Source organism: Suncus etruscus, chromosome 10, assembly GCF_024139225.1.
Source record: "Suncus etruscus isolate mSunEtr1 chromosome 10, mSunEtr1.pri.cur, whole genome shotgun sequence".
Lineage (NCBI taxonomy): Eukaryota > Metazoa > Chordata > Mammalia > Eulipotyphla > Soricidae > Suncus > Suncus etruscus.
The window spans coordinates 38328022-38398124 of record NC_064857.1 but is presented as its reverse complement, the minus strand read 5'-3'; the positions used below and the strand labels follow the sequence as shown (position 1 = coordinate 38398124).

General features: G+C 47.3%; 5 protein-coding genes and 1 non-coding gene across 6 annotated transcripts in view; 2 read left to right on the top strand and 4 right to left on the bottom strand.

Moving 5' to 3' along the window:
* RHBG (Rh family B glycoprotein) overlaps positions 1 to 8268 on the bottom strand; it is a 20813-nt gene extending 12545 nt beyond the window's left edge. The window contains 1 exon segment of the mRNA XM_049782274.1: positions 8028 to 8268. Coding sequence (XP_049638231.1) covers positions 8028 to 8214 — 187 coding nt within the window. The 5' untranslated portion in view covers positions 8215 to 8268.
* A 13457-nt stretch (positions 8269 to 21725) lies between these two features.
* Positions 21726 to 29910, bottom strand: TSACC (TSSK6 activating cochaperone). Its single transcript, XM_049781612.1, has 5 exons — positions 29887 to 29910; positions 29463 to 29604; positions 28136 to 28192; positions 24220 to 24342; positions 21726 to 21957 (listed from the first exon to the last, which is right to left on the bottom strand). The coding sequence occupies exons 1-5, from the start codon at positions 29908 to 29910 to the stop codon at positions 21740 to 21742; spliced, it is 564 nt and encodes a 187-aa protein (XP_049637569.1). The 3' UTR covers positions 21726 to 21739.
* On the top strand, positions 29783 to 53209 carry CCT3 (chaperonin containing TCP1 subunit 3). The gene is given in 15 exon segments (XM_049782255.1): positions 29783 to 29939; positions 32290 to 32351; positions 33691 to 33741; positions 33831 to 33843; positions 33846 to 33892; positions 37091 to 37187; positions 38621 to 38738; positions 39397 to 39583; positions 43366 to 43515; positions 45041 to 45173; positions 46069 to 46150; positions 48777 to 48957; positions 51629 to 51874; positions 52431 to 52562; positions 52883 to 53209. Coding segments are annotated over 15 exon segments (1635 nt in total). The 5' UTR covers positions 29783 to 29908; the 3' UTR covers positions 52988 to 53209.
* Positions 37570 to 37629, bottom strand: LOC126021015 (U7 small nuclear RNA). The gene has a single exon (XR_007499642.1). It is a non-coding gene; the product is annotated as a U7 small nuclear RNA (small nuclear RNA).
* An 8385-nt stretch (positions 53210 to 61594) lies between the features above and the next one.
* On the top strand, positions 61595 to 65430 carry GLMP (glycosylated lysosomal membrane protein). The gene is made up of 6 exons (XM_049782285.1): positions 61595 to 61758; positions 62122 to 62379; positions 63111 to 63305; positions 63437 to 63655; positions 64436 to 64692; positions 64776 to 65430. The coding sequence occupies exons 1-6, from the start codon at positions 61639 to 61641 to the stop codon at positions 64939 to 64941; spliced, it is 1215 nt and encodes a 404-aa protein (XP_049638242.1). The 5' UTR covers positions 61595 to 61638; the 3' UTR covers positions 64942 to 65430.
* Positions 65431 to 66151: 721 nt separating this feature from the next.
* The window catches only part of TMEM79 (transmembrane protein 79), a 9172-nt gene continuing 5220 nt past the window's right edge, over positions 66152 to 70103 (bottom strand). The window contains 1 exon segment of the mRNA XM_049782288.1: positions 66152 to 66413. Coding sequence (XP_049638245.1) covers positions 66212 to 66413 — 202 coding nt within the window. The 3' untranslated portion in view covers positions 66152 to 66211.

The following is a 70103-nucleotide window of genomic DNA, read 5'->3' as shown; positions in this document are numbered from 1 at the left end:
TCCCCCAAGCCTGCCAGGAGTAAACCCTGAGTGCCACCAATTGTGGCCCCAAAACCAAAATAAATAAATAAATAAATAAAATCTCTATTTGATGGGCTGGGTACAGTGGGTAGGGTCCTTGCCTTGCATGCAGTGGACCTGGGTTCGATCCCCAGCATCCCATACAGTCTTTGACCACTGCTAGAAGTGATTCCTGAGTGCAGAGCCAGGAATAAGCCCTGAGCACTTCTGGGAGTGGCTCAAAAACAAACAAAACAAAAAATCTCTATGTGAGGAGAAAACACAGAGCCAGGAGTAAGCCTCTGAACACCCACTGGGTGTGACTGCCTCTAAAAAATAAAAAAAAAAAAATTTGGGCCTGGAGAGATAGCAAGCAGCTGATCCAGGACCAAAGGTGGTTGGTTCAAATCCCAGGTGTCCCATATGGTCCCCCGTGCCTGCCAGGAGCTATTTCTGAGCAGACAGCCAGGAGTAACCCCTGAGCACTGCGGGTGTGGCCCAAAAACCAAAATAAATAAATAAATAAAATAAAATAAAAAATAAAAAAAATAAAAAATTTTCTACTTGAGGGGGGCCAGAGTGGTGGTACAAGTGGTAAGGCATCTGCCTTGCACGCACACTAGCCTAGGATGGATTGTGGTTCAATCCCCCAGAGTCCCCAAGCCAGGAGCGACTTCTGAACGCACAAGCCAGGAGTAACCCCCAAGCATCACCAGGTGTGGCCCAAAAACAAAAAAAAAACAAACAAAAAAAATTCTACTTGACGGGCAGAGATAGCTCAAAGGCCTAAGAACATGCTCTTCGGGGCCGGGAAGGTGGCGGTATAGTAAGGTGTCTGGCCTTGCAAGCGCTAGCGTTAGGATGGACCGCGGTTCCATCCCCCGGTGTCCCATATGGTCCCCCAAGCCAGGGGCGATTTCTGAGCGCATAGCCAGGAGTAACCCCTGAGTGTCAAAACGGGTGTGGCCCAAAAAAAAAAAAAAAAAGAACATTCTCTGCATATGGAGACTGTCAACCCCAGCAACATGTGGTCTCCTAGGGCTTTGAGCCAACATAGTCCCTAACTAACTACACATACATATACACATATACAGAAAGAACTTTCCTGGTTCATTGGGTACACATAAACCAGGCACCTGTGCATCACAACCAGAGAAAAGGGGCAATAATAGCAGGCAGCAGGTTCTAGCCCGAGGTATAGAAGACAGACAGGGATCAAGACAGCATAGGCCAGGCTTTCTTGGTTCTGATGAGAATCCAGAATAAATCAAAACATTCTTCCCTTTTTTGGGGGGGGGAGGGGTGTCACACCCAGCTGTGCTCAGGGGTTATTTCTGGCTCTGCACTCAGAAGTCACTCCTGGCAGGCTCAGGGGACCATATGGGATGCCGGGATTCAAACTGGGGTCTGTCCTGTATTGGCCACATGCAAGGCAAATGCCTTACCGCTGTGCTATCACTCCAGCACCCAGGGTTGTTTCGTTGTTGTTGTTGTTAATCCAAAATGTACCAACTAATTAAAAAAAATTTTTGGATGGGCCTGGAGAGATAGCACAGCGGCGTTTGCCTTGCAAGCAGCCGATCCAGGACCAAAGGTGGTTGGTTTGAATCCCGGTGTCCCATATGGTCCCCTGTGCCTGCCAGGAGCTATTTCTGAGCAGACAGCCAGGAGTAACCCCTGAGCACCGCTGGGTGTGGCCCAAAAAACAAAAACAAAAAAAATTTTTTTGGTTGTTTTTTTTTTTTGTTGTTTGTTGTTTTGGTTTTTGGGTCACACCCGGCAGCGCTCAGGGGTTACTCCTGGCTCCTCACTCAGAAATTGCTCCTGGCAGGCTTGGGGGACCATATGGGATGCCAGGATTCAACCACCGTCCTTTTGCATGGAAGACAAATGCCTACCTCCATGTTATCTCTTCAGCCCCAACTAGTTAAAATTTTGATTAAATTTTATTATTTATTTGTTTTGATTTTGGTGTCACACGCATTGGGGCTTAGCACTTACTCCTGGCTCTCTGCTCAGGGATCATTACTGGTGGAGCTTAGGGGACCATGCAAAGATCTAGGCATGAACCCAGGTCACTGTGTGCAAGGAAGCACCTTAAACACTGTACTATTGCTCTGGACCCTCTGGTTGAACTTTAGAATGCAATAAAATAACTGAAAAAAGCAAGCTTTTAAGTTTTTGTCTTTTTTGGGGGAGGGGAGTGATAGAAACAGTGTTTGGAAACCCCCTGCAGGTTAGCTGTGTGCTGGGTGCAGAGGGCAAAGCTCAGCTGCCCACTATATTGGCTACCACACTGCAGAACATGGGTCCAGAGGCCTCACAGTATTTGAAATTACGCTCCCAAATGTCATGTACATGTACTCTGTTCACACCCTCAAATCTCCCAGTTTTTAAAGCCCAACAGGTAAGGCATCATTTATAACTCAACTCAATCTAAGTTCTCTCTGGGCTTTGCCACCTGGTTTCTTTTCTCCTTGAGCAAGCAATAGGGTGCTACGTCTGTCATTGTGCCAAGGACAGCACATTAACCATAAGGGTTGGGTGCCCACTGCAAGCCCAAACCACTCCAGAACTTGTCTTGAACAGTAATAATATTTACATCTCCTGCCCCCAGTTTGTTTGGAATAAAAACTCAATGCTTAGGACTTTGTGTGTGTGTGTGTGTGTGTTGTGTGTGTGTGTTGTGTGTGTGTGTGTGTGTGTTGTGTGTGTGTGTGTGGTTTTTGGGTCACACCCGGCAGTGCTCAGGGGTTATTCCTGGTTCCAGGCTCAGAAATTGCTCCTGGCAGGCACGGGGACCATATGGGATGCCGAGATTCAAACCAATGACCTTCTGCATGAAAGGCAAACGCCTTACTTCCATGCTATCTCTCCGGCCCCTTCTTTTTATTCTTTTTTTTTTTTTTTTCTTTTCTTTTCTTTTCTTTTTTTTTTTTTTTTTTTTTGTGGTTAATGCTTAGGACTTTTAACTGGAAGAATTTTCTTCCCAGGGGCTGTTCAGTGACATTCTTCAGGGACTGTGGTGGAGAAGGAGCTTTTCAGCAAGAGGTGGTCCACTTCTGGGGATCCTCCACCAAATGCATGAATGGAGAGATGATAAATGCTTTCAAAGCCACTAACTGTCCTTCCCCTCTGTCTCTTTCTTCCCATGGACATCAGATAAATCTGGAACAAAGCAGGCTGGAAGCAGTGAATGCTGGGACTTTGTTGGTTTGGTTTGGGGCCATACCCAGCAGTGCTCAGGGTATCATTCCTGGAGGTCTCAGGGAACTATTAGGGTATCAGAGATTGAAACCAGGTCAGAAGTGTGCAAGGCAAACACACAAGTACAGCTACCTGCTGTACTATCACTAGGTCCAAAAGTGAGAACTTTTTTTTGGGGGGGTCACATCCGGCAGCGCTCAGGGGTTACTCCTGGCTCTACACTCAGAGATCACTCCTGGCAGGCACGGGGAGACCACATGGGATGCCGGGGTTTGAACCACCATCCTTCTGCATGCAAGGCAAACACTTTACCTCCATGCTATTTCTCTGGCCCCCAAAAGTGAGAACTTTCAAACCTTATGAAGCAACATGTAAATTCTCTCTGACCAAGTGATTTTGTTTGGTTTTGATTTGGGATAGTACCCATCTATGCTCAGAGCTTACTCCTGCTCTATATTCACAGGTCACTTCCTGTGAGGATCAGGGTTCCTGATGCAGTGCCAGGGATTGAATCCTGGTCAGAGGTGAGCAAAGGAAGGCCTTTTCTGCTGTCCTGTCTCTCCAGTTCACTGACCATGAGATTCTAAACAAGACACTTAACTTTTTATAGTCATACCCAGTGATACCCACGGATTACTTTTGACTGTGCTTAGGGAACAATATGGGATGCCAGTAATAGAAATCCGGCAAGCACCCTACTCACTGTACTATTGCATCAGCCCCCTAACATCTTTTTTGTTTGATTTTGTTTTGAGGCCACACTCAGCAGTGATTAAGGCTTACTCCTGACTCTGTGCTCAGGGATTACTAATGGAAGGGTTCAGGAGACCAAATGGAGTGCTAGGCATTACACCTGGGTCAACCTTGTGCAAGTCAAGTTCCCCACTGGAACTTCCCTACTATCTCTGCATCCCCTCCAATTCCACACTTAACCTATTGAATCTCAATTTCTTTTTGTTTTTTTTGTTTTTTCAGGCCACACCTGTTTGATACTCAGGGGTTACTCCTGGCTAAGCGCTCAGAAATTGCCCATTTGGGGGGACCATATGGGATGCCAGGGGATAGAACCGAGGTCCTTCCTTGGCTAGCACTTGCAAGGCAGACACCTTACCTCTAGTGCCACCTCACCGGCCCCAAGTCTCAAATTTTTTTTTTGGTTTTGTTTTTTGGGCCACACCTGGCGATGCTCAGGGGTTACTCCTGGCTGTCTGCTCAGAAATAGCTCCTGGCAGGCACGGGAGACCATATGGGACACCGGGGTTCAAACCAACCACCTTTGGTCCTGGATCGGCTGCTTGCAAAGCAAACTCTGCTGTGCTATCTCTCCAGGCTCCAAGTCTCAATTTCTTAATCAGAAAAGACAGGATGTAAATTATAAGGACCAGGGTACAGGGATTGGGCATTTACTACACCCTCTTCCACCTGCCTCTAAGATTTCAGATAAGGCTGTCTTTTAGAAGGGGTTTCACAAAACCTTTTTGTTCTCTACCCCCCTTTTCCATAATGACCTGCTTCTACCTGTGCTGCAAGCAAGTTCTAGGGAAGGATATGAATAAGGCCAGTTGGGACCAGATAGATAGTACAGCCTTATACAAAGCTAATTAGGGTTCAAACCCTGGCACTGCATAGGAGTGATCCCTGAGTACAGAGCCAGGAATAAGGCTGAGCACTTTCTGGGTGTGGCCCCAAAGCCCCCTCCCCCCTAAAAGGAAGGGGGCCCAGTCCAGATACATTTTTTTTTTTTGTATTTGGGTCACACCTGGTGGTGCTCAGGAGTCATTCCTGGCTCTGCACTCAGCAATCACTCCTGCCATGAGGTACCATATGGGATGCTGGGGTTTGAATCACTGTCCATCCTGGATTGGCTGTGTGCAAGGCAAAAACCCTACCTCTGTGCTATCTTTCAGGTCCCCCAGTCCAGATTCTTACTTGGAATCCTTTCCCACATTTGTTCCTCTGGCCCCAGTAACCCCAGGCATTTTCTCTATTCCATTTCTTGTCTTCAGGGACAAGAGACTGAAGTGTGGGGGAATGGCTACAGATGGGAGTCAGAAAATAGCTGACTGTGGGGTTCTAGCCTATCATGTGACATTCTAGCCTATCATGTCCAGCCAAGTGGAGTGCACCAGATAGGCACCGAGAGACCTTCCTATGGAGATAGGAGCCACCCGTAGAGTAGCCATGAACCTTGGCACGGGCCAGGGCCGGAAGCTCAGCAGCAGCTGCATAATTTTTCTTTCATCTCCTGAATCAAAGGCCAGTGCTACGCCTCTTTGGCCCTGACCCCTTACTCTGGACACAGAGACCAAGTGAAGACACGGCTCATCAAGCCCCAAGTTCCACAGGCACCTCATGTGCCCCTCTGCAGACTCCCCCTTGTACAGGGGTCCTAAGTTCACTGGGAGAGAAACTCAGGGCAGAGAAAGAGGAGAGATCCCATCTGCTCCCCTCACATAAGGCAGGGTATGATGAAGCTGTCCTGGAGCAGGGGATCAAAAGCAGGGCATATAGGGAGAATCTAGGAACATGAGGGGCTCAGAGGCTTGGAAAGTAAGTGAGGGTTCAGGAAGGCTCCCAGGTCAGACTCTTACATGTCTGAAGAAGAGAGACAAGGTCAAAGATGATTCAAAAGGTTGAACCCTCTGAAACTGTAGGAGAGGACCTGGCTTCCATCTCAGCACTGCATGTTCAGCCAGACATTTGTGGGAATCATCCCTGAGCACAGAGTCACATAGTTTCCTCAGTTACCATCAGTAATCCTGAAACTGAAGAGAGAGAGAGAGAGAGAGAGAGAGAGAGAGAGAGAGAGAGAGAGAGAGAGAGAGAGAGAGAGAGAGAGAGAAAGAGAAGGCTGGAGAGATAGTTCAGCATGGAAAGCAAATTTCTTTGCAATAGGATTTGATCTCTGACACCTCATAGGGTTGTCAAGATCCTAAGACTCACAAGGAGTAACTCCTGAGTAGAGTCAAGAGTAAGTTCTGGGGCCAGAGAGATAGCATGGAGATGAGATTGTTTGCCTTGCATGCAGAAGGATAGTGTTCGAATCCCGGCATTCCATGTGATCACCAAGCCTTCCAGGAGCAATTTCTGAGCATAAAGCCAGGAGTAACCAACCCCTGAGCACTGCCGGTGTGACCCAAAAACCAAAAAAAAAAAAAAAAAAAAAAAAAAAAAGGTAAGTCCTGAGTACATATGGGTGTGATTAAAATACCAAATTGCTTGCTTATCTCAACTCAGATTGTTCCTCTTAACTCCCTAGAGTTTTGCCAAATGTGCTCATGTCTGACTTAACCCCAGCTTCCAGGGCTCTCCTATCAAGTAGGGATGGGGGGTACAATTTGGGAGGAGGAAGTGCTCTAGCCTTCCTACCCAGGATGGCTAGGGGTATAGCACCTAAGTTCAAGCCTTCTTTGTGGCCAAATGATCTTCATTTTTGGTCAAAGATTGAGGTCAGGGCAAGAACCAGGGTCAGGCAGAAAGAAGCTGCCTCCAGCTCAGCTAAGCAAGGTAATAACAGCCCTGAGTTTTTATAGGAAACTCTCACAACCCTCAAATTCTTTGGGATCCTTCAGCAGCAGCTACAAAGCCCAGATGGGAAAAAATCAGTCTAGAAGACTCGCTGAAGTGAATGATAATGTGAGCAACTTGGTGTCCTTGCTTCCAACTTCCCAGTGCTTAAGTGCCCTGTCTGGGTCCCTATTTTTGAAGGAGAGAAGGGAAGTCAGGGCTCATCCTCTTCTTCCTGGGCCTTGACAGCAATTAAGTGCTGAGGTTTCCTAAGCCCTTATTCCAGCTCTACCTATTGAAAGATGAGCGAATCATAAGCCGTGAGCCCTCTGTAAACTGGACTCCCTGCTCTGGAGACCTCCTTCCTGAATCAGGGCTGTGGCTGTATGGGAAAGCACTCATTGTGCTCTCTCTGCCTTGCATCTGTAGAGAGCAGCTTGGGGAGTCTGGGTGAAACCATCTGCACCCCACCAGTGCTGAAGGTCTTCAACACCAGACCTGCCCCCTCCTCCTGCCCAGAGGCTCCTTCTGAGACAGGCAGGGGGATCTAAGCAAAGCACAGTTAGTAGAGCCTGCTAGGATAGTAGAGAGGTTGCACACATTTGCAGTGAGCACCCAGTGACATCTGGGTTTAGATTCCCAGTGTCGGGGGCTAGACTGAGAGTACAGGAGGTTGTTTGTTTTTGGTTTTTAGTTTTTGGGCCACACTCGGTAGTGCTCAGGGGTTACTCCTGGCTATCTGCTCAGAAATAGTCCCCTGGCAGGCACGGGGGAACATATGGGACGCTGAGATTTGAACCAATGACCTTCTGCATAAAAGGCAAAAACCTTACCTCCATGCTATCTCTCCTGCCCAAGAGTACAGGAGGTTGTAGGGCACTTTTTGGATGTCACTGACCCAGGTTTCATCCTGGGCACTCCCATATAGTGCACCCAAACCCCACCAGGAATGATTGAATGGAGAGTGAGGACTAAGCCCTGAGCACAGTGGGTATGGCCCCCCAAAATAATAATCCTAGATTTTTCAGTTTGGACAACTTGACCCAAAACCAGTCCCTTAACCTCTCTGTACCTCATTTTCTCTGTCTTGGCTCCCTTATAAACTAAATGAGCCGCTGGCTGTGCCACCCTCAGCGTGCTTTCTGCAACTGGACAGAAAGGGTGTTATTAGCAACCAGGGCATCTTCCTTGAGAACAAGAGAGTTGCTGGCCCACTTGATAGGGTGCTCCCCAGACTGGGGCATCCACAGGCCCCTTTCCGAAACATCAAGGGAACTGGTACCTTTGCGCCACGCCCCCTCGTCCTCACTCACTTGGGTAGCGAAAGTAGAATTCATTGTCCGAGTTGCTGTGGTTGCCCCAGTGCCAGAGGGCAGCGTCGGTTTCATGGTCATAGCGGACAAAGACGGCAAAGAGGACGGCAGTGGCACCCTGGAAAAGGAGGCATAGCAGGGGCAGCTGCAGTCGCCTGCTCGCGGTGCTCCGTGGAGTTCTGGCCATGGCACAGAGGCTGCCAATCTGGCAGCTCTGGGCACGGTGTAGCCCTTCTTTGCATCAGAGCAGGCCCGGCCCACTGCACCGGGACTCCGCCTACGTGGGAGACTCCAGGGCAGAGCCCAAGAGGTTGGAGCAGATGGTTGAGAAGAAAGAGGTGTTGTTGAAACTGTCGTAGCTGCCGCTGGCACTTTCGGTGACCTGGAAACTCTGAGTTCTCCTCTGCAGGAGCACCTCTGCAGACCATATGCAGGGCCAGGGGGCAGAGGAGCAGCCTCCCTGGAACTCAGATGGAGTGTTAAGAGCGTGGTTCTCCAGGACTCAAGGCCTTTCAAGACACTGACCTGGCTACTGCAGGGTTAACACGAGGCAGTTGAGGGGTTGGTTACTCAATCAGCTCCCAGCTGAAAAGTTGTGATGGGTGAAGGGTCATGTTCTCTTGGAGATTTGGTGGAGGTTTGATTACCCCAGAGCTCCCAGAAAGAAAAGGCAATTTCCATTCCCCTGTCCAACCAGGACAGGGGAAGCAGTTCCAGTTGTATAGATCCGCAGTAATAATCCACACAGACAAGAGTTTGGTAAAAGAAAAAAAAAAAAAAAAAAGAGGCAAGAAAGTTGGACACAAAATCCTTTGTCAACTCACCAGCTGCTCCAAACTCTAGGGCTAGCTAGCCTGCTGCAAAGGACCATATCCTCCCAGCTTTATTCCTATTTATTCAGATCCAAACAGCACCTCCTACCTGAAAGATCGTAGGTAGAAAAGCAGGCAGAAGGGCCCGGAGAGATAGCACAGCGGCGTTTGCCTTGCAAGCAGCCGATCCAGGACCAAAGGTGGTTGGTTCAAATCCCGGTGTCCCATAGGGTCCCCCGTGCCTGCCAGGAGCTATTTCTGAGCAGACAGCCAGGAGTAACCCCTGAGCATCGCTGGGTGTGGCCCAAAAAACAAAAAACAAAAAACAAAAAACAAAAAGAAAAGAAAAGAAAAGAAAAGCAGGAAGAAAATATAAACCAAAGAGAACTAATACAAAAGCCTCAAATACTTAACAGTGGAGAGCGGAGATAAAGAGAAGGTCTGGGGGCACTAATGATTAACCTGCCAGGATGTCTGCCTCAGCAGTGGAGTTCCTTTTCTGTGTCCTGCCACCTCTCTATCCCATCTGTACCCCAATGCTCTGTTGGCAGAACAAGGGAATGAGAGACAGTACAGGGATGGAGGTGGAACACCACATGAGCTCCTGAGCATCCCCAGGAATGTCCACAAACAATGAGGGGGATGGTTTTGGTGGTCCACAGCCTTAGCTCGGGCACTGAACTATAGGCCAGGTTAGCTAATATGGCAGGAAATATGGCCAAATACAGCCATTTGTTCCCCACATCATCATTGGGAGGCTCTACCCAGCCCACAATAGAATTAGGCTGGAGAGTGGGGCCGGAGAGATAGCATGGAGGTATCTCCATGCATGCCTTGCATGCAGAAAGACAGTGGTTCGAATCTTGGTATCCCATATGGTTCCCTGAGCCTAACAGGAGCGATTTCTGAGTGTAGAGCCAGGAGTAACTCCTGAGCGCTGCCGAATATGACCCAAAAACCAAAAACCAAAAAATAATAATAATAATAATAATAATAATAATAATAATAATAATTAGGCCTGGAGAAACAGTACAACAGGTAGAGTGCTTGCCATGCACGTGACCCACCTAGGTTCAGTCCCCAGTACCCCATATAATCCCCCAAGCACTGCAGAAATAATTTTTGAGTGAAGAGCCAGGAATAACCCCTGAGAATTGTCAACTGTGGACCAAAAGACAAGAAAAATAAACAAAAAGGAAAAGGAAAAAATTTGAGAGGCCAGGAAGCTGGCTCATAGGGTCGATCAAAAAGGGTCTTGGGAACTACGTGGTCACCCGGCATCACAATAGAGTAGCTGAGCACTTCTGGCTTATAGCTCAGGGCCAAATGGGCTGGAGCAATAGTACCAGGGTAGGATGCTTGCTTGGCATGAAGACGACCTGGATTTAATCCCAACAACAGAGTCCCCTGAGCCCTGTTAGAAGTAATCCCTGAGGGGCCGGGCGGTGGCGCTGGAGGTAAGGTGCCTGCCTTGCCTGCGCTAGCCTAGGACGGACCGCGGTTCGATCCCCCGGCATCCCATATGGTCCCCCAAGAAGCCAGGAGCAACTTCTGAGCGCATAGCCAGGAGTAACCCCTGAGCGTCACAGGGTGTGGCCCAAAAACCAAAAAAAAAAAAAAAAAAAAGAAGTAATCCCTGAGTGCAGAGCTGGAGTTAAGTCCTGAGCACCACCCAGTGGAGTCGCTGTGTTCCTTAATAAGACTAAATAGGCCCCACAAGCGGAAAAGCCTTCAGGAGCTGCAAAAGCAGAGGGAGCCAAGAGTCGGGTCTCCCTGGCACCTTCTTTCATCTTCCAGCCCCCAACCTTCACTTTCAGTCTCAAAGTTCCTCTGGACCTTGGATCTTCCCACTCCTTCGTTGCTTATTCACTCACTCACCAAATGTGCCAACCCTGGGTGCAGGGCGATACCTAAGGCTGCACCCCTTAGTCTGGCCCTCAGCAGGGATGGGCACCCTGGGAGGCCAAGGGATGGCAGCCTCTGGAGATGCTGCCTACACTCTCAGCAAACAGTGTCCCAGGCTGTTGTTCTTTGTCATTGTTTTTTTTCTGTTTTGTTTTGTGGTTTTTGGGTCATACCCAGCAGTGCTCAGGGGTTACTCCTGGCTTCATGCTCAGAAATTGTTCCTGGCAGGCACAGGGGACAATATGAGATGCCAGGATTGGAACCGATGGCCTTCTGTATGAAAGGCAAATGCCTTACCTCCATGCTATCTCTCCGGCCCCTGTTTTTTTTTTTTTGTTTGTTTGTTTGTTTTTTTTTAATAGGGTCACATTTAGCTGTACTCAGGGGTTACTCCTGGCTCTGCACTCAGGAAACACTCTTGGTAGGGCTCAGTGGACTATGGGTACTGCTGGGGATCAAACCCCAGTCAGCTGTATACAAGGCAAGGGACTTCTTCACTGTATCATCTCTCCTCTGGAGTAATAGTACATCGGTAGGGCATCTGCCTTGCATGCTGCCGACCCAGGACAGACTCAGATTCAATCCCCAGCAGCCCATATGGTACTCTGAGCCTGCCAGGAGTGATTTCTGACTGAAGAGCCAGAAGTAACCCCTGAGGACTGCCAGGTGTAATTCAAAATCAATCAATCAAACAAACAAAACTCTTGGGGGCTGGAGCAATAGCACAGCAGTAAGGCATTTGCCTTGTACACAGCCAACCCACAGCCAACCCAAGATGGATGGTGATTCGAATCCCAGCATCCCATATGGTCCCCCAAGCCTGTCAGGAGAAATTTCTGAGCACAAGAGCCAGGAGTAACCCCTGAGCACCACTGGGTGTGACCCCCCCCCCAAAAAAAAATATCCTATCACTCCAGCATCTGTGGGCAGTTTTTGTTTGTTTGGTTGTTTGGTTGGTTGGTTTTTGGGTCACACCCGGCTGCGCTCAGGGATTACTCCTAGCTCTACACTCAGAAATCGCTCCTGGGGAGCTCAGGGGACCATATTGGATGCCAGAATTTGAGCCACCATCCTTCAACATGCAAGGCAAATGCTCTACCTCCATGTATTTCTCCGGCCCCTGTGGGCAGTTTTTGACATTGAATGAATGGTGGGCGTTACTCCAGGGTCCAGAAAAGCAAGATTCCAACTGTCCTTCCCCCTGAGCCTCTCTGCACTCTCCATAGGCCCTCGGCCCAGTCCATAGCATAGTAGAGAGGTTCTCTATGGGTTTCTTTTGTATATCAATAGATGTCAGGGCCGGTGAGGTGGTGCAGGAGGTATGTGTCTGCCTTGCAAGCACTAGCCAAGGAATGACCGTGGTTCAATCCCCCCAGCATCCCATATGGTCCCCCCAAGCCAGGGGCAATTTCTGAGTGCTTAGCCAGGAGTAACCCCTGAGCATCAAAAGGGTGTGACCCAAAAAAAAAAAAAAAAAAGAGATTCAGAGTCCTTCCCTCTCACCTCTGATTTGGAGACGCTGATGAAACTCTGAGGGAAATTCCCTCAGACAAAAATTTCCTCAGATGAAATCTGAGGGAATGTAGAGGGAATGCAAGGGGAATGCACCCCTCAGGCCTCCTCTAGACCTGCTCCTTAGGTCCCTAGCTGTGACCAGCTCCCCTACTGCCTGGCCTGGGGACTGTTCAGGCTTTGCCCTGCTGGTACCAGTTTCTGGCTGTGACCATTGGGTGCCTGGAGAGGGACCAGGGAAAGGGATCTCTGTGGTCACCTGACCAGGTCTGCCAAGCTGTGTCTGGGAACCAGGCTTGGGTTAATGAGTAACTTTGGCTTGCTTGGAGCCTCTCTTAACTGGGGTTACCTCCTCCCTTACTCTCTGCTCTTCTTTTTTTGGGAGTGAATCTGATCACTTACATTTGTCTTGTTGCTTTTTTAGGTCATACCCAGTAGTGCTCAGGGATCATTCCTGGTGGACTCTGGGGAACATATGTAGTGTGGGGTGGCTTAATCCTACCTGCTAAAATAGCTCCCTGCCCCCCTTATACTTTCTTTTTTGTTTGTTTGGAGTTTGGTGGGTGCACAACTGGCAGCATTTGGGTCATTCCTGGCTCTGCACTCAGAAATGGCTCCTAGCAGGCTCAGGGGACCATATGGGATGCCAGGGATTGATCCTGGGCCTATCCTGTGTTGACCGTGTGCAAGGCAAATGCACTCCACTGTGCTATTGCTCTGGCCCCCTCTTATACTTTCTTTACCTGCAGGATAAAAATAATTTATTTGGGCCCAGAGAGATAGCACATCGGCGTTTGCCTTGAAAGCAGCCGATCCAGGACCAAAGGTGGTTGGTTCGAATCCTGGTGTCCCATATGGTCCCCCTTGCCTGACAGTAGCTATTTCTGAGCAGACAGCCAGGAGTAACCCCTGAGCATCGCCGGGTGTGGCCCAAAAACCAAAAAAAAAAAAAAAAAAAAAAAAAAATATATATATATATATATATATATATATATATATATATATATTTTCCCTTTTTTTTTTTTGTTTGTTTTGGTTTGGTTTGGGTTTTGGGCCACATTTGGCAGCACTCAGAGAGTACTCCTGGCTCTGCACTTAGAAATCACTCTTAGGGGGCCGGTGAGGTGGCGCTAGAGGTCAGGTGTCTGCCTTGCAAGCGCTAGCTAAGGAAGGACCGAGGTTTGATCCCCTGGCGTCCCATATGGTCCCCCCAAGCCAGGGGCAATTTCTGAGTGCTTAGCCAAGAGTAACTCCTGAGCATCAAATGGGTGTGGCCCGAAAAACCAAAAAAAAAAAAAAAAAAAAAAGAAATCACTTTTGGGGCTGGAGAGATAGCATGGAGGTAAAGTGTTTGATTTGCATGCAGAAGGATGGTGATTCGAATCCCAGCATCCCATATAGTTTCTCAAGCCTGCAAGGAGCGATTTCTGAGCGTAGAGCCAGGAGTAACCCCTGAGTGCTGCTGGGTGTGACCCAAAAATCAAAAAAAAAAAAAAATCACTCTTGGCAGGCTCAGGGAACCATATGAGATGCAAGGGATTGAACCTGGGTCTGTCTTGGCATGCAAGGCAAATGCCCTACTGCTATACTATCACTCTGGCTCCTAAAAAGAATTCTTGAAAAGATTCTTTCAAAAGGCTGTGATAAACAAAAAAAAAATTTTTTTTTCCTGCTTTGCACTCAGAAGTCACTCCTGGCATGCTTGGGGGATCATTTGGGATACCGGGCTTCGAACTACTGTCGAATCAGCTGCATGCAAGGCAAACACATTACCGCTGTGCTATCTCTCCGGCCCCCAAATTTTTTTATTCACTTAACGTTTGTGCTTTCATGTCAAACAGTGGACTAGATTCTGGGGCAGAAGGACTGTCCCCAGGGCTTGGTCCCCAACTCATTGCAGAGCCAAGCCGGAGGAACCAGAGCCATGGTGAATTTTCCTGGGCCTGAGGGTGGGGGCTGGAATGGACCCAGCCACAGTGGGCAAATTCCTGCTGGATTTGTATACTCTGGGGCTGCTTCCAGTGAACAGTTTAAAAGATGGCAAAGTGCAGACGGCAAAACTGTGACCTGCCAGGGAGAGGGACAGGTTAGAGTTTCTGCTTTGCCCCCTGGAAAGTCTGGACAAGTGATGAGTCATGCCCAGTGCCTCCATTCTGTCCCCATCTTACCAGGTGTCATGGAGTAACACTAAACCCATGACAGATAGTATGTCTTGAAGAGTCTTGTAAGATCATTCATTCCCTTGCTCTCCATTCCCCCTGCTACAGACCACAGGGGGCTTTGCTATGTGCAAGGGACCAGAGTAAAAATGGCCCTCCATTGCAAACCATGGATCTAAAAGGAGAGGAGGAAGAGGACAAAGAAAAATGACACAAAAAAAAAAAGAAAAGAAAAGAAAAAGAAAAATGTCTAAAATGTCTATTTTAGGGGCTATTGTAGAAGGGAAACTGGGACAATGGTACACAACCATGAAAAACTTTGTAACTGTGGGGAAAAAAAATCTATCATGAACAACCTTATAAACCATAATGTTTAAATAATTATTAAAAAAATTATTGGGGTCGAAGAGATAGCATGGCAGTAGGCTGTTTGCCTTACATGCAGAAGGACGATGGTTCAAATCCCAGTATCCCATATGGTTCCCCGAGCCTGCCAGGAGCGATTTCTGAGCGTAGAGCCAGGAGTAACCCCTAAGTGCTGCTGGGTGTGACCCAAAAATCAAAAAAAAAAAATTTGTTTTAAAGTGGCCCTCCAGACTGTGTTTGGCAAGTCCCGTAAGTGTTTTATGAACACTTTGGTTTGGTTTGGTTTGGAAACCACAGTGGATTGAACCTAGGCCTTCCATATGCACACCTGACCTTCAAGTCCCCTTACCAGCCTTGTTTCATTCATTTCTTTCTTTCTTTTTTTTTGGGGGGGCACACCTGGTGACACTCAGGCTATGTGCTCAGAAATCACTCCTGCCTTGGGGGACCACATGGGACGCCGAGGGAACGAACCGCAGTCCTTCCTAGGCTATTGCTGACTAGGCAGACACCTTACCACTCTGCGCCACCACTGAGGCCTCTGTTTCATTATGTTCTTTCTTTCTTTCTTTTTTTTTTTTTTTTTTTTTTTTTGGTTTTTGGGTCACACCCGGGGTTATTCCTGGCTCCACGCTCAGAAATGGCTCCTAGCAGGCACAGGAGACCATATGGGATGCCAGGATTCGAACCAATGACCTTCTGCATGAAAGGCAAACGCCTTACCTCCATGCCCCTCCGGCCCCTGTTTCATTAATTTCTAAGGACTTGACTGGGGGCCCCTCAGGAGAACTCAGAGGAATGCAGGGTGTTGGCCACGCCTCCAGGAATGGACACATCAGCGAGAAAAGATAAGCAGCACATTTGCATCTTAGTTTCTCTTCTTTTTTTTTTTTTTTTTTTTTTTTAACAAATAAAGTTTTATTTAAGTCACCACCCTGCGTGCAGTTTTCATCATCCTTCACTCTGGGATGCCTAGACAGAGCAGAGCAGGTTTTCAGGCAGGGGTGGATATGTGGGGAGGGCAGCATGTAGCCCCACAGAACAAACAGCTGCTCCCTGAGCAGCTGCCGAGTCCTGAGGTCTGTTACTCTTTGGTAGTTTCTCTTCTTTAGTATTTTTTTGGGAGTCACACATGGCAGCACTAAGGCATTATTCCTGGCTCACTGCTCAGAAATCGCTCCTGGGGCCCGGAGAGATAGCACAGTGGCATTTGCCTTGCAAGCAACTGATCCAGGACCAAAGGTGGTTGGTTCGAATCCCCGGTGTCCATATGGTCCCCCGTGCCTGCCAGGAGCTATTTCTGAGCAGACAGCCAGGAATAACCCCTGAGCATCGCCAAGTGTGGCCCAAAAACCAAAAAAAAAAAAAAGAAAAAAAAAAAGAAAAGAAATCACTCCTGGCAGGCTCAGGGGACCATCTGGGATGCCGGGATCTGAACCACCGCACTTCTGCATGCAAGGCAAGCGCCTTACCTCCATGTTATCTCTCCAGCCCTTCTTTAGTCTCTTGAGGATTTCTTTAAGCATACCAAACCACTGACACCACTGTCCACCTACACAAACTAGAAAAGTTGAGTCTAGGCTCACCACTCCCTCTGGCTGGAACCCTGGACAGGGTTCCCCAACCCTCTCCCAGGCAGCCCATGGTCTTCTGGACCTACCCCAAACTACTTCTCTGGTATCATGTGGGAATATGCAGGGAGCTGGGACCCAGGGGACTACACGGTGGTGGATCCCACATGAAAGTTCTTTTTTTTTTTTTAACTGTATTTATTGTCGACTGATTGATTGATTGGTTTCTGGCCAACACCCAGCAGTGCTCAAGGGTTACTCCTGGCTCTGCACTCAGAAATCACCCCGGCAGGCTAGGGGACCATATTGGATGCCAGGAACCGAACCGGGTCCCTCTAGGATCAGCCACATGCAAGGCAAACACCCTACTTTTGTGCTATCTTTCTGGACCCCCACTTGAAACTTCTGACCCCAGTACTTCAGGTCTCCTCCCTGGCCAGGTGGAACTTCTCTGTAAAATAGCAATCCATGAGTTGTGAGACTATTCCACATGCATATTTTTTTTTTTTTGTTTGTTTTTTGTTTTTTGTTTTGGGCCACACCCGGTGCTGCTCAGCGGTTACTCCTGGCTGTCTGCTCAGAAATAGCTCCTGGCAGGCATGGGGGACCATATGGGACACCAGGATTCGAACCAACCACCTTTGGTCCTGGATCGGCTGCTTACAAGGCAACACCGCTGTGCTATCTCTCCGAGCCCCCACATGCATAATTCTAACCCCAGCCTCCAAAGCCAGGCCACATGCTGAGCTCCTGAGACTTGGGCACCATATGCAAGCCATGGCTATTATTACTACTTTTTTTTTTGGCGGGGGGGATCATGCCTGGCAGCACTCAGGGGTTACTCCTGGCTCTACACTCAGAAATAGATCCTGGCAGGCTCAGAGGACCATACGGGATGCCGGGATTTGAATCACCACTGTCCTTCTGCATGCAAGGCAAGTGCCCTACCTCCATGCTATCTCTTCGGCCCCCTTATTACTACTTTATAAGAGCCAACCCAGCCATGCTTAGGGACCAAGGCAATGCTAGGCCCAGTAGTATAGGCTGAGTCCAATGCGCAGTCTGGGGACACATTGAGTGCCACCAGGATATACTTGGGGCTGCTCAGGGGCCATTTGGTGTTGGCATGGAACTCAGGGCCTCATCTAAGTCATGTTGCAGTCCTAGTTTTTAAACATCCATTATTGCTATTATTTTTGTTCGTTTAGGGGCCACACATACCTCTGCTCAGGGCTTATACTTGTGGCCGTATGCTCAAGGATCTCTCCTGGTAGGTTCAGGGGGACCCTATGGGTGCTGAAAATTGAACCCAGATTGGCAGCTTGCAAAACAAACCCCCTACTCAGTGTACTGTTGCTCCAACACCAACTTGTGGATGAACTCAGAGCCTGGGCTACACTGCTCTCCCAGGCTGGATCTCAATATGATCTTTCCTTTCTTCCCTTCTCGGTTATATCAGTTTTTATACATTATCCTTCCCATTTAATCATTACATTAAAACAATGGCTACTTATTTCTTTTCAGCAACTGTTTATGCAGCAGACGACCAGAGATAGCACAATGCGGAAGGCACAGGCACTTGCCTCCTGTCCTGCACTGTGAACATTCCCCTCAAGCCCGCCAGAAGTGATCCCTGAGTCAGGAGTAAGCCGTGAGCAATGTTCAAAGTGGTCTGCCCAAAGCAAATTAAAAAAGTTGAAACTGGGGCCCAGAGAGATAGCATAGCGGCGTTTGCCTTGCAAGCAGCCGATCCAGGACCAAAGGTGGTTGGTTCGAATCCCGGTGTCCCATATGGTCCTCTGTGCCTGCCAGGAGCTATTTCTGAGCAGACAGCCAGGAGTAACCCCTGAGCACCACCGGGTGTGACCCCTCCCCCCCCAAAAAAAGTTGAAACTGGTCTAGTGAAAACCCACAGAAATCTTCATCCTAAATCCTACAATTAAATTTGTATTTTGTTATTTGTATTTGTATTAAATTTGCTTTTGTTATATCCTTACACACATGATTTTATTTTCTTGATGCCTTTTGTAAACATTGCTAAATTCTGCTAAATACTTTTGTATGGCTACCATTAACTGGAGCTCAATGTTTGCTTATTTTGGAGGTGTGGGGTTAGAAGGGCACCCAGCAATGCTGAGGGGCTATTCCCTGGCTCTGTGCTCAGGAGTGACACCTAGTGGTGCTTGAGAACCATACAAATATGAACCTTTTCAAGAGCTCACATCAAGGGGACAATGCCTAATCTTGCATGTGAGGCTCCTGGTACTCAGCGTTTGTGAGATTCGCTCCTCTCACCAGAATCAGTAGTTTCTTTATTGTTTAGTTGGCTACTTTATTTCATGAACATAATCGTTGCATAACAGCCCTGGATGGGGCTGGATGGTGATGGGATGGATGGAGGGGGTTTTCTCCTCCAGCTCGGACCATGTGTCTGCAAGCCCCTTTAGCCGGCGGGTCTGCAGGTTCAGGATAGCGGTGGGGAGAAAAGTCACATCAGTCAGGTTTCAGGAGACATAAACTTTATTCAAGGCCCTAGCCACCACATGTGTGGCCTATAATCTTAAACCTATTTAAGCATGCTCTCTTCAGCTTGCCCTGCTTCTTCCTCCATCTCCCATGAATCCCCTTCCTGCCCCTCCGGTAATCCTATTCATACCTCCCAAAGACCCCTTCCAGAAATGGGCAGGTCTTACCCTCAGGTAGGTCACACCTGAAGAATTGGTGATGGGCTTACACTTAATCATTTATCCTGTTGTTAGTTTTGGGGCCACATCTAGTGGTTTTCGGGATTAATTCCTGGATCTGTGCACAGGGGAGCCTATGTTGTACTTCTAACCAAAACTGGGTAAGCAGATGTAGAGCAAGAACCCTACCTATTGTTATCTCTGGCCAGAATGATATTGTCTATTTTGTTTTGTTTGGGGTAACCCCTGGAGACACTGAGGGGTTACTCCTGGCTCTGCACTCAGAAATAGCTCTTGGCAGGCTCAGGGGACCATACAGGATGCTAGGGATTGAACCCAGATCTGTCCCAGGTGGGCCACGTGCAAGACAAAATGCTTTACTGCTATGCTACTCCACTCCAGCCTGGATGATATTGGCTTAAAGTAAAAAAAAAAAAAATGTGAGTACAACTTTGTATTTTATCCTTCTTTAATGTTGATTCTTCTAGATCTTTTGCCTTGAGAGTCAGTAAATTTAAAAAAGAAAACTTGCTTAGGGCTGGAGTGATAGTACAGGGAGTGAGTTACTTGCCTTATAAGCAGTTGATCTGGGTTCAATCCCCCTGGCATATGGTCCAAAGACTTTCTGGGAGTGATCCTTGAACACAGAGCCAAGAGTAAGCACTGACACCACAAGTGTGGCCCCAAAACAAACAAAACTCTGAGTTTTGATGATAAAGATAGAATCATGAAACTGAACCCTTCCACCTTGTATCCAAACACAGTTAGGTCCAGACTTAAGGGCACATATGAGGATCTCTGTCTCTCTAAAATTATCCAAATCACTTCCCCTTTTTGGGGCTGGAGAGATAGCACAGCAGCTTTTGCCTTGCAAGCAGCCGATCCAGGACCTAAGGTAGTTGGTTTGAATCCCGGTGTCCCATATGGTCCCCCTGTGCCTGCCAGGAGCTATTACTGAGCAAATAGCCAGGAGTAACCCCTGAGCACCACTGGGTGTGGCCCAGAACCCAAAAAAAAAAAAAAAAAAAAGCACAACAAATCACTTCCCTTTTCCTTTCAGCTTTTTCCACACGTCATTGCTCAAGGGCTATTCTGGGGTGTTCTGTTGGGGGAGCAGGCATTAAACCCTGGCCCCCTGCTTGCAAATCCTGTGCTCCAGCTCAATAAATCAACTCTTCAGTCTCATTATGTTTCGTTTTCTCCATGAGCCTCAAAATTTTTCTTGAATGCCAAATACCAAGGGCCAGAGAGATATAACACAGCAGGGCTATATCTTGCTGCCTTGCATGCAGCCAATCCAGGACAGATGGTGGTTCGAATCCCAGCATCCCATATGGTCCCCCGAGCCTGCCAGGATCGATTTCTGAGTGCAGAGCCAGGAGTGACCCCCGAGCACCACCAGGTGTGACTCCAAAACCAAAAACAACAACAACAACAACAACAACAACCAAATATCATGAAAATTCTATTCTTTTTTTTAATTATTGAAATAATTTGTATATTTTTCTTTATTTTACTTTTGGGGCCACACCCAGCAGCACTCAGATGTTACTCCTGGCTCTGAGCTAGGAAAACTGCTCCTGGCAGGCTCGGGGACCATATGGGATACTAAGGATCAAACCCAGGTCCATTCCGGGTCATCCACGTGCAAGGTAAATGGCCTACGGCTGTGCTATCACACCAGTCCCTCTATTCTTTTTTGGGGGGAGGGGCGTCACATCTGGTGTCACCTAGGAGTTACACCTGGCTCTGCCCTCAGAAATCACTCCTCGCAGGTGGCTCTGGGGACAATATAAGATGCCGGGAATTGATGCCCAGGCCGACTATATGCAAGGCACATGCCCTACCCACTCCAGCCCTAAAAGTTTTTTTGTTTTGGGGCCACACCCAGCAGCTCTCAGGGGTTACTCCTGGGTCTGCACTCAGAATTTGCTCCTGGCAGGATCAGGGAACCATATTCGATGCCGGGAATTGAACCGGGATCTGTCCTGGTAGGCGGCATGCAAGGCAAATGCCCTAGCATTGTGCTCTCTCTCCTGCCCCAGCCCCGAAAGTTCTATTCTTACTATTCTAACCTTTCATAGTTTAGAACCAAGAAATCTTTCAGAAAAGCCCTGCAAATGAGTTGAAGACCACATAAAATCTCCATCACTGCCTCTATTTCCTCTTCTTATTGCTACTGTCAGAAGAGTTTCCCAGGGAGATCTGCTTGTGTTTCTGATTCCCCCACCTAAAAATTCTACCTCACAACCTGTAATCTGGAGGGCATACAAATTCTTCTAGTTTTTTTCTTTTCTTTTTGGGTCACACTCGGCAGCCTTCAGGGGTTACTCCTGGCTCTGCACTCAGAAATAGCTCCTGACAGGCTTAGGGGACTATGTGGGATGCTGGGGATCAAATCTATGTCAGTCCCATTCTGTCCCAGGTCAGCCACATGCAAGCAAATGCCCAACCAGTTATGCTATCACTCCAACCTGATTCTTTTTGTTTGTTTGTTTGTTTGTTTATTTTAGGGTCACACCCAACGACACTCAGGGGTTACTCCTGGCTCTGTGCTCAGGGATCACACCTAAAGGTACATGGGGAGCCCTTTGGGATCCCAGGGACTGAACCTGAGTTAGCCATGTGCAAGGCAAGAGCCCTGTCTTATGTTTTAGTGAAAAGAGTTGGGGGTAAAAAAATACGCAAATTCTGTTCCACAATTCATTTACTGAATTGAGGCAGATGCCTTAACAACAGACTGCGAGTTAAAGCTGGGAGATCTGCATTCTTGCTTTCCTTCCCAGGAGCCAGTTGGGCCAAGGATGCTTGCAAAGTTTCCAAAATAGCCAGCTGTTGCTGGGCGAGCTGGGTCTGAAGCTGCAGATTGGCGTACATACATTCTAGAAGTCCGAGACATTCCCTGGGCTTTGAGTCATTTCCTGAAGGAAGAGCAACGTAGGTGAGAAGGGAACAAAAAAAGAGGTTCTATAATGATACTGAAGTTGGAAGGGCTCTAACAAGGTGACCCCTCCCATCTGCTGATGCACAATTCAGCCCAGGTACACCTGTACTCAGATATCCCCTTCTCAGAGCAGCCCCTGGGACACCCAATTTTAATTTAAAAACCTATCACTGGAACTCATTACCTATTGATTTCCCCATGGACGAATACATAATGGAAATTCAAAGAAACAAAAACTGAGTTAAAAATTAGTATATGTCCTTCCCCTGGTGACTTTTAAAAAATTTAATCTAGTACTATTGTTAGTAAGCAAGCAATGCCATTTTCATTTCAATCCTACCTACTTACCAAGGTGCTAATAAGCAAGAAAGTATCATAATCTGGTAGAATTGTTATGGGGCGGTATAAGGCAGAGCACCAGGTGAACTTCTTATGTAAATAGGTCATTTTTATTAATTCGTTATTTTTTTTTTTTTTTTTTGGTTTTTGGGCCACACCCGGTAACGCTCAGGGGTTACTCCTGGCTATGCGTTCAGAAGTCGCTCCTGGCTTGGGGGACCATATGGGACGCCGGGGGATCGAACCGCGGTCCGTCTCCTAGGCTAGCGCAGGTAAGGCAGGCACCTTACCTCCAGCGCCACCGCCCGGCCCCATAATTCGTTATTTTTTTGTTTCATTTTTGGGCCGTATCTAGTGGTGCTCAGGGGTAATTCCTACTCAGGAATTACTCCTGGTGAGGCTCAGGGGACCATATGGGATGCCCAAGTTGAACCCACGTTAGCTGTGTGCAAAGCAAGTACCTTAACCTCTGTATTATCACTCAGGAACCTTATTTTTGTTTTTGTTGGTGGTGCTCAGGGCTTACTCCTAATCACTCCTGGCCTAACACTCTGTCCCCTAATTAATATGTCTTGGGGGGGGTGGTATTGGGCCACAACCTGCCGCGTTCAAGGGTTACTCCAGGCTCTGAGCTCAGAAATAGCTCCTGGAAGGCATGGGGGACCATATGGGATGCAGGGAATCGAACCCAGACCCATCCTGGGTCAGCTGCATGCAAGGCAAAAGCCCGACCGCTGTGCTATCTCTCCGGCCCCTAATCTGTCACTTTAAATCTCACTTTCAGAGAAAGTCAAAATAGAAAACAGATGGGTGGAGTGGGAGACTATAGATAATAAGAAGCCCTTAGCCAACTAATGGTCTTTCCTCCTTCAACTATGTCCAGAAAAATGGCAGGACAGTAGGTATCCCATGCAAGGCATGAGGCTGTGGGCAAAGACGAAGAAAAGCTGAGGTGAAAGAGGCTGCTGATGTATGGCCCACGAGGCCCAGCAACAGGACACAGAGCAGCAATGCAGCAAGGTCACAAAAGCAGCAGGTTTCCAGCTGCAGATTCCAGACTAGGAAAGTCTACCCTGGACAGAGAATGATGTCGAGACAGAACCAGGTCACTATACACTGGAGGCGAGCAGACTGAGGGTCATATCCAGCACATTGGAATATGGACAAAACATCAAAGAACAGGACCACTGACATGGACACAGGTCAAAGAAGAGGCCTGAGTATTGGGGAGGGCAGTAGACCCATCTACTTAAACTGTACAATAAACTAACTTTTTTGGGGAGTGTCTTTGGGTCACACCCAGTAGTGTTAAGGAGTTACTCCTAGCTCTATGCTCAGGGAGGCAGGGCTCAGGGAATCATATAGGATGCTGGGGATTAAACCTATGTCAGTTGCATGTAAGACAAGCACCTTACATACTGTACTGTTTCTCTGGCCCCTAAACTAACTTTTTTTTTTTTTTTTTTGGTTTTTGGGCCACACCCAGTGGTGCTCAGGGGTTACTCCTGGCTGTCTGCTCAGAAATAGCTCCTGGCAGGCACGGGGGACCATATGGGACACCGGGATTCGAACCAACTACCTTTGGTCCTGGATCGGCTGCTTGCAAGGCAAACGCTGCTGTGCTATCTCTCTGGGCCCCTAAACTAACTTTTTAAGCATGTGACTTTTATCTGCAAGTCTTTCATACAATTCTCAAGAACCCCCACCACAAGAATAAATCCACTTTTGGGCTAACATATCAGGGGAGAAATGGATTTATTATAACTGAATTCTAAATATTATAACTGAATTCTAAATAAGACACTAATGGAAATTTGAGAGGTCCCTTAATCCAGAGTCGTTCAGGAGGAAAAAGAAAGCTCTGACCATCTCCCCCATATACCAATCAGGAAATGCTTACGTGAGGGCAGCTGTGTTGCGTGCATGTTCAGAAAAGTTGCTGGTGGGGCATTTGCTTGAAGATTAATGAAGCTGGGAGAGGGCTTAGCTGGACAGAGAGGTATAGCATCACTATCCTCGTTGGCTAAAATGAAAAAGCAGAAGCAACTAAGTTTAAGCACACTCCACTAAGTGGCCCATGAGATCTCTTCATCTGGTGGGTAAATAGGTCATAGGTGCTGCCCGGACAATCTTCACATGGCAAATGAAACAGGGAAAATAAGCAGGCATTGGGGCTGGAGAGAGCACAGCAGTAGTGCATTTGCCTTGCATGAGGCCAACTGGGGACGGTACTGGGTTCAATTCTCGGCATTCCATATGGTCCCGAGCCTGCCAGAAGTGATCTCTGCATGCAGAGCCAGGAGTAACCCCTGAGTGTGCTGGGTGTGGCCCAAAAAACAAAACAAGCAAGATAAGCAGGCATGGGGTTGGCTAAAATCTAACTTGCTTACATTTTACAGGTGCTTGGGAACATGCACTCCGGCTCACACATTCTACAACATACTAGGTGCTGTCCAATGTGGGTGCATATCCAAGATATCAAGGCATGGTTGCTTAATAACTAGTTAGGGAGACTAATCAGACTGATATAACAGTGATTGATTTCATATATATATATATATATATGTATATATATATATATATATACACACACACACACACACACACACACACACACACACAACACAAGGACATAAACAATGAGCTATTTATCTTGACAGCTAAGGTGAAAATAGGCATTTTTATCTTCCTTTTCTTTCCTCCATTGATGCCTCCCTTCCTTCTTTCCTTTCTCTTCCTTTTGCTTTTTTCCTCTCTCGCCACTCCTTTTTTTTTCCAGCTACACTCAGCAGTGCTCAGGGATGACTGCTGGCTCTATGCTCATTATCATTTCTGGTGAACCATACCATGTGCTGGGGATAGCCACATTCAATGCAAGCACCTTATCCCTCTACTATCTCTCTAGCCCTTTTTTTTTTTTTTAAACTTTATTTATTTATTGATTCATTGATTGGTTGGTTTCTGGGCCACACCCAGTGGCACTCAGGGATTACTCCTGGCTCCACACTCAGAAATCACCCGTGGCAGGCTGAGGAACCATATGGGATGCTGGGAATCAAACCAGTTCCTCCTGGGTCAGCCACATGCAAGGCAAATGCCCCACCACTGTGATATCTCTCCAGCCCTTCTCTAACCCTTTTCTAACCTTTTGGTGATGCCAGAGATTGAGCCCAGGGCCTCACAAATATAAGGCAAATACTCAACTGCTGAATTTATTCTGGCCTGTAAGTCCTGTTGTTTTCTGGGTGTTTTGTTGTTATTGCCTTTTTGGGGGGAGAAGGGGATATACACAGCAGTGCCAAAGACTTATTCCTGCTCAAGGATCAGGGAGCATGGGGTGCTGAGTCAGCTGCTTATATGACAAACACCCTACCATTTCTCCAGTCCCAGGCCTTCTTTTTTTTTGTTTTTTTTGGGCCACACCCAGTGGTGCTCAGGGGTTACTCCTGGCTATTTGCTCAGAAATAGCTCCTGGCAGGCACGGGGTACCATATGGGACGCCGGGACTCAAACTAACCACCTTAGGTCCTGGGTCGGCTGCTTGCAAGGCAAATGCCGCTGTGCTATCTCTCCGGCCCCTTTTTTTGGTTTTGTTTTTAGGTTTTTGGCACACTCAGTTATGCTCAGAGGCTATTCCTGGTGGTGCTCAGGGGATCATATGAAATACCAATACCAGGGATTGAATCTGGGCAGGATACATGTAAAGCAATAGCCCAATCCACTGTGCTATCTATCTGGCCCACAGGCCTTCTATTTTTGTTTTGTTTTGTTTTGTGTCACACCCAGCAATTCTCAGGGGTTACTCCCAGCTCTGCACTCAGGAATTATTCCTGGGGTACTCAGGGGATCATATGGGATGCCAAGGATCAAACCAGAGTTGAACACTTGCAAGGTAAGCACATTACCCACTGTACTGTCTCTCTAGCCCTTTGCCTCCTTTTTTGTTTTTGTTTTTGTTTTGGGGTCACACCTGGCAGCGCTCAGGGGTTACTCCTGGCTCTAGGCTTAGAAATCGCTCCTGGCAGGCTTAGGGGACCATATGGGATGCCGGAATTCGAACCACTATCCTTCTGCATGCAAGGTAAACGCCCTGCCTCTATGCTATCTCTCTGGCCCCAAGCCTACTTTTTTTAATTTAATTAAATATGTGATTAAATGTGAAAGTAAATGTTTCTGAAAAGGAGATCAACTTGTACGTAACAGAGAAAGCTCCACACAGAAAGAGATAATTTTGGTTTTTGGTGGCCACAACTCTGTGGTGCTCATGGAACACTCCTGGTGAGATTCAAGGAACCATCATATGGACTGTTGAGGACTGAGCCCAAGTTGGCTACATGCAAGGCAAGCACCTTCACCATTGTCCTATCTCTCCTTCCCTTAAGACTTAGCCCACTTTGAAAGCTTTCATTGAGCGGAGAAGATACTTTAAGTAGGAGGGGATAAAGAAAGACATAACAACAACAACAAAAAAAAGTAGAAGGGGATAAAAGAGAGCACAAAGATAAAGATGCAAGAATATCACTGGAATGATTTGGGAACTCTAGTAATTGGTCAGAACAGGGGACTGATGGGGAGGACAGGCTAAGCTGTGGAAGATTGAGATTTGAGACTTACACTTGAATACAACAGAACGGAAAAAACTTGTGGATTTGAAAACAGGAATTACTCCTGGTGGTGCTCAGGTAACCATATGGGATGCTGGGGATCAAAATGGAGTAGGGAATATCTATGGTATGGTAGGCATCCTTACCTGTCATACTATCTCTCTAGCCTCCAAAACTATATTTTATTCATCTATAAGAATTAAAATGGGGGGCCGGCGAGGTGGCGCTAGAGGTAAAGTGTCTGCCTTTCAAGCGCTAGCCAAGGACCGCGGTTCGATCCCCCGGTATCCCATGTGGTCCCCCCAGGCCAGGGGCAATTTCTGAGCGCTTAGCCAGGAGTAACCCCTGAGCATCAAATGGGTGTGGCCTGAAAATCCAAAAAAAAAAAAAAAAAGAATTAAAATGGAATTAAAATGGAAGAAATTCTGAAATGGGAAGTAAGTTAACTTTAGAAAAATTAGAGGGAGAAACTGGGTGCAGAAGCTGCTAGAGGAGAGCACAAATTCCTTTTTGGGGTGGGGAGGTTGGCTGACAGTTGGTGGTGTCCAGGGATGATTCCTTCCTGGTTCTGTGCTCTTGAAGAGTGTGGAATTAATAAAAGGGAGGGGGACTATAGTAGACAGAGCAGGGCAGAGCAATAGTACAGTGTATTACATATGGCAAACTCACATCTGATCCCATGCACCCCATTTGTTTGCCAGGCGTAAACCCTGAGTATCACCAGGTGTAGCCCCAAAACAAAAACAAAAACAAAATAAAACAAAAAAAATGAGATGCACAGGAAGAACCTTAGCATCCAATATATCATTATCACACTTCCATTATTTGTCTGATGCAGTTCTAGGCACTGAGACTACAGAAATGTGTCCATTGAGTGGGAAATGCAGAACAAGTACAAATACTTTTCCAGTGGAACAATTAAAAGAAAGGAAGAGAAAAATGCATACACCTATAACTAGACTCATTTTCCCAGCTGCCAATATATCATTATCACACTTCCATTATTTGTCTGATGCAGTTCTAGGCACTGAGACTACAGAAATGTGTCCATTGAGTGGGAAATGCAGAACAAGTACAAATACTTTTCCAGTGGAACAATTAAAAGAAAGGAAGAGAAAAATGCATACACCTATAACTAGACTCATTTTCCCAGCTGCTGTGTAATTCAGTTTTGGCTGTTGAGGGTGGGGAAACAAGTCCTTCAACACACACCTTTTCTGTTCATAGTAGTAGTGTGCTGCTCCATCTGAACACCAATAGATGTGGTGCCTGTGGGGTGGGCAGAAAAGTCATAGCATCACATGATCAGCAAACCCTGCCAATACTTGAGTACCCACTATTTTACAAGGTCTCTTGATCTGGGACAGAGTCCAGTGGACAGGGCACGTGCCTTGCACAGGACCAACTTGGGTTAAATCTCCACTAGGGACCATAGCTCCTGAGCAGTGTGTCAGGAGCAAGACTTGAGCCTAGCCAGGTGCAACCCCCCCTAAAACAAACAAAAAGTCTCAAGCAGGTCTCCCCAAAACAAACAAACAAACAAAAGAGGTATGTTGAGCAGGTTATTAGGCCGGTTTGATTTCACAAGAAAAATGTTTTCTATTTCATTGACAAGCCAAGTGAGGACCACTTGTCATTCCTGATGCCAAGATATAGATGATAGATAGATAGATAGATAGATAGATAGATAGATAGATAGATAGATAGATAGATAGATGATAGATATAGACACAGATAATAGAAAGATAAATGATATAGATGGACAGACAGATGATAGACAGACAGACAGCTAGATACCAAGCCTGCCATTATCACCGAACCAAAACCCCCTTCCCACCTAAGACCTTAATTGTTCGCATATTTAGAAAGCAGTTGGTTCTATTACTACTGCTTCCACGGTTTCAGAATAGGAGGGAAAGAAAAAAAAAATCGCTTTGGAAACTCAGGGCCATTAAACCACCCCCAGAAAACTTCAGGAAATCTTCCACAAAAGGCATATATATATATATATATATATATATATATATATATATATATATATATATATATGAATGTATATATGTATATATACATATATATGTGTATGTATGTATTCTGGGTCCTGACAGTCCTTTTTTCACCCCCCCCCAACAGGATAATATTTAAAAACAAATAAAACCACCTGTTGAGTGAGAGGAAAAGGGCGTGGTGAGGAGCCAGAAAACCTCCAAGGCTCCCACACTAAATAAAAGTGCAAAAAGTACAAAAGCGGACTCGGGGAAAGACACTCGGCAGAGCGAGCATCCCTCGCCGACAAGGGGAAAGAAATGCCAAGCCAGCCAGCCAGCCACGCACAGTCAGTTTGCAGAGGGCCGAGCTCCAAAGACCCGACGAAGACTACAAGTCCCAGAATCCCCTGCGCGCAGGACGCCGCCGACGCCCCGCCTCTTCCTCCTTCCCCGTCACTATGGCTCTCGGCCTAATTGTCACGCCCAGCTTAGGAGTTCGCTGGGCCTATATGGGCTCCAGGACCGGCTCCGGACAGCCCAAGCGGCCTCACCTGGCTGTTCCTCCAAAGCCTCAAACCCAGCAACCCACCCTTGTAGTCCAAAGACACGCGCCGTGGGAGGCGGGCCCAACTGCCCGAGCCCGGGCGCCTGCGCAGAAGGGAACCCCGCCGCACGCGGCCGGGAGCGGCCGCCCTATTGCGCATGCGCCGAGGCTATCTGCTGTCCGGCCTCGCGTTCTCTCACCCTAGCTTGACTGCCGTTCTTTTTTGCGTAAGAGGCGGGGCCGAGGCTTTCTATTGGTTTCTTCTCGTGCCAGTCTACGAGGAGCGCGCGGTGATTGGTTGCGGCCGATCGGCGGAAGGTAGCGAGTTAAGGTGTCAGCTCCAGGAGGCAGCGTTTTTTTTTTTTTTCCTCCCTAGGCTGCTCTTGTCTCCAGAAGGTTCTGTGTGCCGGTTCTTTCGGTTTTGGGGGTACCCCGGCTCTGCATCGCGCCGCCATGATGGGCCATCGTCCCGTGCTCGTGCTCAGTGAGTTGTGGGGCGGGGGGAAAAGCAGGGAAGGAGTCCCCCCGACTTTGCACTGCCACACTTTCAATGGAGACCAGGCCCCACCCTGGCCCTGGCTACCCAACCCTGCCTTCCAAGTCATTGTCCACTTTAGGGGCGCCTTGCCCCCCAATTTTGCTGCTCGCAACTGCTCTCGGTGCCCTCTTGCTTTCCCTGACGCCGCAGACCGGCCTGGGTTTGGCTGAGTTTGAGCACTGGTTCCCCCCCACTTTACCCCAGTCCAGTCCCTGCATGAAACGCCTGCCCGCATGGAGTGGGGTGGGGTGGGGGGACCCCACTTCTTCCCAAGCCTTTGAGCATCATCTGGTGATCGGGGGGTATCCCACCCGAAGTGGTGGAGGCCACGTGTGCCGCATGGTCGGGTTTCTCCGCTCCCTGGAGTGAACCCAGCGGGAAAAGAAAAAGGCGAATTTGGGGGATCCCCTCTTTACACCCCTAGAGATTCTCTCGCCCGGATCCCCCCTACTTCCCAGGCTCTTCTCTTAGACAGGATTTCTTTCCCCCACATCACCACCACCCTTGGGTCCCTGCTTTGTCGTCTTCAGTCCCCAGAGTGCCCCCCAGTTTTCTTGGAAAAGTGAGGTCTACCCCCATGGATTCCCTCTCATCGTTTTGCTACGCACAGTAGGCTGTTCCCCAAAAGTAGTTCCATGATTCATTCACTCTGTTGGAAGATAACTTTTTCGGGAAAGGAAGGAATAAAATCACACAAAGTGAGAAAAGCGATGGTTAGGGATTTCACCGAAAGGCCCAGGCAGGATTTTAGGATTCGAATGCCAAAAAAATAGGAAATATAAAGACTCCCACCCCATCCCACCCATGGGTGGAAAACTTAAGGTTTCAATGGTAAGGGGCTGCATAGGGCCAAAGCCGTAGTACAGGGGTAGGGCTTTGCAACTCCGCAAGATCCAGATTTCATCCCCAGCATTTTATATAGCCCCCCCCCCCCCCCCAGACACACACACCTCCAGGAGTGATTCTTTATGTGTAGAAGCTGGAGTAAGCTGAGCACCGCCCCTTGTGGCCCTAAAATAAATAAATAGTAGGGGGCTGCAGCATTTGGGGAGAGGAAGGAGAGCAAATTGGTATGGGTCCTAATACCACATTGTCTCCATCCGTGGGGCAGCGGTTCTTTATACCAAGCCTCTGGTATTAGTGGTACCTAGTCAGTCATTACTGCTCATAAGTGTGATCCCGGCTTCTTCCTATATCTGAGTTAGGAGCGCCTGTTTCTTGCACCAAAAAGTATAGGAAGTTCTTTTGGAAATGTCCTCATAGCACACAGGCAGGGAGGGGGGGTATTTCTCACTGATTCTGCTTTAGCTTTCTGTGAATCCTCTTCCCAAGAATGAAAATAGGAATCTCCAAATTACCTTTATACATAAGACAATAGTTGGTGCTCTTAAGGGAGTCATAGGTCATGGAGGATCTTTTATTACATAAAGCTGAGGTTATGAATTCTTGCTGTGAAATGGTTAAAGGGAACGTGAGAACTAAGATTCCATAAATGAAATTTAATGTGGGTTTTTAGTATTAGTCTAATAGTGACATGAAATAAGATGTAGCCGTATTTTTTTTGTTTTGTTTTGTTTTATTTTTAACTTGTTTGTGTTGGGGGGGTCATATCCAACAGTGTTCAGAGGTTGCTCCAGGCTTTAAAATAACTTGTTTGGGGTCATAGCTGTGATGGTATTTGCTGTTTCCAGTTCAGTGCTTCCTCTCAGCTGGGTTGGCTTGGGGGGTGGGGGGGCGCAACCTTGCAGAAGCCCTGAGTTCTAGCTGCCCTTGGCACTATCTGCCTGGCCTGGATTTTCTTTAACAGCCTTTAAAGATATAATTGACATATAATAACTAACAAAGTAAAAGTTTTGGTACGTTTTTGTCTGTGTATTTATACAACTGATACTGTTTTCAAAGGTTGAAGAATTAATTGCTTTTGTACAATGGAGCAGTACTGCATAATTGCCCCTTTTTTGTGTGGGGGGATCTTTTTTTGGGTCACACCCAGCGGCGCTCTGGTTGTTCCTCACTCTGCGCTCAGAAATCATTCCTGGTAGGCTCGGGACCATATGGGCTACCAGACCAAACCCAGGACCTTCCTGGGTTGACCACGTGCAAGACAAACATCTTACAGCTGTGCTATCACTCTGGCCCTAGACCTTATTCCTGACTATGCTCAGGAATTACTCCTAGTAGGACTTGGGAGCCCATATCTGTGCTGCGGATCAAACCCAGGTCTACCACATGCAGGTCAAGAACATTTCAGGATATCCGTACTGTCACTCCAGCCCTTGCCTTTTCTCTGTTTTAGGCCAGAACACAAAGCGGGAATCTGGAAGGAAAGTTCAATCAGGAAATATCAATGCTGCCAAGGTAACTCATCTTTCAAGTATTTGTTTGGGAGCCACAACCAGCAATGTTTAGGATTGACTCCTGGTTCTGCATTCAGGAATTACTCCTGGTAAAGTTCTGGGGGTTGAAAACCAGGTTGGCTGTGTGAAAGCAAGCACTGTACTTATTTATAATATCTCTCCCTCCAGCTCTATCTTTTATATATTTAAAGTATAGTAGTTTGCCCCAGGTACCTGTATATTTTGAAAATGCTTGCTTTCTCTAGAGCAGCATTTCCCAAAGTATAGCTTTGTTTTTGTTTTGTTTTGGATTTGGGGTCATACTCGGTGACACTGATGGGGGTACTCATGGCTATGTTGCTTAGAATCACTCCTGGATGGGGCCAGGAAGGTGGCGCTAGAGGTAAGGTGTCTGCCTTGCAAGCGCTAGCATAGGACGGACAGCAGTTCGATCCCCTGGCATCCCATATGGTCCCCCCAAGCCAGGGGCGATTTCTGAGCGTATAGCCAGTAGTAACCCCTGTAGCATCAACGGGTGTGGCCCAAAACCAAAAAAAAAAAAAAAAAACAAAAACTCCTGGCTTAGAGGACCATATGGAATGTCAGGGGATTGAACTGTATTCCATCCTAGGGCTTGCATGGGCAAGGGCAGACAACTTTACCCCTGCGCCACCACTACGCCCCCAAAGTGTAGCTTCTTAGGCCTTTCTGGGGGGAGGGGGCAGGAGGTGATGCAGGAATGATCCAAGAAGGAAGTAATAACTTTTGCTGCAAAAGGAGGGCACTTTTCCCAGGGTTGAGGGGTGGTGCAGGAATCATCCAGGAAGACAGTAGTAACCTCTGGTACAAATGGGGGGCATTGAGTGATACTTTTCCCAAAAGGGGGGTAATAGACGAAATGAAAGTGGGGTTTTTTTGCTTTTTTTTGTTTTGTTTTGGGTCACACCCGGCAGCACTCAGGGTTTACTCCTGGCTCTGCACTCAGAAGTAGCTCCTAGCAGGCAGGGAAGACTGATGCTGGGATTCGGGATTCGAACTACCATCCGTCCTGGATTGCCTGGGGCCGGACCAGTGGTGCAGCAGTAGGGCATTTGCCTTGAATGCAGTTGCCCTAAAAACGGACCATGGTTCAATCCCCCTGCATCCCATATGGTCCCCCAAGCCAGGAGCAATTTCTGAGCTCATAGCCAGCCAGGAGGAACCCTGAGTGTCACCAAGTGTGGCCCCATAAACCAAAAAAAGAAAAAAAAAAAAAAAGAATCATTGAAATCTAGCCTTATTGGTTATTCATGTACCTTCCCCTAACATGCCCATGTGGCCTCTGGTAGGGATTTATGTGTTTTATGTTTTCTTTCCATTAGACTATTGCAGATATTATCCGGACATGTTTGGGGCCCAAGTCCATGATGAAGGTATGTTTATTTCTTTGTACAATTATTGGACTATAGGGTTTACCTTTCAGGTTTTCAGAAACAACCTGTAACGTTTGCTTTCGTTTCAGATGCTTTTGGATCCAATGGAGGCATCGTGATGACCAATGATGGGAATGCTATTCTTAGAGAGGTGTGTCTTCATGTTGTTTCTAAAGCTTTTATGAAGGGCCCACAAAAGAATAGAATAGACAGGTGATAAGTAGTGTCTTTGGGGCTGCTGGAATAATGCCCATAAATAGGCCTGGGGGCGTGTACTCAGGCAGAGTGCCACATTGCATGCACAAGATCTCTGGGTGATCTTTAGGACAATAAGAAACCAATTGCCTCAGATGGACCTCAGTGCACACGCAGAAAGATTCCGCATAACTCGAGGCTGAAAATCAGAATCAAATTTTAGGTCATACTCTATTCTTTCTAAAGACTTTGGGAAAGGGGCCTGGCTTTTTGTATGTACAAGGACACTGGTTGGATTGGGGGCCTACCCTAGTAACACATATCACTTGGATTAAGACCCAGGTTTAATCCTGAGCACTGCCAGTATAACTCCAAAATTGAGCAACAACAACAAAAATTAGATTTAAACCTCCAGGGACCCAAAAACACTGCAGAAAATCTTCTCGCATTTCTGTGTTCATCAGAGCACTATTTTACAATAGCCAGAATCTGTAAACAGCCCAAATGCCCAAGAACAGACGAATGGCTAAAGAAACTATGGTACATCTACAAAGTGGAATACAACTTAACTGTTAGAAAAAAATGAGTCATGAAATTTGCTAATACATTGTAAAATCACCCCACGTACCATTTTTCCAACCCCCAGTGAACAAATATGAAGGAGGGTAGCCGTGAAGAATTAATAAACCAAGCCAGTCAGGAGAGAATCATGGAGTCGGTTGGTGTCTCATCTCAGTCCCACTTAGCCACCAAGCCAAAACCTCTAACTTATTTGTGGAACAAGGCGTTTGCCTTGCAAGCAGCCGATCCAGGACCAAAGGTGGTTGGTTGGAATCCCGGTGTCCCATATGGTCCCCATGCCTGCCAGGAGCTATTTCTGAGCACCACCGGGTGTGACCCAAAAACCAAAAAAAAAAGAAAAAGAAAAGCTAGTATGATAATATCTAGAGATAATAGAGATAAGGGCTAGGGGCTAGGAAGCTTGCCATAAAATGTGAATGGAGAGAAAAAGAAGAGAGAATGACAGGGGGGGGGGAGGAAGGTGGGAGGAAAACTGGGGACATTGGTGGCAGGAAATCTGCACTGATGAAGGGTGGTGTACATGCTATGACTGAAACTGAACCAGGAACAATTTTGTAACTATGGTGCTTAAATGAAGTGATTTTATATATGTATGTTTGGGTTTTTTTTGTTTTTGGGTTTTGGGTAATACCTGGCAACACTCTAGGGTAGGGGTCTGCAACCTTTAAGACAAAGAGCCACCTGGACTCCTTTCTGAAGGAAAAAAAAACCTGGGAGCCTTAAAACCATTGTGACATTTAAAACAATTATAGCACTGCATACATTGTTTCTTGGTTTTTTTTTTTTTTTTGGTTTTTGGGCCACACCCGGCATTGCTCAGGGGTTACTCCTGGCTGTCTGCTCAGAAATAGCTCCTGGCAGGCACGGGGAACCATAGGGGACACCGGGATTCGAACCAACCACCTTTGGTCCTGGATCGGCTGCTTGCAAGGCAAACACCGCTGTGCTATCTCTCCGGGCCCTGTTTCTTATCAATGCTTTATACAGGATCATGCAGTTAGCTGTCAATCTGAAGATAAAAAGAACTTTTTCACTTAATGTAAAATATATTTGTGCAAATTGATAGCCAATTAAAATTTTTTTTTTTTTTTTTTTTTTTGTGATTTTTGGGTCACACCCGGCAGTGCTCAGGGGTTATTCCTGGCTCCATACTCAGAAATTGCTCCTGGCAGGCACGGGGGACCATATGGGACACCGGGATTTGAACCGATGACCTTCTGCATGAAAGGCAAACGCCTTACCTCCATGCTATCTCTCCGGCCCCCAATTAAAATATTTAAGTGATACCACCCCCCTGCTATCAGCCAGCCATGACAAAGCTTCAAAAGAGCCACATATATCTCCAGAGTGCAGGTTGCCGACCTCTGCGCTAGGGTTACTCCTGGCTTTGCACTCATAAATGGTTGGTGCCTGGCAGGCTCAGGACCATATAGGATGCCAGGAATCGAACCACCATTGGTCCTGGGTCAGCCATATGCAAGGCAAATATTCTATCGCTGTGCTATCTCTCCGGCCCTCTGAAGTAATAATTATATAATAGGGGCCGGGCGGTGGCGCTGGAGGTAAGGTGCCTGCCTTGCCTGCGCTAACCTAGGACGGACCGAGGTTCGATCCCCCCGGCGTCCCATATGGTCCCCCAAGGAGCAACTTCTGAGCGCATAGCCAGGAGTAACCCCTGAGCCTCACAGGGTGTGGCCCAAAAACAAAAAACAAAAATAATAATAATTATATATATATGTATTTTTTAAGTAATTATATTTAAAAGAATTTTTTTTTTTGTTTTTGTTTTTGTTTTTGTTTTTTTTTTTGGTTTTTGGGCCACACCCGGCAGTGCTCAGGGGTTACTCCTGGCTGTCTGCTCAGAAATAGCTCCTGGCAGGCACGGGGGACCATATGGGACACCGGGATTCGAACCAACCACCTTTGGTCCTGGATCGGCTGCTTGCAAGGCAAACGCCGCTGTGCTATCTCTCCGGGCCCTAAAAGAATTTTTTTAATGGAGTCAAGGAGCTAGGAAATCACAAAGAATAGGAATTCACACATTGAATGCTGGAGCCCAGAATTTGATCCTTTGAATCATTTGAATACTTCCAGGTTGTAGCCTAAAGGAAGGGCTGGAGTGATATAGCACAGGTGTAGGGCCTTTGCCTTGTACACAGCTGACCCATGACAGGCCTGGGTTTTGTTTGTTTGTTTATTTTTGGGGTTTTGGGTCACACCTAGCAGCGCTCAGGGGTTACTCCTGGCTCTGTGCTCAGAAATCGCTCCTGGTAGATTCGGGGGGCCATATGGGATGCCGGGATTTGAACCACCGTCCTTCTGCATGCAAGGCAAACGCCCTACCACTGTGCTATCTCTCCGGTCCCAGGCCTGGGTTTGACCCCTGTCATCTTATATGGTTCCGTGAGCCTGCCAAGAGTGATTTCTGAGTGCAGAGCCAGGAGTAGCCTCTGAGCACCATCGGGTGTGGGCCCCCCAACTCCCCCCCCTCCAAAAAAAAAACTAAAGGAAAGTAGAACACATTAGGTGGTCCTAGAGGTACATTGATTTAATGACAATCTATACTTCTTAGATTCAAGTCCAACATCCAGCAGCCAAGTCCATGATTGAAATTAGCCGAACACAGGATGAAGAGGTTGGAGATGGAACAACATCAGTAATAATTCTTGGTAAGAGAGAATGGAAGATAGATAAGGAAAATCATATTGACGAAAATATTTTTTTCCAGAAAGAACCTTTCTGTTTGTTTGTTTGTTTGTTTTGGGTATGCTCAGGGCTTACTGCTAACTGTGCTAAGGGATCAATTAGAAGCTGAGAATTGAACCCAGGTCAGCTATGTGCAAGGGAAGCACCTTAGCCACTGTACTATCTCCAGCCCCTCCATAATCTTCATTTATTATTACTATTTTGGGAGGATAGTTGGGTCACTCCTGTCAGGACTTGGAGCCATATGGGGTACCAGAGATCAAACTCATTCGGTCATGTGCAAGGCAAGTGCCCTTTCCTCTGTGTTGTCGCTCTGGCCCCCTGACCCGATAATCTTTGGGGAGGGAGGGCCTTCCAGGAGCAACCAAAAAGCCTCCTAGACAAATTCTAAAAGCTGTAACACTTGACCCTATAATCTTAGTTTAATCTACTGAAGACAAGGGTATATGCACCTATGGATCTAGGTATTGTAACAGTCTACAAGAATACAGTTGTATATGTTTTAGGGGAAAGTTTTTTGTTTTGGGGCCATACCCAGGTGCATTCAGGTTTTCCTGGTTCTGTACTCAAGAATTACTCCTGGGGCCGGAGAGATAGCATGGAGGTAAGGCGTTTGCCTCTCATGCAGAAGGTCATCGGTTCGAATCCCGGCGTCCCATATGGTCCCCCATGCTTGCCAGGAGCGACTTCTGAGCCTGGAGCCAGGAGTAACCCCTAAGCACTGCCGGGTGAGACCCAAAAACCAAAAAAAAAAAAAAAAAGAATTACTCCTGGCAGACTTTGACCATATGGGATCCTGGAAATCAAACCTGAGTCGGCCACATTAAAGGCATATGCCTTAACTACTGTGTTATCACTCTGGCCCTTGCTGGGAATGTTCAAAATAAATGGGGACTGTAGAAGTAGCTCAGGGGTCTGAATATAATGCTTTGTATCCTGGAGGCCCAGTATTACAGAGGCCTTGGGCATGATCACCTAGGTGTTCCCCAGGTATCACCCATACCCCCCAAATCTTAAGGATATATATTCTTTTTTCTTTTTTACTTTTTTTGGGGGCCCACACCCAGCGGTGCTCAGGGTTTATTCCTGGCTATCTGCTCAGAAATAGTTCCTGGCAGGCATATGGGACGCCGGGATTCGAACCAAACACCTTAAGTCCTGGATCGGCTGCTTGCAAGGCAAATGCCACTGCGCTATCTCTCCGGCCCCAAGGATATATATTCTTTATGATTTGCATAAAGTATGAATTTGGAATGGTGTAAATAGCCAACTATTCTCCCAGCATGTCTTGGTAGAATCTACTTTAGGGCTAAAGACAGTGTAATTTTAGAAGCAAAATGAGATTGCCTTAATGTCCTTAAATCCATCTAAACAAGATGCTTGTGTCCTTTTTCAGCTGGGGAGATGCTGTCTGTGGCAGAGCATTTCCTGGAGCAGCAGATGCACCCAACAGTGGTGATCAGTGCGTACCGAAAAGCCCTGGATGATATGATTGGCACCCTGAAGAAAATCAGGTATCTGGATCAGAAACAGGGTATATGAAATGTGGAACACTGATTTATTCTTGGGAATGCAGGAAGAGCAGGAGCACATCACATGAAATATCGAGAGGTTTATAGGAGGCCTATGAGGGAAGTAAAATTTTATAAAGGGCAAAGGAACCCGGGAAGTAACTTGATACGCTGAGCATAGTTTGCATGCATCACATGGCCCCTGTGCATCATTGAGAAAGGAAAAGAAAACATGGGGCCAGTGAGATAGACTAGAGATGATTTTCAAGAAAAACCTGAGAATTTATTAATTATGGAATAAGGTTATAAAGGGGAGGGAACTACTTGGCTCAGTGGTAAGAGTACATATATTTGTGAGATTTTGATTCCATTTACTGTCACCATAATAAAAGACAAAACATGGGGCTAGAGAGATAAATACAGTGAGTATGTTGTTTGCCTTACACTTGGCAAACTCAGTTTTGGTCCCTGAATCCCATATGGTCCCCCTGGCCCACCATTAATGAGGTGTTGTTTGGGGTTTTTTTTGGGGGGGGGCTCACACCCAGCATTGCTCAGGGGTGTGTCTTAATCACTGCTAGAGTCACTGAGCTACAGATTAAAAACTTCTTTAAATATCCAAAATTTCTACTAAGGCTACTCTGCTCTTCTTTTTCTCCAGTACCCCAGTTGATGTAAATAACCGAGAAATGATGCTGAACATCATCAACAGCTCCATCACTACCAAAGCAATCAGTCGCTGGTCTTCTCTGGCTTGCAGCATTGCTCTGGATGCTGTCAAAACTGTACAATTTGAAGAAAATGGCCGGAAGGAAATTGACATTAAGAAATATGCAAGAGTAGAAAAGGTAATTAATAAGTACTTTGAAAACATTTTCTAGGGGCCAGAGAGATAGCATGGAGGTAAGGTGTTTGCCTTGCATGCAGAAGGTCAGTGGTTTGAATCCTGGCCCATATGGTCGCCCAAGCCTGCCAGGAGCAATTTCTGAGCAGAGAGCCAGGAGTAACCCCTGAGCACTGCTGGGTGTGACCCAAAAACCAAAAAATCAAAACGAAACATTTTCTTTTTTCTTTCCCCCCCCCCCCACGAAAACATTTTCTATTTGTGAGTGAACTACTTGATTCATTTTGGTTTTGATATTTAGGCATTGTTCCTGACTGACTCGGGGATCATTTGTGGTGCCAGGATCAAACCTGGTTTGGCTGCTTGCAATGCAACCTCCTTACCTACTGTATTATTGCTCTGGCCTAAGTTTTTAGTGTAGCGTAGGTAACATGGTTACAATAGTGTTCATGTCTTGATGCACCTTCACTGCCCCCAAAGTGTCTAAGACCCTCCGCCACTGTCTGTGTCCCTCTAGGGGGTCTCTTTACCTACTGATTGGAAATCTCAATATAGTAATTAAAGGCCAAGGGTTTGACATCTGTTTATTTTCTGGTTTTGTTTGTTTCTGTACCTACCACACAGATGAGTGAAAATCTGGTATTTGTCCTTTTCCATCTAATTTAATTTGTATGACATGATTTCCATATTTCCAGTTGACAAGAGCTGCAAGCTTTTATTTTTTTCCTTAAAATAGTAGGTGGAGCTGGAGTGATAGCACAGTGATAGCACATTTGCCTTGCACACAGTAGACCCAGGTTCGATCCCCAGCATCCCATATGGTTCCCCAAGCCTGCCAGGAACAGTTTCTCAGTGCAGAGCCAGGAGTAATCCCTGAGTGCTGCTGAGTGTGGCCCAAAAACAAAATGAAACAAAAACTACCAAAATGATATAGTAGGGGATGCACATGGTTTGCCTGGGTGTGTGATTCCCAAGCACATACATTCACCCTAGGATGCTTACTGGGCTACTCTGCCTCTGGAGAAGCCCATGTGAACTATATAGTATTCCATTGTATATCTATGCTACAATTTTTTGTTTGTTTTGTTTCTTGAACCACATCCAGCTGCATTCAGGTTAATTCTAGCTCTGCGCTGAGAAATTGTTCCTGGCAGGCTCGGGATGAAATGGGATGCCAGGGATTGAGCCCGGGTCAGCTGCGTGCAAGGCAAATGCCCTACCCACTTTGCTATCATTCTGGTCGCCTTAAAATTTTTTTTTTGTTTGGTTTTGGAGCCACGCCTCCCTGTGCTCAGGGCTTAGGCCAGGGGTTTCAAACTCAATTTACCTGGAGGCCGCAGGAGGCAAAGTCGGGGTGATCCTTGAGTGCAAAGTCAGTAGTAAGCCTTGAACATTGGGGGGTGTGACCCAAACAACTAAAACAAAACAAAACAAAGATTGCTCTAGGGCAGGGCCACAAAATGTACGGAGGGCCATTTGCGGCCCGCTCGAGTTTGAGACCCCTGGCTTAGGCTTATTCCTTATGCTCAAAAATCACTTCTGTCAGTACTTGAGTGTCTTTTTCACTGTTCTGTTGCTCCAACTCCTGTACTTCGATTTTTTTGGTTTTGGGCCATATCCAGTAATTTACTCCTGGCTTTGTGCTCAGGGATCACTTCTCATGGGTTCAGTATTCAGCATCAACCACGTGCACGGCAAGCACCCCATGCGTCATACTGTCTCTCTGGACCTCTTATTACAAGTTTTACAAGCACTTGGGGGGATTGATGTCTCATGTTGGGTGTATTTATGCCACATTTATCCATGAGCTTTATGTTTCTTTTTTTTTTTTTTTTTTGCCACACCCGGCATTGCTCAGGGGTTACTCCTGGCTGTCTGCTCAGAAATAGCTCCTGGCAGGCACAGGGGACCATATGGGACACCAGGATTTGAACCAACCACCTTTGGTCCTGGATTGGCTACTTGCAGGGCAAACGCCGCTGTGCTATCTCTCCGGGCCTCCATGAGCTTTATGAAGTAATCCTCATAAGCACAGAAAACTTGGTCTCCAAACTCATTAATATTTAAAAATCAAAAATTAGTAACGAGGCCAGAAAGATAGTATAGGTAAGTTCCTTGCAAATTGCACATGGTCAACCCCAGTTTGGTACATGGCCCTGAGCATCTCAAAAAAGTTACCAAAAAGTATGACATCTCAAAAAAGCTATAGGGCAGGGATCAGAGATAATCACCGTGGGTAAGGAACTTGCCTTCCAAGGTTTGATACCTAGCATCTCATGTGGTCCCTTGAACACCACCAGGAGTGATTTTTCTCAATGCAGAACCAGGTACAGCCCTAAAGTAAAAACAAGAACTATTATGGGGCACAGTTGGAGGGAAGGGAGATACTACTCAGCTATTTTAGGGTGGTTGCCTTACAGACCATGGACCAGGGATCAATCTCAGGCTTTGTACATGTGAAATACTGCTCAATCTTTTCAGCTATTTTTCTGGCCCTGTGATTTTTTTTTTTCCCCTCCACATGCTTGCATGGCAAGTGCTGTACTAACTAGTAAGCTGCACCCAGCCTTCAAAAATCTGCTTGGAGCACATGCTTTGCGTGTGATAGCCCCATTCCACTCCTTAGCATCATGTGGTCTCTTCTTAGCTCTGCTGTCAGTAGCAGCCCAAGCCCAAAAAATTGTAGCACAAGTAGCCATGGCCAGTAGATGGAGCCCCAAACCTAAAAGTTCCATTGGTTTTCCCACCTGTGGAAATAATGTTTATCTGATTCCCTTTAAATTTTTGTGGTCACTGACTTTCTGTAATTTTTGGAGATGGGGAGTTGGGGTCAGACCCAGCAGCTCTCAGGGTTTACTCCTGGGCTCTGCGCTCATTGCTCATTGCTCCTTGCTCCTGGCAGACTTGGAGGACCTTAAAGGATGCCAGAAATCGAACCAGAGTCCGTCCTGGGTTAGCCACATGCAAGGCAAATGCCCTTCTGCTGTGCTATCTGACCCCTTGACTTTCTTTTTTTTTTTTTTTTTTTTTTTGGTTTTTGGGCCACACCCAGCGGTGCTCAGGGGTTACTCCTGACTGTCTTCTCAGAAATAGCTCCTGGTAGGCATGGGGGACCATATGGGACACCAGGATTTGAACCAACCACCTTTGGTCCTGGATCGGCTGCTTGCAAGGCAAATGCCGCTGTGCTATCTCTCCGGGCCCGACCCCTTGACTTTCTATGATTTTCTTTTGGGAGGGGGTTAGTCCTGACTCTGCTCAGAAGTTGTTCCTGGCAGGCACTGGGGACCATATGGGATGCCGGGATTCGAATCAACGTCGGTCTTGGGTCGGCCTCTTGCAAGGCAAATGCCCTACCACTGTGCTATCTCTTTGGTCCAACTTTCTATAATTTTCATCTGATCTTCAGATTGGTTGTTAGTGTCATAGATGGGTGGGAACTATTTTTGATACTGTGGTTTGTGGGTGAAAGATATTTTGGAAGCCTGAAATTAGAAGTCATTTGGGGGGGCCGGTGAGGTGGCGCTAGAGGTAAGGTGTCTGCCTTGCAAGCGCTAGTCAAGGAAGACCGCGGTTCGATCCCCCGGCGTCCCACATGGTACCCCCAAGCCAGGGGCAATTTCTGAGCGCGTAGCCAGGAGTAACCCCTGAGCATCAAACGGGTGTGGCCCAAAAAACCAAGAAAAAGAAAAAAAAAATAGAAGTCATTTGGGAAGGATGACCATCTGGGAAAGGAATTGCTAGATATTCTCCTTGATTGTGAGCTAATGTGAATCTCTTGCTCAGATACCTGGGGGCATCATTGAAGACTCATGTGTCTTACGTGGAGTCATGATTAACAAGGATGTAACCCATCCACGAATGCGGCGCTATATCAAGAACCCTCGCATTGTGCTGCTGGATTCTTCTCTGGAATACAAGAAAGGAGAAAGCCAGGTGAGGTTCCTGAGCCTGTTCCTAAGATTATATAAAAATTCTGATTGCTGTGTCTCAGAGAATTAATACAGGGATAGGTGCCTTTCTTGCATGCATCCAGCCTCACTTCGATCCCTAGCACTCAATGCTCCCCTAGCCTAGTCCCTGAACACTGCCTGGTATAGCCCATATACTAAAATAATATTAGGAGCCAGGGCGGTGGTGCAAGTCGTATGGTGTTTGCCTTGCACGAACTGACCTAGGACAGACTGCAGTTCGATCCCCCGGCATTCCATCTGGTCCCCCCTGCCAGTGCATAGCCAGGAATAACCCCTGAGCATCACCCGGTGGGGCTCAAAAACAAAAAAGGAAAAAAAAAATGCCCTAAAATTATATATTAATGAGAACAAGGGAAATAAAAGATAGTTGTTATTATGTCCTGTATTCATTACTGACTTTCATATAGAATCTTCCCTGAAGATTTAAAACAGTTGATTTTGGGGGCCGGCGAGGTGGCACTAGAGGTAAGGTCTGCCAAAAAAACAGTTGATTTTGGAGCCAGAGAAATGATATACAGTAAGAATTTACTTTGCAAGCCTCTTTTACACAAATTAGATCCCTGGACTCTACTCAACATTTCCCAAATACAAACTCCAAGAAAGGTGAGCATTGCTGGTCTGGCCTTTAAAAAAAAAAAAGAATCCACTTAATTTATGGGAAGAATTCAACCCAGAATTATAGTGTACATGACAAGACAGACCTTTAAGCAGGTGATCCATTTTTTTATACCAAACTCATTACTGGCTGCCTTGAAATTGAATTTGGGGGGGGGGTTGGGCCACACCAGCAGCCCTTAAAATTTACTCCTGGTAATGCACCCAGAAATTGCTCAGGAGATCATATGAGACACCAGGGGTCAGACCTAAGTCAGCCACATGCAAGGCAAATGTTCTCTGTGCTACTGCTTCGGCCCTTGAATCATTTTTCGTTTTGGACGACACCAAGTGGAGCTCAGGGCTGACTTCTGGCTCTGCACTTGGGCATCACTCCTGGTCAGCTTAGGGACCATATGGGGTGCCAGGGATTGAACCAGAGCCACTTTGTGCAAATCATGCACCCACCCACTGTACTACTTCTCATACTTTGTTTTCTTGTTTTGTTTTGTTTTGTTTTTGTGCCACACCAGTGACATTCGGGTTACTCCTGGCTATGCACTCAGAAGTCGCTCTTGGCTTGGGGGACCATATAGGATGCCAGGGTATCAAACTGCAGTCCGTCCTAGGTTGGCGCATGCAAAGCAAATGCCCAACTGCTTGCGCCACCGCTCCGGCCCCCTGCTTTGTTTTATGACTGACGAGAGTTCAGTAATAGAATTGCTGGGGCTAAACTGGTTTATTAAGATGGAGTCTGGCTTTAATATTATCCTAACATATCCTCTTTTTGCTACATGAGAAGAGAGATAGGCAAAGGGAACATAGGTAGTTGTTGGGATGACCCTGAAGGGCTGACCCTGTCCAAATTCCTTAAATTGATTTTATTCACACAGACTGAAATTGAGATCACCCGAGAGGAAGACTTCACCCGAATTCTCCAAATGGAAGAAGAGTACATCCAGCAACTGTGCGAGGACATCATCCGTCTGAAGCCTGATGTAGTCATCACAGAAAAGGGAATTTCGGGTAGGACGGGGTGAAAGGAGGGATGATCTTGACACATATCCATAGTCTAGAAATGGTAAGCACAGTGGTCAGGATTTATTAAGAAAATAAAACCAGGGGCCAGGCAGTGTCGCTAGAGGTAAGGTGCCTGCCTTGCCTGCGCTAGCCTTGGACAGACTGCGGATCAATCCCCCGGCGACCCATATGGTCCCCCAAGCCAGGAGCAACTTCTGAGCACATAGCCAGGAGTAACCCCTGAGCGTTACCGGGTATGCCCCCCCCCAAAAAAAAAAAAGAAAGAAAGAAAGAAAGAAAAAGAAAAGAAAACCAGGGGCCGGAGAGATAGCATGAAGGTAGGACGTTTGCCTTGCATGCAGAAGGGTGGTGATTCGAATCCCGGCATCCCATGTGGTCCCCCGAGCCTGCCAGGAGCGATTTCTGAGCATAGAGCCAGGAGTAACCCCTGAGCGCTGCTGGGTGTGACCCAAAAACCAAAAAAATAAATAAAACCAGGAGGTAAGGGGTGGAGAGATAGCACAGTGGTAGGCCATTTGCCTTGCATGTGGCTGACCCAGGCAGCAACAGGTTCGATCCTTGCCATCCCCTTTGTTCCCCTGAGCCTGCCAGAAGTGATGTGTGGTCCAAAAACCAAAGGGAAAAAAAAGGAAATAAGCTGCTTGCCTTATGTGCAGTTGGCCCAGTTTTTGTTTTCTTTTATTGGGCATTTGGGAGCACGCCCAGCTGTACTCAGGGTGATGTACTATCATCTCTCCAACACTGGTTCCAGTTTGATTTTAGGCACTGCATATAATGACTGAGGGAATTTCCCATTTCCCCCAATAAGAATAAAATAAAACCAGTTCTAAACTCAGGAGTTGTGGCTTAAATCTTGACATCTGTACCCTTGGGCTTGCAGATTTAGCTCAGCACTATCTTATGCGGGCCAACATCACAGCTATTCGAAGAGTCCGGAAGACAGATAATAATCGTATCGCCAGGTGAGTGGGCCTGGAGTGGTAAGAACTTTGCCCAGTGCTTCCATTTTATAATTTCAGCATGCAGTCATCACTACCTGAAAAGGAAAGGAGTAAGATGCAGTCATTAAGTAACTTTAAATTACAGGTAAAAGTAATTGATCTAACTGCCCAATTTAGAACTTTTCTAGGGGCCAGAGTGGTGGCACAAGTGGTAGGTCATTTGCTGTACATGCTAACCTAGGATAGACACGGTTCAATCCCCTGGCATCCATATGGTCCCCCAAGCCAGGAGCGATTTCTGAGTGCATAGCCAGGAGTAACCCCTGAGCATCACTGGGTGTGGCCCAACCCCCCCCCCCCAATTTTCTAGTCCTGTGGTTTTCAGTTACTGATAATGCACTGTCAGTTCACAGGTATAAACAGTTGAAAACCACTGCTGTAGTCTGATAAGGACTTACTTTGGGCCTGGCCTTGTATTTTTGTTTGTGGGCCACACCTGACTGTTCAAGGCTTATCTGGGTTTGCACTCAAGACTCACTCCTTAGTGATTGGATGGGGGAACCATATGGAGTGTTGGGGATCGAACCCAATTGGCCTCGTGAAAGGCAAGAGCCCTACTCACTGTACTATTGTTCTGGCCCCAGTACTAACATTTTGTTTTGTTTTTTGTTTTTTGGGCCACACCCAGCATTGCTCAGGGGTAACTCCTGGCTGTCTGCTCAGAAATAGCTCCTGGCAGGCATGGGGGACCATATGGGACACCGGGATTCGAACCAACCACCTTTGGTCCTGGATCGGCTGCTTGCAAGGCAAACGCCGCTGTGCTATCTCTCCGGGCCCAGTACTAACATTTTTTAATCTAGGGTTCACCCTTCACCTTTTTCTCTTGTCTTCTGTTTTGATGACTCAAGAATTGCATATCTAATTTTACCTTTTCACATTTGACCATATTGATGTTTGCACTAATTTTACTTTTTGGGGGGCTGCTGCAATAGTACAGCGGTAGGCCGTTTGCCTTGCACGTTAAAGGACCCCAGTTTGATTCCTGGCATCCCATAAGGTCCCCCAAGCCTGCCAGGAATGATTTCTGAGCACAGAGCCAGGAGTAATCTCTGAGCACTGCCAAGTGTGATCCAAAAACAAAAAAAAAAAAATTGTGTGTGTGTTTGCATACATTTTGGTAGCCTTCAATATGAAGGATATTTGTGGCAATACAAGTGCTCACTGTGTTGCACACTTTAATTATGGGGCTTACATACTTTGACTACACTGGAGCTTGTCCATTCCATTGTGGTGCCTAGACTCTTAAGACAGCAAAGCCCCTGGGGCCATGATGAGCTTTAGCACCTTTGGGATGTATTCAGCACTTCGGTAGTCATTCCCTTGCTCTGATACCATCCATTTTCAGTATTTGGTTGGTTGGTTATTTGGGGGCCACACACAAGCAGTATTCAGGGATTACTCATGTCTCTGCGCTTAATCATCATTCCTGGTGGTGCTCAAGGGATTATATGTCAGCTGGGGGTTAGTCAGTCTGGGTCCTGAGAAAGTACACAGCAGGCTGCATTCATGCAAAGCTTGCTCTGCCTATGGAAGCCCATGTTAAGCTGCATGAGCAATAACCTATGCAGATTTTACTGACAAAATATACATTTGATATGAACGAAACAATAGTACAGTGGATAGGGTATTTGCTCTAACAATCAATCTGGGTTGGATCCCTGGTATCCAATATGGTCCCCCAAACCTGGCAGGAGTAATTCCTGGGTGCAAAGCCAGTATCGCCAGGTGTGGTTAAAAAGTATGAGTGGGGGGCCGGAGCGGTGGCATAGCGGTAAGGCGTTTGCCTTGCAAGTGGCTAACCTAAGATGGACTGCCGTTTGATGCCCTAATGTCCCTTATGGTCCCCCAAGCCAGGAGTTACCCCTGAGTATTAGTGGGTGTGGCCCAAAAACCAAAAGTGGGGGGCAAGGCAAACACCCTACCTCCGTGCTATCTTTCCGGCCCTTGATTTTTTTTTTTTTTTTTTTGGTTTTTGGGCCACACCCGTTTGACGCTCAGGGGTTACTCCTGGCTATGTGCTCAGAAATCGCCCCTGGCTTGGGGGGACCATATGGGACGCCGGGGGATCGAACTGCGGTCCGTTCCTTGGCTAGCGGCTAGCGTTTGTAAAGCAGACACCTTACCTCTAGCGCCACCTTCCCGGCCCCAATTTTTTTTTTTTTTTTTTTTTAATGAAATTACAGCAATATCAGGGCCAGAGTAATAGCACTGTCGGTAGGCTATTTGCCTTGCATGTGGCAGATCCAGGTTCAAACCCTGGTATCCCATATGATCCCACTGGCCTACCAGGAGTAATCCCTGAATGGTGCCGGGTGTGCCCCACCCCCCAAAAAAAATTTACAACAGTAGCATTAGTAGTGCACACACGTATGTTCCCAAGAATCAAACCCAGGCCCTCACATGTTTAAGGCATTTGTTTTACCTCTTTTAAGTGTTTAAAACTTTTTTCAGCAGACTTGGTTGATGCTAGATACAGGAATGTTTATATCATGCTGTTTTGCCTTATCCCCACCACGGACTCTGGGGACTAAGGGGTTGGCTAAAAGTATCGGTAATCAACTGGTGTTCCCCACCCTTTCTTCAGAGCCTGTGGAGCCCGCATAGTCAGCCGGCCAGAGGAACTGAGAGAAGAAGATGTAGGTACAGGTTCGGGCCTGTTGGAAATCAAGAAGATTGGAGACGAATACTTCACGTTCATTACTGAGTGCAAAGACCCAAAGGCCTGTACCATTCTCCTCCGGGGAGCTAGCAAAGAGATTCTCTCGGTGAGTCAGCATGGGACTGAGTGAACTAGATGATTCCAGTTCCTGGATGCTTCCTAGGATGTCTGCTAGTCTGTTGCCCATTTAAAGCTCTTTTTTATTTAATTTATAGCCACAATATCTTCTTTCTTTATACTAATGCTAATTGTGTTTTGTTTTTTTTTTCCTTTTGGCCACATCTGATGGCACTCGGAATATTCCTGCCTCTGCACTCAGAAATGGTTCCTGGAGGTTGGGGGGCAGGGAGCATATGGAATGCCGGTTAGCAGCGTGCAAGACAAATACACTACCACTATGCTCTTACTAATGCTAGTTGTGTTTGTTGTTTTTTTTAAATAAGTATAACTACCATTTGGCTTTATTCAGTATACATTTCTCTCGTGTTCGATATGTTCTTATTGTTTTGTTTGTTGGGGGTGGTCACATCCATTGGTGCTCAGAGCTTACTCTTAGCTCCCTCTACTCCTGAGGGCACAGTGGTAGAGATTTTTGCCTTGTATGTGGGCAACATGGTTTCAACCCCTGGCATCCCATACGGTTCCTCAAGCCTGCCAGGAGTGCTTCCTGAGCACAGAAGTAACCACTGAGTACCTTCAGGGGCCAAAAAAAAAAAAAAAGAAGAGTTCTTCACTCCTGGTAGGACTTGGGAATCTTTTTTTGTTTTGGTTTGGTTTGGTTTTGGGGCCACACCGGTGACGCTCAGGAGTTATTCCTGGCTTGGGGGACCATATGAGACGCCGGGGGATCGAACTGCAGTCGGTCCTAGGCTAGCGCTAGCAAGGCAGACACCTTACCTCTAGCGCCACCACACCGGCCCCAGGACTTGGGAATCTTAAAGGATACCAGGGATAGAATCCAGGTTGACCACATGCAAAGGCAGATTCCTTGCCTATACTATCTCTCCAGGCCCCATTTTAATTTTTTTTAAAGATTGAGCTGTCCATGGGGCTGGAACACTAGCACAGCGATAGGGTGTTTGTCTTGCACACAGCTGACCCAGGACAGACTTCGGTTCGGTCCTGGCATCCTCGAGCCAGGAGCGATTTCTGAGCACATAGCCAGGAGTAACACCTGAGTGTCACTGGGTGTGGCCCAAAAGCCAGAAACAAACAAAAAAAAAATTATTGAACTATTTGTATTATTTTTCCTTGGTGAAATTAAGTAAATTATATAAAAGCAAGTTACTAGTTAGTAAGGGGGAGCTCTTGTTGCTTCATTCAGCTTCCTAAAGGAGCGTTACTGAATGTGGTCCAAAAGAAAGTAAACAGGGCCGGAGCAATAGCACAGCAGGTTGGGCATTTATTTGCCTTGCACATGGCCAACATGGTACCAACCCAGGTTTGATCCTCAGCATCTCATATGGTACCCCAAGCCTGCCATGAACGATTTCTTTTTAATCTTTTTTTGTTTGTTTTTCGGCCACACCCATTTGATGCTCAGGGGTTATTCCTGGCTAAGTGTTCAGAAATTGCCCCTGGCTTAGGGGGACCAATATGGGACGCCGGGGGATCGAACCGAGGTCGAGATCTTTCCTTGGCTAGCGCTTGCAAGGCAGACAGACACCTTACCTCTAGAGCCACCTCGCCGGCCCCTCCATGAGCAATTTCTGAACTCAGAGCCAGGAGTAACTCCTGAGCCCCGCCAGGTATTACCCCCTCCCCCAAGAAGAAGAAAGTATATAAAGACCTCAGCCAGTATAGAATAAAGTACAGTTGGATAGACAAAACATGGAGTTAGACAACACTTTTTTTTGTGTGTGTGTGTGTTTTTGGGTCACACCCGGCAGTGCTCAGGGGTTATTCCTGGCTCCAGGCTCAGAAATTGCTCCTGGCAGGCACGGGAGAACCATACGGGATGCCGGGATTCGAACCGATGACCTCCTGCATGAAAGGCAAACACCTTACCTCCATGCTATCTCTCCGGCCCCTAGACAACACTTTTTATGGCCCTATACTCTTGGATTGTTTTGTTTTGTTTAGGTTTTGGGGCTCACCTGGCAGTGCTCAGGTTGCTCCTGGCAGGCTCCAGGGACCATCTGAGATGCTGGGGATTGAACCTGGGACTGTTCTGATATCTCTGCTTGCAAAGCAAGCACTACCATTGTGCTATTGCTCTGGCCCTTTTTTTGGTTTTTGGGTCACACCCAGCAGCGCTTGAGTTTCTCCTGTCTCCACGCTCAGAAATCGCTCATGGCAGGCGCAGGGGGTCATATGGGATGCCAGGGATCAAACCACTATCTGTCCTGGGTTGGCCATATACAAGGCAAACGCCCTGCCTCTGTGCTATCTTTCTAGCCCCTACTTGTATTTTGTTTGTTTGTTTTGGTTTGGGTTTGGGTCACACCCAGCAGTGCTCAGGGGGTTACTCCTGGCTCTACACTCAGAAATCGCTCCTGGCAGGCTCGGGGGACCATATAGGATGCCAGGATTCGAACCACCGTCCCTTCTCCTACCTCCATGCTATCTCTCTGGCCCCTCTTATTTATATTTTAAATGACTTATTTTTCTAAGGTGAATGATAGCAACATTATGCTGCCTAATATGTATATTCCGAAGAATATTCTTAGTTGCCCTTCTTCCTTGGTTTTTTAAGCTTGGCAGTTAAGTGTTTTGTTGCCCTTAATCTAGTCTAAATGAGCAATGTTTAATGTCTTCCTCTCTGCTTCTATTCCCAGGAGGTAGAGCGCAACCTTCAGGATGCCATGCAGGTGTGCCGCAACGTTCTTCTCGACCCACAGCTGGTCCCAGGGGGTGGGGCCTCGGAAATGGCTGTGGCCCACGCCTTGACCGAAAAATCTAAGGCCATGACTGGTGTGGAGCAGTGGCCATACAGGGCAGTAGCCCAGGCCCTTGAGGTCATCCCTCGGACCCTTATCCAGAATTGTGGTGCTAGCACCATCCGTCTCCTTACCTCACTTCGGGTAAGTGCTTTCTCCCTACTGTTATGCTAATGTATCAAAATGGCAGCATGGACCGAATGGGATGGGTAACATTGTCTGCCCCATTTCTTTAGCTCATTTCTTTGATATCTCTTCTCAAGTTTTGAGTTTGATTTGGTTTGGTTTTGATTTGAGGGCCATAACTGGTTTTGTTTGTTTTTGTTTGTTTGTTTGTTTGTTTTTGGTTTTGGGTCACACCCGGCAGCACTCAGGGATTACTCCTGGCTCTATGCTCAGAAATCACTCCTGGCAGGCTCGGGGGACCATATGGGTGCCAGGATTCGAACCAATGACCTCCTGCATGAAAGGCAAACGCCTTACCTCCATGCTATCTCTCCGGCCCCATCATAACTGGTTTTGTGACCTCTTAGTCCCTCCTATCAGTCTAGTGTTGATGCCCGGGCTCTCGTCCAGGCCTCATGTGCATTGCTGAACATTACTGGCCCTATTTGGGTTTAGTTTTTTATTCATTGTGCCCCAGCCAACTTGTTTATTCCCAGAATTTTGCCCTTTTAATTATTTCTGCTTCTAATTACAGGCCAAGCACACCCAGGAAAACTGTGAGACCTGGGGTGTAAATGGTGAGGCAGGTACTTTGGTGGACATGAAAGAATTGGGCATCTGGGAACCATTGGCTGTGAAGCTGCAAACATACAAGACAGCAGTGGAGGTAAGTACATAGGACATGTGCTGTGCTCTTTATTTCCAGACACAGAGAAATGAGTGTTACTGATCCAGTCTTGAAGGAGAGGTTCTACAAATCATTTTTCTCAAAGTACTCCCAGGGACATTTACCCCCTAACTTAGAAAGGCAAGATGACATTGCACTAGTTGCATATTGGGTTGGGACTATCTGCATCTTACTTTCAAGAGTCAAAAGGTAGATTTCAGATAAAATGGTAATTCTATGGGAGGGCCTAAGTACTCTGTCTAAACACAAGCACTTCTTTCCTGACTTGGGGCTGTGGGTTTTGTGGTTTTTTTCTCTAGACTGCAGTTCTGCTGCTGCGGATCGATGACATCGTCTCCGGCCACAAAAAGAAAGGTGATGAGCAGAGCCAGCAAGGAGGGGTACCTGATGCTGGCCAGGAGTGAATGGCAGACAAGGTGGCTTCAACGCACACAGCCAGCATCGTCTCCCCTTCCCAAACCAGACGCCAGAGACACTGGACGCCTTTGTTTGGAAGGGATCGGGTTGAGGGGCAGTCCAATTCCTGTCTGTCCAGCTCAGTTTGCAAAAGGCACTGACATGTCATTCTTCTCTATTGTAAGCTTTCCATTTAGTTTGCTTCCAATGATTAAATCTAAGTCATTGGAGACAGTTGTTGTGTGTTTTCAACCTTGGGTCATACTCCCTCCGGCCAAAAGGGTGGAGTAAAGAAATTGACTGAGAAGAAAGAGGGGAGGAAATTGGGGCATTGAAGTGTTGGCTTTTGGAAACAGGGTATACTGCAGACTCCAGCAGATATTAATTGGAGCAGAGTTCAGAAAACTATAATGTACCACTTTGGGGGCCTGCGTGATAGTGTGCAAAGCCATAGCCTTGCATGTGCTGACTGGGTTTGAGTCCCGGCACCATCAGAAGTGATCCTGAGCACTGCTGGGTGTGCCTCCACTTCCTTTCCCCGCCAAAAAAAAAAATTACCACTTGCATTTATCACCAAAAGAACTGGAGGAACCTGTCCAAACTGGGTGTTCCCGACCTGTAGTTCTATGTATCACAACACCTAGTATGAACTAGGGCTCAGGAATGTGTCCCGAACGACATCTTTTTTGTGCTGTATCTTGTAGTTTTCCAAATGCCTTCTTCACCTGGAATTCATTTCCCCTTCCTTCTCCCTGTGTTGTTGAATCACTTCTGTACTTGACTATCTTACTGGGTTAGTGTTGGGCCATGTTCCTGTCATAGTCCTCTGCCCTTCCTAGTAACAAAGAAGATTCAGATTTCACTGAGTTTAGTTTTTATCAAAGTGGGGAAATCTGAGCTATGATTCAGGGAATTAGAAGCTAGGCAGGACTTGATCTTGAGATTGTTTTTTTTGGTTGTTTGGTGGTGGGGTTTTGTTTATTTTGTTTGGGGGGACTATCCCCGGCAGCTCTCAGGTTCCTCCTGGCAGACTCAAGGGACCATATGTGATGCCAGGGATCAAACTCAGGTTGGCAGAGTGCAAGGCCAATACCAAATACCCTACTGCTGTGCTATCACTCTGGCCCTGTTTGTTTTTTCCTCCAGTATTCTTTCTCTTGGCTCCTGTGGCCCCTTCGTCTTTGATTCATTCAGACAATCTTTATGTCCTCTCTCAGCACAGGACTTAGTCATATGAAGTTGAATATTAGATAGTCTAACAATAGTGCATAGTGCCTGCTGTATAATAGTTACTTTATAACTAATAATAGTTATGATAGTTTTAAGAGTTCTAGTTACGGGGCCGGCGAGGTGGCGCTAGAGGTAAGGTGTCTGCCTTATAAGCGCTAGCCAAGGAAAGGACCACGGTTCGATCCCCCGGTGTCCCATATGGTCCCCCCAAGCCAGGGGCAATTTCTGAGCGCGTAGCCAGGAGTAACCCCTGAGCATCTAACGGGTGTGGCCCAAAAAACCAAAAAAAAAAAAAAAAGAGTTCTAGTTACTTTGCACATATTAACTCCTTACATACTTTTATTAAGAAGGCACTGTTGGGCCCAAAGAGATAGCACAGCAGTGTTTGCCTTGCAAGCAGCCAATCCAGGACCAAAGGTGGTTGGTTCAAATCCTGGTGTCCCATATGATCCCCTGTGCCTGCCAGGAGCTATTTCTGAGCAGACAGCCAGGAGTAGCCCCTGAGCACTGCCGGGTGTGGCCCAAAAACCAAAAATAAATAAATAAATAGGCACTGTTAGCCCCTCTTTTGGCATGTGACATCACACAAATAATCTAGTGTGAGGTCACAAAGCTGGTGGGTGTCAGACATAGAATCTCTGTATAGAGGCTGACGCTATAAATCAGGCTTTTCCAGCTGCTCACTGAAATAAAATGAGAGAGGAAAAGAGCCTGTCAGATGATCACTTTGTAGAGTATAAGCCTAGTTTGTGCCTGCTGATTAGACATGAACTGCTTAAGTTCAGCCTGGGCTTTTCCTTTTCTGTGAGAAAAAAAAGGCCTGAAGTACCTGCCTCAGACAAATTTACCTCTTAATTTGCTGTGTTAATACCCTTGGAACTTTAAGATCTTTGAGATTATTTGAATTCTTGGCCCAGAGGACTAGTGCAAGGACTTAAAAAACAGTCACATGCTCAGAAGTTCAAATCCCCAGTGTCCTACATGTGCTGAACGTGATCCAGTGATCAGCTGCTTGAACCTGCAGCTTAGCGCACGCATCCCTGTGCTGCTGCTTCTGACCATGCTGCAAACAGGCACGTCTAGCTGAAAGGGGGAATGACTCCCCAGGGGCACCTTGGCCACAGTGTGGGCCTCAGCTAAGAGCGCAAGCTCTAGCCATTACAATAGGACAATTGTAAAGGGTGCAGACTCCTGAGAACAACTTGAAAATTAGTGACACGAGACCTGAGAAACTAGAGTCCAAGAACATAACTCACTGGTAGAGTTCGGTTTTTTGTTTTGTTTTGTTTGCCTATGTGAGATCCTTGGTTTCTTCTCTGGAACTGCCACTAAGTGTGCCACTGACCCTGGCAAATTGTGTGTGACAGCCAAGGCAAAGATACAGAAGAGGAAAGGGATGGGGGCAATAACCGGAGATCATGGAGGAAGCTCGTTACTCCAGATGGAGTCTGCCCCCATTCTTAAGACAGGCTCCTGGTTTCAGCTTTGAAAGAGAAGCATTTCAGTGTCTTCAAATCTGTAGAAATCTCTGGCATATTAGGTCAAGCTGCTTTCAATGTGCCTTTGTGCTTGCCCAAAGCTGGAATTTGACAAAGGCCACCCTAGCTACTCAATTGCCTTGTGAATATTAATCATTAAACTTAGGAATTCTATAAATACAGTGCATGGCCCCATTCTAACTTGTGGTCCTTCCCACTGTCAGAATGATTGCAGCCAAATCTCACTCTCCCTTCTAAAGCGTCCAGAGGAAGGTTGGATTTTTAACTACTTAAATCTTTAGTCAGCCAAGACAATTAGAGGGTAGTTTATGGTGGGGGCTCATACCTAGGAATGCTCAGGATTTACTAATCCTGGCTCTGAGTTTAGAGATTACTCTTGGCAGGGCTGAGTTCTGAAAATTAATTAAATAAATTAAATGTGGGCCCGGAGAGATAGCACAGCGGTGTTTGCCTTGCAAGCAGCCGATCCAGCACCAAAGGTGGTTGGTTCCAATCCCGGTGTCCCATATGGTCCCCCGTGCCTGCCAGGAGCTATTTCTGAGCAGACAGCCAGGAGTAACCCCTGAGCACTGCCGGGTGTGGCCCAAAAGCCAAAAATAAATTAATTAAATGTTTGAAGTTATACCAAGTTTATTTCCTTAAACTTAGAAGTAAAGGCCAGTTGGGGGCCTGAGGAATAGTATGGTGAAAAGACTACTTGCTTGCACCACAAGCTTCCAGCACCACATATGACTCCCAAGCATCACTAGGAGTAAATCCCAAGAGTCAGCAGGTGTGATATGGGGCCAGAGCCATATTACAGCAGGTTATGTGTTACAGGTCATGTGTTGCCTTGCACATGGCTAACATGAGTTCAATCCCCAGCATCCCATATGGGTCCTGCCAGCAATTATTTTTGAGGGTAGAATCCTGTGTAACCCCTGAGTGCCAAAACCAGGTGTGGCCCCAAAACAAAAAACAGTCATTTGGGAACAAGGGAGATAGAGGAGTGAAGGCACTTAACCTTGATATAACTGACCCTGGTTCAGTTATATGCACTATATGGTTCCCTGATCACTGCTGGGAGCATTCTGAAGCATAGAACAGGGAGTACCTCTGAGCACCAAGATTATGGCCCAAACCCCCTCCCTCCAGAAATAAGAACTAAAGGCCATTTGAGTCAGGAGAGAGAACCAGCAGGGTGGAGTGGATATTTTGCATGAAGGAAGCCTAGGATTAATCCCTGACACCCTTTAGACCACCAAGCACCACCATGTCTGGCTCAAAAAACAAAGAAAAGCTAATTGAGCAATACAGCTAAATATGTCTGGTGACTCTCAGTCCCCCCAGACATTGCAGCAACAAAAGGGAATATGTTTGTTTGGGGGTCACACCCAGCAGTGCTCGGGTTACTCCTGGCTCTGCGCTCAGAAATCTGGTAGGCACGGGGGACCATATAGCATGCACCATCTGTCCTGGATCAGCTGCATGCAAGGCAAACGCTCTACCACTGTGCTATCTCACTGGCCCAGAATAATGTTTTTTTGTTTTGTTTGGTTTTGGTTTTGGTTTTTGGGCCACACCCGGCGGTGCTCAGGGGTTACTCCTGGCTATCTGCTCAGAAATAGCTCCTGGCAGGCACGGGGGACCATATGGGACACCGGGATTCAAACCAACCACCTTAGGTCCTGGATCGGCTGCTTGCAAGGCAAACGCCACTGTGCTATCTCTCCGGGCCCCAGAATAATGTTTTTTAATGGGATTGAGGCAGAGAGATATGTAAGGATTAGGGATTATGTCTTGCATGTAATCCAGGCTTGAATCCTGACACCACATACAATGGTGCACTGCTTGGTGTCACTCAAGCACAGAGACAGGAATATCCTGAGCATCTCTGCATGTGGCCCCAAAACGCCCCTGCTCCCTCCAAAAATGACATCACAAAAATAGTGTGAACCAACAAATAAACCTCAGAGCTGGACAAATAACCAGGAATGGAAATCACCCTACAGATTTGGCTACAAGTATATATGAAACTGATTTTTTGGCTTTCGGGCCACACCCAATAGTGTTCAGGGGTTATTCCTGGATGTGCTCAGGGGACCATATGGGATGCTGAGGATTGAACTGAGTTGGCCATGTGCAAACACTAATCACTGTATTGTCTCTGGCCCCAGAGTGACTTAAGGCAAAATGCAGCACTGTTCATTCACACATTACTGGCAGTTCTGAGTGTGTTTTGGAAGGACACATCAATTAGTAAGGCTAGGGAATGGGGTTTATTTTGTACAAGTGCAAATGTGTGCAGGAGTCCTAAATCAAGCCCCGTCACCAAAAAGTAAAAATAAAACTAATTATAGTGTTTGTCTCAAGGAAAGAATCAAGTTGTTGTGAAGTTGCAGCCAGTTTACCTCCCCTTATTTTATATATGAAACTGCCAATATCGAAGCCAGAGAGAGTACAGGTATAAGGTGCCTGTCTTGCATGCTGTTGACCTCGGATCTAACTCTGCCATCACATAGGGTCCCCTGACACCACCAGAAGTGACCCCTGAGGAGAAGGCCACAAAAAGGTCTTGAATACTGCTAGGTGTGACCCAAAAATAAACTGCCGATGTCATGCCTAGAAAGGAGGAACACAAAGGGAGAAAGTGGTGTTCAGTTGGATTTGTCACCTGAAGGAACAGCAACAAGTAACAACATCAGCCGAACCATATACACATCTCACATTCTTTTTTATTTTTTTAAATCTCCATTCTTTTTTTTTTTTTTTTTTTTTTTGGTTTTTGGGCCACACCCAGCGGTGCTCAGGGGTTACTCCTGGCTGTCTGCTCAGAAATAGCTCCTGGCAGGCATGGGGAACCATATGGGACACCGGGATTCAAACCAACCACCTTTGGTGCTGGATCGGCTGCTTGCAAGGCAAATGCCGCTGTGCTATCTCTCTGGGCCCAATCTCCATTCTTTATATGTGATCATATGACTGATTATACAGCTGTTTGGGGGGGGCACACCCAGCGGTGCTCAGGGGATACTCCTGGCTATCTGCTCAGAAATAGCTCCTGGCAGGCACAGGGGACCATATGGGATGCCGGAATTCGAACCAACCACCTAAGTCCTGGGTCGACTGCTTGCAAGGCAAACACCACTATGCTATCTCTCTGGCCCCTATACAGTTATTTCATCATTTATTGTAAATAGCACTTGCCTCTGGACCTACCATGAACTTTCAATAATGTATTGTCTTCCAGTTGCAATAAAAATGAGTTACATCGGGACCAGAGAGATAGCACAGTGGTAAGGTGCTTGCCTTAGACGCAGAAGGACGGTGGTTCGAATCCTGGCATCCTACATGGTCCCCCGAGCCTGCCAGGAGCAATTTCTGAGCATAGAGTCAGGAGTAACCCCTGAGTGCTACCGAGTGTGACCCAAAAACAATTTTTAAAAAATGAGTTGCGGGGCCGGAGAGATAGCATGGAGGTAAGGCGTTTGCCTTTCATGCAGGAGGTCATCGGTTCGAATCCCGGCGCCCCATATGGTCCCCTGTGCCTGCCAGGAGCAATTTCTGAGCCTGGAGCCAGGAATAACCCCTGAGCACTGCCAGGTGTGACCCAAAAACCAAAAAAAAAAAAAAAAAAAATGAGTTGCATTAAATGTGGAGGAGGCAGAAAAGTAGTATGACAGGGAAGGTGCTTGCCTTGTGCATGGCTAATCTGGGTTCTATCCTCAGCACACAGCCAGGAGTCAACACACACACACACACACACACTTTTAGTATCTTGGGAGTTTGGCACTGTGCATTTATTGTTTAAAAAAGAGCAACAGGGGGGCCGGAGAGATAGCATGGAGGTAAGGCGTTTGCCTTTCATGCAGGAGGTCATCGGTTCGAATCCCGGCGCCCCATATGGTCCCCTGTGCCTGCCAGGAGCAATTTCTGAGCCTGGAGCCAGGAATAACCCCTGAGCACTGCCAGGTGTGACCCAAAAACCAAAAAAAAAAAAAAAAAAAAAGAGCAACAGGACTGGAGAGATAGCATGGAAGTAGGGCATTTGCCTTGCATGCAGAAGGATGGTGGTTCAAATCCTAGCATCCCCTATGGTCCCCTGGCCTGCCAGGAGTGATTTCTGAGCAAAGAGCCAGGAGTAACCCCTGAGCACTGCCAGGTGTGCCCAAACCCCCCCCCAAAAAAAAAAGTAGGGCCCAGATAAATAGCACAGCGGCATTTGCCTTGCAAGCAGCCAATCCAGGACCAAAGGTGGCTGGTTCGAATCCCAGTGTCCCATATGGTCCCCCATGCCTGTCAGGAGCTATTTCTGAGCAGACAGCCAGGAGTAACCCCTGAGCACCGCTGGGTGTGGCCCAAAAACCAAAAAAAAAAAAAAAAAAAGTTGACGGTATACTCTGCATACAGGAGGAGTCCAAGGTTTAATCCCCAACACTTTCTGGTGTCCTATGCATTATCTGCTATGGACCCCAAACCCAAAGAGAACAACAAAACTGCTCTTATGGAATTTGAGGATTTAACAAACACTTTAGGGTGACAAAACACTTCTGAGGAAAGGCAGGAGCAGGAACAGCAAGTGAGGGGCTTTCCTTGTGCACTACCACCTGGAGTCTGATCCCCAGGACCCCACAGATTGCTGAGTCCTCCAGGAGAGATTCACTGATCACAGAGCCAAGGAAGCCCTAAGAACTGAGGAGTCTGACTCCAAAACAAAACAAAACAAAACAAAACAGAAAAGATAGGCCGAAGCTATTGTAAAGTAGAACTTCCCTTACAGGCAGCCTGGATTCAGTCTCCGGTATCTCTATGTGGTCCCCATAGCCAAGAGCCACTCCTGAGAGCAGAGCCAGGAAGAACCCCTGAACATTGCCGGCTGTGGCCCCCAAACACTCCCCCCCCCAAAAAAAAAGTACTAACAGGTAGTCAGTCTGTCGCCAATTCCTCTCTGTATCTGCCCTATCATAGTCATTTGGGAGTCCCGTTTGGAATATATATAATATAAATATTTTTTTGGTTTTGGTTTTTCGGTCACACCCGGTGATGCTCAGGGGTTACTCCTGGCTCTGCGCTCAGAATTCGCTCTGGCTTAGGGGACCATGTGGGACACCAGGAATCGAACTGCGGTCTGTCCTCGGTCAGCACATGCAAGGCAAACACCCGACTGTCTGCACCACCGCTCCTGCCCCCAAGTTCCTATATGCACGTGCAATTCTAGTTCTTTGACCTTGATTCCTACATCTAGCCAAGAGTCCAGGGAACTGGAACTTTCGGGATTTTATTTTTATTTATTTATTCATTTATTTTTTTATTTTTGTGCCACACTGTGCTCTGGATTTACTCCTGGCTCTGTGCTCAGGGATCATTATTGATGGGCTCCAAGGATTATATGGGAGTATAAGGGATTGACTGAATCTGGGTCAGCCGCCTGCAAGGCAAAGACCCTACCTGCTGTCCTTATTTTCCCAGCCCAATATTTATTCATATTTCTGTTTTCTTTGGTCTGTCTTCAAATGTTTTTCACTGGGAATCTCCCTAGTGGGGCTGGAGGTGTTAGGCTAAGCTAGGTTCAGTTCCTGAGTACTTGGGACCAACCTGGTTCTGTGTACCTGTCACCCCTTAATTTTTTTATTTCTTTTTTTTTTTTTTTTTTTTAATTTTTGGGTCACACCCTGTGACGCTCAGGGCTTACTCCTGGCTCTGCGCTCAGAAATGGCTCCTGGCTTGGGGGAACCTTAGGGGACGCCGGGAATCGAACCCAGGTCCGTCCTGGGTCAGCCGCTCTACCGATAGATCTTTTGTGGACGGGGTTTGCACAGCCCACTTGAAGGCAAATAAATGTCTCTTTAAGACCTAACTGCTGGCTCCACCCTTTAGGAGATCAGCTGATCCTTGGGGTCACCTGACTCGGGAGCGTCCTGGCCTGGCCTCCGGAGGCTTCCTGGGGTCGCATGTGCGATTGGGAAGCGCGGGGCTGGGGTTGGGGGCTCCATGCCCCCAGCCCCTGGCTCATACTCAGTCTCCTGCTGTCAGCGATGCCCCTGGGGCTCCTGGGCGAGGAGACTCGCCAGGTGAGGGATTAAGGCGCTGGAGGGTTTGCAGAAATGCTGCCCTTTGGGGGGCGGTGACTGTGGAGCCCATCCCCGGGATGGGTAGGGGGTGGGCGGTGGGAGGGCTTCCAGCCCCACTTGAATCTTAAATGTTTTCTTCCTCCCAACCCAGTGTCTTGATCTTCCCACCGACTTCCAGACAGGCCCGGGCCTGCCCAGTCCTCCTATTCTTCTCTGCACTTTATACCATGCTGCCCACATGCATGCATGCTGGAGGTGACCAGAATCCAGAATTTTTTCATGCCAGCTCCCTCCAAGCTGCTTCTAAACCCTGTGTCTCTCCCGTCTTATTGTTGCCCCGACCCTCACCACTTTCTGTTTTAGGTCTCGCTAGAGGTCGTTCAGGATGGGATGGACCCCAAGCAGAACCTACTCCATATCCGGGCAGTGGGCACCAACTCCACTCTGCATTACATATGGAGCACCTTGGGGCCACCAGCCGTCCTGGTCGTGGCCACCAACACCTCCACGAGTTTGCTAAGTGTCAACTGGAGCCTTCTACTCTCTCCTGAGCCGGAAGGGGGCCTGATGGTGCTTCCCCAAAACAGCATCCGCTTTTCTTCTGCCATCATCTTTACCAGGGTAAAGAGGTGGGAGGAGAACCCAGGGGATATGCATAGAGAGAGCCCATGAGATTTGGGGGACAGAGGTAGAGGGTTGGAATCAGGTGTGGGAGGGAGCCTGGGTTTGTGATGTGGTCTATGAGTCAAGAAAATTCTGGGCCAGAGCGGTGGCGCAAGTAGTAGGGCGTTTGCCTTGCACGTGGCTGACTCAGGATGGACCTGGGTTTGATCCCCGGCATCCCATATGGTCCCCTAAGCCAGGAGCGATTTCTGAGTGCATAGCCAGGAGTAACCCCTGAACATCACTGGGTGAGGCCCAAAAACAAAATATAAAATAAAATAAAATTCTGGGGGCTGGAGAGAAAACATGGAGGTAAGGCATTTGTCTTGCATGCAGAAGGACAATGGTTCGAATCCCAGCATCCCATATGGTCCCTGAGCCTGCCAGGAACAATTTCTGAGTGAAGAGCCAGGAGTAACCCCTGAGTGCTGCCAGGTGTGACCCAAAAACCAAAATAAAATAATAAGTAATTAAAATAAAATAAAGTTCTGAGACCAGAGACATAGTACGTACCTGCCTCAATTTGATACCTCAGCCCCAGATAGTGTCCCTCAAGCTCTGCCAGGAGTGATCCCTGAGCACAGAGCCGGGTGTAAGGGCTGAGCTACCCAGTTTTGTCCAAATCCAAAACAAAACAATATGTCGAGAGGAATCTGGATGCAAGCAAACTTGGCTCCCTCCTCCATCAGTTGTTCGAGTTTGATGGCACCAACACCTCTGACACGTCCACAGATCCCCCTGGGAAACCATACCCTCCATACTCCTTGGCTGAATTCTCCTGGAACAACATCAGTGACTCACTAGATGTGGCCAACCTGAGCGCCATGTTTCAAGGCTGTCTCACAAATGACTCTGCTTTTGCCAATGGCAGTTTGATCTTCAGGGTAAGAATGTGGGGACCCCTGTGAGAGCTGATGCCTGTTGACAAGGGTATGTTTGAAGATGGGGGTGGCCTGCAGCATGCACAGGCTGAAGCCTGCTACTCCCCATCAATAATATGTCTCTGGATTTCTAGGTACAGGCCTTCTCCAAATCTGGCCGACCTCTCCAGCCTCCTCGCCTGCTGCACACAGCAGACACTAGCCAGCTCGAAGTCTCCCTGGTTGGGGCCAAGCCCCGGGGGAACCGGTCTTTGTTTGGGCTGGAGATGGCCATTGTGAGTAAGAGCCCCGACTGCCCAGCCATGCGGGAGCAGCACTCCATTGATGACGAGTATAATCCTGCTATCTTCCAGGTTAGCACACTGCTCAGACCCCAGAGAATTGCGCTTTATTTTCACCACACTTGAAATGCTGAGATATCTGGTCTGGTCTCTGTCCTCCGTGGAGGTGACAGGTGAACAGGCAAGAAGGCAGGAGCAAATGAGAGGGGATATTCAGCAGATGGAATCTGGAAGGACCTGGGGCCCCAAGAAGGCAACGGAATGTGGACTTGCAACTGGGGAGTCGAGAGACAGGACAATGGGGAAGGTGTTTACTTTGTATGTGGCTGGCCTGGTTTTGAACTCTGGTACTCTTTAGGATCCCCTAAGCCTCATCAGAGGTGATCCCTAAACACAGACTCAGGAGTAAGCCCTGGGCAATGTGATCTAAACCCCCTAACCCACACACATAAGCACCCCCAAATAAAAAGGTAGAATTGGGGGCTGGAGCTATAGCATTTGCCTTACATACAGCCGACCCAGATTCAATCCCCTGAATCCTATATGGTCCCCTGAGCCTGCCATTTCTGAGTACAGAGCCAGGAGTAACCTCTGAGTGCTTCTGGGTATGCCTCAATTACCCCACCCTCCCAAAAAATTTGCCAAACGTCAGAGCTGGAAAAGGACATACTGCTCAGTCCGGCTCCCTTTGCTGCAGGGGCAAGATGGAGGCCCTGGTGGAAATACTCATAAATCTAGAATCAGGAGTACCAGGAGGAGGCCAGAAAAGGAGGGTAGGGAATAGATGAATAGGGAATAAATGGTCATCCACATCTCTGTCGTCTTACCAACCTTCCTCCTCTTGCTCTCCAGATGGATCAACTGTTCTGGGGATCCCTCCTACCTGGCTTCATTCAATGGCGTCCTGTGGCTTTCTCACAGAAACGGGGCAGTCGAGACTCGGCCCTCCCCTGCCGAGCGTCCCATCCTTACCCTACCATGGCCTATCTCCTCCCTCAGTCACCCATTTCTCGTGCCTTCTTTGGGTCCCAGAGCAGCATGTGTGCCTTAAATCTGACATTTGGGGCTGCCACTGGCCCTGGCTACTGGGATCAATACTACCTCAGCTGGTAAGTATGGCAGAGGCCTGGGTTGGGGAGACCTTTAGGAAGGAGGACAAGACTTGCTCATATCTCTTTCTAACCCACTTTAGGTCGATGATTCTGGGTGTTGGCACCCCTCCAATGGACACCTTCTCTCCTCTAGTTCTGGGCATCATGGCAGTGGCCCTGGGTGCCCCTACGCTTATGCTCCTGGCTGGAGGCCTATTTTTGATGTTGGGCCCCAAGCAGTACTCAGAATACCAGGCTATAAATTGAAGCCTGTCAAAGCCAGAAAGAATACAGAGGGGAAGGCACTTGTCTTGCACCTGGTTGATGCAGGTTGGATTGCCAGCAGAGCATAAGATGCCTTGAGCACCATCAGGAGTGATACCTGAGTACTGCTGGGTATGGCGCAAAAATAAGGAAAAAATATTGCAGCCCTTCTTCGGAAGGTACATAGCTAAATCTGCCTGGCTGATAGGAAGTGTTGCATATTTGAGTGATAGATAAATTGCCTTCCATATTGTTACTTTGTAAAACCTCACACCAACTTCAATGTCAGTGTTCTGGAAATTTCCAGGTGGGGCCTCCTTCTGGCCCTGGAGAGAAACCAGAAGCAGGATTGTTAATAGAGGGGGGGGGTCCCCGCAATTGCCCTCCTGCTCCTTTATTCTCACCCCTGTTTCCTTTGGACCTCTCCTATAAGATTGGCCTTGGCGCATTAGCTGCCCCAGAAAAATATGAAATAAATTTATTTTTTCCACAGGCCTTGTCTCTTGGTGTCTCTGGGTGGATTGGGCTGGTTTGAGGCTGGCTTTGGGGTGGGTGTGGAAGGTGTCTTTCAGCTTGTGGTAGCGCTTCCCTCCAGGCCTAGCTCCCTCTCTTACCATGGGACCAGACAACTACCAGCCACAAAACTGGGAGATTTCTGGTGCCCTCTGGATGAGGAAGGGACACTTGAGAGGGAAGCAAAAGAAAAAGCAAGCAGTAAAGGTGTTAGTCATTTATTATGCACACACAAACATCAGCATACATTCACACAGGGTCAACCAGCTTTTGTGCCTCCCATCTGCTCCCCAATGACCACATTCTTTCCTCTGTACCCACACACACTCCAAAGGTGACATGTTTCAGGAGCCTAAGTCCTTGGAAAGGAAAAGGCAGCTGAGCCAACCTGGGCAGCTCTGATGTCTTGTGGAGGCTAAAAAGCTGGTGAAAGGCAGTGCTGGGGGGATCCAGAACCCAGGCTCAAAGGTTTCTCCCCACAGTGAAAGTACTACTTGGCTAGTTTTCTTTATCCTTGTCCATAGTTCCAGTCTCCCACAGGAGATTGCAGCTGCCTCCTGGAAGTTGGAGAGGGGTGTCTCTGCCCATAGTACTCAGTGCTAGGGGCAGGCTAGGAAGCTGTTCCCCGGCTACCCCCAAGGTCTATGCGACTGGCTCCGCCAACTCTTGCTGTCTGTTCGAGCCCTGCTGGTATAGCAGTAGCAGGATTTGCCCCTGGGCTAGGCCAGATTCTCTGGGCTGGGGCACAAGGCAGGGTGGCTTAGCCCCAAGGACGGGCCCTATAGTCACGGGCATGGTCTGGGTAGTCCAGGCGGCTCTCAGCTGTGAGTATGCGTTCAGGCTCCACCACAAACATGTAGTAAAGATTCCACAGGAGCATGGACAGCAGGGGCAGGAATGTGAGGCCAAAGCCAAAGCCTCGGAAGGAGCGGCCCACGGCAAAGGTTAGCCAGTAAATCAGCCTGTAGAACAACAACAAAAAAAGGGTTGGAAAGTGTTAGTTGGAGGGGAGATCAGGATTTACAGTGTGTGGCCAGACACAATGTTACAGGAATAGAGCAAGTTTATCTTGCTATCCAAAAAGAAAACATCCGGAGCCAGAGATAGCATAGCGGTAGGGCATTTGCCTTGCAAGAGGCCAACCCAGGAGGGACCCGGTTCAATTCCTGGCATCCCACATGGGCCCCCAGCCTGCCAGAAGCAATTTCTGAGTGTAGAGCCAGGAGTAACCTCCTGAGAACCACTGGGTATGGCTCATAAACCAACCAATTAATGAAGTTTTGTTGTTGTTGTTTTTGTGTCACACCTGGCAGCGCTCAGCGGTCACTCCTGGCTCTATGCTCTGAAATCACTCCTGGCAGGCTCGAGAGACCAAATGGGATGCCAGGATTCGAACCACCATCCTTCTGCGTGCAAGGCAAATGCCTTACCTCCATGCTATCTCTCCAGCCCCAATAAAGTTTTTTTAAGAGAAAAGAAAACATTCCTGTTGCATATGATTTGAACATGTTTTTCTTATAATTTCATCCTAGTATTGTTCTCACACCCCAAAAATAACCTACTAAGGGACTGGGAAATGGCTCTATGATAGAGCAAATGTCTTGCATATATGAGGCCTCAGGTTTGAGCTGCAGCACCATAAAAATAATCTACCCTGGGGCCAGAGCGATAGCACAGCAGTAGGGAGTTTGCCTTGCACGTGGCTGACCCAGGATGGGCCTGGGTTCTATCCCTAGTATCCCATATGTTCCCTAAACCAGGAGTGATTTCTGAGTGCAAAGTCAGGAATAATCCCTGCACATCACCAGGTATGGTCCAAAAACCAAAAAATAAAAAATCTACTCAAGGGAGATAGTGGGTCAATAGCGCCTCTTGCATGTGGCCTGAGTTGAATCCCCAGCACTCCTATGGTTGGTTCCTGAGCCCAACCAGGAATGATTTCTGGTTCAGAGCCAGAGTAAGCCCTCTGCACTGTCAGGTCTGCTCCAACCCAAAAATAAATCAAAAGGCACTACTTTATTTTTTTTTTTAAGTTTTTTTTTTTGGTTTTTGGGTCACACCCAGCGGTGCTCAGGGTTTACTCCTGGCTGTCTGCTCAGAAATAGCTCCTGGCAGGCACGGGGGACCATATGGGACACCGGGATTCGAACCAACCACCTTTGGTCCTGGATCGGCTGCTTGCAAGGCAAACGCCGCTGTGCTATCTCTCCGGGCCCACTACTTTATTATTAAAAAAAAAAAGAAAGAAAGAAATTGGTTCCTGAGATAGTACAGCAGCTAAGGTACTTGTCTTGCCTGTAGCTGACTGTTTAAATTCCTGTCACCATATAAGGTACAAAGCCAGGAGGAAGTCTTTATTTTTTAATTTTTGGTTGTTGGGCTACACCCAGTGGCACTCAGGGATTACTCCTGGGATTACTCAAGATTTCTGGCTCTGTGCTCAGAAATCACTCCTAAAGGTGCTTAGAAGACCACATGGGGGCCTGGAGAGATAGCACAGCAGCGTTTGCCTTGCAAGCAGCCGATCCAGGACCAAAGGTGGTTGGTTCGAATCCCGGTGTCCCATATGGTCCCCCGTGCCTGCCAGGAGCGATTTCTGAGCAGACAGCCAGGAGTAACCCCTGAGCACCGCCGGGTGTGGCCCAAAAATCAAAAAAAAAAAAAAAAAAAAAGAAGAAGACCACATGGAATGCTGGGGATTCAACCAGGGTCAGTCACATACAAGGCAAACACCCTACCACTGTGCTATTGATCCTACTGCCATGGAAGTCTTGATACCAATGGGAATGGTAAAGTGTTCTCCTTTGAATGACTCAGCCATCCTGTTCTTTTTCACCCTCTGATCCTACTCCATGGCCACTCCAGGAACCAGGGCTTCATACATTAAAAAAAAAAAAAAAAGGCAGTCTTCCACTGAATCCCCTGGCTGGCTTATTTTTGTTTGTGTCAGCCACAGAATCCCAGACAGGACCTCACACACATGAAGTGAGTGTTATGCCGCTGAACCACAGCCAACCTCACTTTCCGTCCCTCTTTTTTGTGAAGATATTTTGAGTAGTGTACTTAGTTTGTAGATTGATCTACATGTTAAACTTTTCTCTGGTTTACTTGTTACAGCATGAAAATTTCTTTATCCTTTCTATTTGTTTTGGAACACACCCTGTGGTGCCCAGGACTTATGCCTGACTTTGTGCTAGTGTATCATTCCCAGCACATTCAATGGACTATATGGGGTGCTGGCGGTCAAACCTGGGTTATTCATATGCAAACTGAACATCTCTCTCTCTTTCTCTCTCTCTCTCTCTCTCTCTCTCTCTCTCTCTCTCTCTCTCTCTCTCTCTCAGCTTCTGCATTCTTTTACAGCACTAGTGTGTTTATATTCCCTTTTGCAGATGAAGAAACTAGCATTCATTACAAGGGGTTAAGTAAGACTAGTCAAAGGTGACAAATTAAGAAAACAGTCAAACCATGACTTCGATCCAATCCACACAGAACCTGTCCTTCCATTTTAGAGGAAGAGAGAATGAAAAGAGCAGACACGTCAGCTTCATGAAACCAGATAAAATCAAAGTACTAGACTAGTTACCCTCAGATTGTCCTGCTGCTGAGAAAATCACTCATTACACACCTCTGAATAAGGGGAGGGAACAGTTTTTCCTTAAACCAAAGCCCAATTGCTCCAAAGCTCAGGTGCCTGCAAACCCAGGAAATGGGGCAGGGGTTGTACATCAGCTACACTGTGCTGATAGTTGCACAGTCATACTTGCCAGGGGCCTGACTAGGTAAGAAAACTGCAACACAAAGCTTTTAGTTTACTCTTAGGTGACATGAAAGGATCCTCAGGTAAGAGTGAGAAGGAGCCTGGATTCTAGTCTTGCATTCTAGGCTGTGAATTGACCCTGTGGTGCTTCTCCCCCACTCTGTGGTGATTGCCTCTCTATAAAAATTAGTGACATAAGGGACTAGAGAAATAGCACAGCAGTAGGGCATTTGCCTTGCATGCAGCCAATCCAGGATGGTGGTTTGAATCCTGACATCCCATATGGTCTCCTGAGCCTGCTAGCAGTGATTTCAGAATGCAGAGCCAGGAGTAACCCCTGAGTGCTGCTGGGTGTGACCCCCAAAAATGAGTGACATGGGTATGGGGAGAGCGCTCAAAGGGTACATGTTTTGCTGGTGGAAACTTTGGGTTCAAGTTCTTGCACTGAATGCTCCAAAGGAAACCACTTGTGATTTTCACTACAAAGTATGGCTCAGTATTCCTTTAGCTCACTGCTTAAACCAGTTTTTTTGAGGGGGGTCACACCCAGCAGTGATCAGTCCTTATTCCTGGCTCTATATTCAAGGATCTCTTCTGAGGGTTCAAGGAACCAAATGGGATGCCAAGGATCAAACTTGGGTCAACCACATGCAAAGCAATCCCTCCAGCTTCAAACCAACTTTTCTCTTTGAGCCATGCCTGGTGGTGCTCAGGGCTTACTCCTGGCTCTTTGAACACTCAATGATCATTCCTGGTGGGCTCGAGTGACCATATGGGGTGCCAGGAATCAAACCCAAGTCTGCCACATGCAAGGCAATTGCCCTACCCACTGTACTATTTACTTCTCATAAACCAACTTCTTATAAGTTAAAATAATTATGATGGGGGCCAG

Excerpts from the sequence above, each read along its gene's own strand:
- TSACC (XM_049781612.1), bottom strand. The coding sequence starts at position 29,910 with ATGGCGGCGCGATGCAGAGCCGGG. Across the intron at positions 29,605-29,886 it reads CGGCGCGATGCAGAGCCGGG|GGCGGCCGCTCCCGGCCGCG; the intron begins GTACCCCCAAAA and ends CATGCGCAATAG. Across the intron at positions 21,958-24,219 it reads CGCAACACAGCTGCCCTCAC|GAAATGACTCAAAGCCCAGG; the intron begins GTAAGCATTTCC and ends CTCTTCCTTCAG.
- GLMP (XM_049782285.1), top strand. The coding sequence starts at position 61,639 with ATGTGCGATTGGGAAGCGCGGGGCTGGGGTTGGGGGCTCCATGCCCCC. Across the intron at positions 61,759-62,121 it reads TGGGCGAGGAGACTCGCCAG|GTCTCGCTAGAGGTCGTTCA; the intron begins GTGAGGGATTAA and ends TTTCTGTTTTAG. Across the intron at positions 64,693-64,775 it reads GATCAATACTACCTCAGCTG|GTCGATGATTCTGGGTGTTG; the intron begins GTAAGTATGGCA and ends AACCCACTTTAG.